Source organism: Primulina huaijiensis, chromosome 5 (genome assembly GCF_012295235.1).
Source record: "Primulina huaijiensis isolate GDHJ02 chromosome 5, ASM1229523v2, whole genome shotgun sequence".
Classification (NCBI taxonomy): Eukaryota; Viridiplantae; Streptophyta; class Magnoliopsida; order Lamiales; family Gesneriaceae; genus Primulina; species Primulina huaijiensis.
The window spans coordinates 18,049,020-18,121,108 of record NC_133310.1 but is presented as its reverse complement, the minus strand read 5'-3'; the positions used below and the strand labels follow the sequence as shown (position 1 = coordinate 18,121,108).

Genomic DNA, 72,089 nt, shown 5'->3' with positions numbered 1-72,089 from the left:
CTGACTGTCCGTCAGTCTGTGGATGATATGCGGTACTCAAATGTAACTTCGTACCTAGAGCCTGCTGCAAACTCTGCCAAAAGTGCGAAGTGAATCGAGGATCACGGTCTGATACAATTGACTTCGGCACTCCGTGCAATCTGACCACTTCTCTGACATAGATCTCAGCCATCTGGTCATACCTGTATGTCATCTGATACGGAATAAAGCATGCTGATTTGGTCAACCTGTCAATCACAACCCAAATCGCATCAGAACCTCTGGAGGAACGTGGTAACTGTGTCACGAAATCCATGGAAATGTGATCCCATTTCCATTCAGGAATAGATAAACTCTGCAATAGTCCTCCGGGTTTCTTTCTTTCAGCCTTCACCTGTTGGCAATTCAGACATTTGGCTACAAATTCAGCAATATCAGTCTTCATTTGTTTCCACCAAAACTGTCTTTTCAGATCGTTATACATTTTTCTGCCCCCAGGATGAATGCTAAAACGACTGCTGTGCGCTTCTGTCAATATCCGCTGTCTCAAATCCGAAACATCTGGCACAACAAGACGATTATTCACATACAGTACGCTATCACGTACCTGATATTCTGACTGATGACCTGATCTGACCATCTCAATCGATTTCTGCACTTTCTGATCAACTTTCTGAGCCGCTTTAATCATCAAAATCAGCTCTGGTTCAGCTTGAATAGCATACAGTCGCAATGGTCTACAATCTGTCTCAAATACCAATCCAGACAAACAGCAATTTTCAATCAAATTGGAAACACCTATCGTCGATAAGGATAAAGAACATACCTTACGACTCAGTGCATCAGCTGCTGCATTCGATTTTCCTGGATAGTACTTGATTTCACAATCAAAATCTTTAAGCAAATCAAGCCATCTTCGCTGTCTCATATTCAACTCAGACTGTGAAAACAGATATTTCAAGCTTTTATGATCAGAATAAATTTCAAATTTCTCACCGTAGAGGTAGTGTCGCCATATCTTCAAAGCAAATACAATTGCTGCCAATTCAAGATCATGAATTGGGTAGCGAGTCTCATGTGGCTTCAGCTGTCTCGAGGCATAAGCAATCACATGCCCTCGTTGCATCAACACACAACCCAAACCTCTGTGAGAAGCGTCACAATAAACAACAAATCCACCAGTACCTGAGGGGATAGTCAGTATCGGTGCACTGGTCAATCTTTTCTTCAACTCAAGGAAACTGGTCTCACACTCCTCAGACCACACAAACTGAGCATTCTTCTGAGTCAACTGTGTAATCGGTTTGGCAATGCTCGAGAAATCTTTAATGAATCGTCTGTAATATCCTGCCAAACCCAAAAAGCTACGTATTTCTGGTACAGATGTCGGTCTCGGCCAACTGATCACGGCCTCAACCTTGCTAGGATCCACAGAAATCCCATCTCCAGATATAATGTGACCCAGAAATACTACCTGTCTCAACCAAAACTCACATTTCGACAGTTTAGCATATAATTTCTCAGCTCTCAGAATTTTCAACACAGTTCTCAAATGCTCTGCATGCTCAATCATATTCTTTGAATAAATCAAAATATCATCAATGAATATGATAACAAAATCATCCAAATGTTTCTGAAACACACGGTTCATCAAACCCATAAATACAGCTGGAGCGTTAGTCAAACCAAATGGCATGACAATAAACTCGTAGTGTCCATACCTGGTTCTGAACGCTGTCTTCGAGATATCAGAATCCCTGACTCTCAGCTGATGATATCCAGATCTCAAATCGATCTTGGAATATACCGAAGAACCCTGCAACTGATCAAACAAATCATCAATACGAGGCAAGGGATATTTNTGAGCATTCTTCTGAGTCAACTGTGTAATCGGTTTGGCAATGCTCGAGAAATCTTTAATGAATCGTCTGTAATATCCTGCCAAACCCAAAAAGCTACGTATTTCTGGTACAGATGTCGGTCTCGGCCAACTGATCACGGCCTCAACCTTGCTAGGATCCACAGAAATCCCATCTCCAGATATAATGTGACCCAGAAATACTACCTGTCTCAACCAAAACTCACATTTCGACAGTTTAGCATATAATTTCTCAGCTCTCAGAATTTTCAACACAGTTCTCAAATGCTCTGCATGCTCAATCATATTCTTTGAATAAATCAAAATATCATCAATGAATATGATAACAAAATCATCCAAATGTTTCTGAAACACACGGTTCATCAAACCCATAAATACAGCTGGAGCGTTAGTCAAACCAAATGGCATGACAATAAACTCGTAGTGTCCATACCTGGTTCTGAACGCTGTCTTCGAGATATCAGAATCCCTGACTCTCAGCTGATGATATCCAGATCTCAAATCGATCTTGGAATATACCGAAGAACCCTGCAACTGATCAAACAAATCATCAATACGAGGCAAGGGATATTTATTCTTTACCGTTGCTTTGTTCAGTTGCCGGTAATCGATACAGAGTCTCATCGAACCGTCTTTCTTTCTCACGAACAGTACTGGAGCACCCCAAGGAGATACACTCGGTCTGATATATCCCTTGGCCAGTAGATCCTCCAACTGTTCTTTCAACTCCTTCAACTCAATCGGTGCCATTCTGTACGGAGCCCTCGAAATCGGAACTGTACCTGGCATCAACTCAATACTGAAGTCTATCTCTCGAATCGGAGGCAATCCCGGAATCTCATCTGGAAAGACGTCAGCAAACTCACACACCACTGGCAAATCCGCCAATGATGGGCTCAATTTCAGTAAATCAACTGAATAGACAAGGAACCCCTCTGCTCCTTTCTGCAATAATCGAGTCATAGATAATACGGATATCAAAGGAATTCTAGCTCTAGAACCCTTACCGTAAAATTTCCACTCTGCAGCCATGTCAGGTCTGAATCTCACAATCTTGTGGAAACAATCAACTGTAGCTCTGTACTTGGTCAGCATATCAATACCGATAATACAGTCAAAATCAGACAACCCAAGTACAATACAGTCTAGCTCAATCTCATGTCCGTCATACTGTAGCACACAAGATCTAACCGAAGTCACGGATATCAAACCTTTCCCCAAAGGAGAAGAAACAGATACTACAGTAGATAGGGACTCAACAGGCAATGCATGCATCAATGCAAATCTCTCAGAAATAAATGTATGCGATGCACCAGTATCAATCAATACATATGCAGGATAACCAGAAATAAAACAGTTACCTGCAACAACGTCATCAGGTGCGTCCTGTGCCTGCTCCTCAGTCAAAGCGAACACCCTGGCCTGCTGTCTAGGAGGCTGGCTCACTGTCTGGCTTCCTCCTGGCCTCTGCTGTGACTGGGTAGATGGTGCTGGCTGGAAAGAATGAACAGCTGAGGGTCGTCTCCCTGTCTGAGCCACTGATCCAGATGACTCTGCTCCCTGGGATCCCTGAGAACCTCTCTGGGGACATACTCTAGCAAAATGTCCCTGCTGTCCGCAAATACGGCAACTGCCAAACACTCCTCGGCACTGCTCTGTGGAATGTCTCCCTCCACACGTGCTGCAATAAGGTCCTGTATAACTTTGGCTCTGACCAGTCTGTCTCGAGCCACTGGAACTGGAAGAACTGCTGCCAGACTTCTTAAACTGTCTTCCTCTGGCTTTCAAATAGTCCTTCTTTCCACCACTGCTGCTACCACTCTCAAATCTGGGAGGGGGTTGCTGTGGTCTCGGTGCTGGGGCAACATATGAAGCTCCTCTCTGCCTAATCAGGCCAGCTTCTGCTCCCTTTGCTCTGTTCAGGGCATCAGCAAAGTTATTTGGTCGCCCAGTGTTCACCAATGTAAAAATCTCCGGATTCAAGCCATTGATGAACTGATCAGCCACCGCTTCTTCATTCTCGGCCACATGTGGAGCAAATCTCAGTAGTGTAGAGAATTTAGACACATATTCCTCAATGTTCAGCTGCCCTTGTCTCAGATTCGCAAACTTAGCACCTTTATCCTTTCTGTATGACACAGGGAAGAATATCTGATAGAATTCGGTTTTGAAGACATTCCAGGTAATAGGCGTACCTCGTTGCTCCAAGGCCCTCTTGGTCGTAATCCACCAGTTCTTGGCAACATCATGCAACTGGTGTCCTATCAGTTTCACTCTCCGCTCATCAGTGTAGTCCAAAGAGTCAAACAGCATCTCAATGTCATCTAGCCAACTCTCGCAATCAACTGAAGTCTCAGTACCCTGCAGAGTCGGTGGATGGAATGACTGAAATCTCTTCAGCAAGGTTTCCATTGGTGTTGCTGTCACATCCATCGGATTTGCAGAGGTACTGCCCTGTTCTGGGATTCTTCGAGGAGGCATACCTGATTATCACAAGGGTTAGAGATCACATAATAAATATGTCTCAGTCCCTTTCTGATCATCTTACCTCGGATCAAGAATCGGTTCTGATTTCTATCAGATAATTCAGGTAAACATGTATTAAGGCAAGGAATCATGCTAGCAATCAAAAACAGGAAAGAAAACACATTCCACCCCGCTCACTAGCTTCTATCTCAGTCTAAGGAACCTACAGCTCTGATACCACCTGTTGTGGGGACCCGGAAGCTAATCAATTCTTAATCGTCATTAGGATCAATTTACTAATCCAGTAATTAGGGTCATAAATTTTTTTTTTCTTTAATTGCGGAACGTAATAGAATCGAACTCCTATACATATCAGTATGAGAGTATAAATCTGATACAACATACAAACATCTCAAATTAAGGTTCAACTACTAATGTCAAGTGTCAAAACCCTATATACATCAAAGTCCGAAGTCTCCACCCTAATGACGATCTCTCCCCATTTCCTGGACCCTGATTCTGTCCCACCTGTTGCCATGTACACATACAAACAAGACAACAGCCGGAGAACTCCGGTGAGAATATAATCCCAGTATAAATCAACGAACATGCGATAATATAATCAATATAAAAGCATGAAGTAAATATCAGAAATAAATGTCAAATCTGAAACATGAATCCATATAAAACTGTAAATAAACTCGTGACTCCACGTCTGAGACTAGACTCAATCCTAGTCTAGGGATCCCGGTTTCCAGATGATGGCATTCCATATCGAATATCCGTGATAGAAGAGACTCCAATTCTAATCAACATCGATATAACCAAACATCCAGTGTCTTGACCTATCCGTCACAGACCTTAGCACGTTCGCTACTACACTATCCCGTAACAGAGTGCAATGTGCCAATGACGATTCCATCACTATCCGGCACTTCTGTCACAAGATTACTCGTCTAATACTCGCCTATAACATGCTTCCTATAAATCAATAGAAACAAGCATATCAATTCAAATCAAGGCATCTAATAACAATCAGTATGTGATTTAGGGAAACTCAAGTATGTCCTACTCAAGTCGATCTCCCAATACCACATTGACTTATACCTTTCGTTCGTAGTCTCGGTCTGAAACAATATCAGTTCTGAACTCAAGACTGTCTCTGTAAATCTGAAACGATATATCGAGCATCATAATATCAATATTTCATTCTCAAATCAACACTGAATCTGATTAATCTGAATTAATTCAAATCAACGGCATAACGGCACAATCCCGATATCCCTGTCAATACAATATCACCAGATATCAATTACAAATCAGAACCCATATCCATTACATTTTGTAACCAACCCATAACTCAAATCTATTCAATTCTCCAATATAATCAGAAAATCATAATAATTCCATAATCAATCCGTTTTCTGATTTGACTTCGATTCAACGGTGTCTCGTATATCAAAAGCATCATATATGTATTATATTCGATTCCATCAATATCATAATTTCAAATGATAATAAAACTCAATGAAACTTACGTCCAATTGTAGCTCGTGTCGAGAGGAGTACGGTACCGTGTCCGGATTTAATTTCTGATAGCTAGAGCTCGTACAAGCAAAAATCTAAGAATTGAGGAAGCTTGAGGATTTCTTTCTCGGACACTCTCGGTTTCTTGCTGAAGATTTGAAGGAAATGAAGCATTTTAACGTTTTATATGCATGATGTGACAAGTGTCACACTCAACTTTCCATAATTGCACTTTAGTCCCTCAACTTTTCACTATTTGCAAATCGGCCCCCGCTCAATCTTTTAATTCAATTTCAATCCTACTTAATTACAAAAACCGTGGAATCTAATTCATCATTCCAAAAATTCATAAATTAAATAATCTCGGATTAAAATGATATAATCTCGGGCCTTACAACAAATATGAAAAATAACAACATCCGAAAATTTGATTCATAAGATATAAAAGCATACATGTATCTTTGTCTTATTAGAAAATATTTTAAACAACTGGATACGTCGACTAATGCACATTGATTGGTCAAAAGATCTTCTGGAAAGAGTGGCTAGTTTGCATACAAAATATCTTGATGCACAAGCATAACAACTAGAGACCAATGTGCAACTATAGTACTCTTAAACAAACCAAACATTTTACAGAATTTTTTAGATAAAGTCGGGACTATTCTAATTACAAGCATTGATATACGTTTATATACACACTCATCGTGGGATCGACACTTGTACTCAAAAATACATTTTATTATAACTTGACGTCGTGCGCTTGCGAACAATCAAGAAAACACGCAACAATAACAACTAGAGACCAATGTGCAACTATAGTACTCTTAAACATTCAGTTTGATTCTTTGAAACAACTTGAGCTAAAGTAGAAAGATCCAGTCTGACTTCAAGATAACTAGCTGGAGGCAGCCCTACTAAGGTCTTGGATAAGCAGTCGGCGTAAGTCCAGGACATCCAGCTTGAAATCTATAAATACAATAAAATAACAATTAGATCTTAAAATAATTCGATATTATTTTTTATCACCAAAATTTAAAAATTTTAATATAACCTCCATGTATATGTAGAGTATTAACTCATTAACCTAGCATATATATACATCTGCTAATTATCAAAACTTAAAGCTAGGGACGAATTAAGAAGGCCTAATTATTTATTTTTATTTTTACTTGGGGTGGAGGATTGAAAGATATGGGCATAGAGCCCATGACCTCTCCCATATTTGGGAGAGGAGATGGCCTAATTAACTCAAGGGACACAAATTTGAGTTTCTATTTACATAAAATTTTGGACATCCAGAAGAAGGCTTGAACATTATGCGTATATTTTTTTCATGATCACTTGAAATCGAACTCAGATATCTCATATTGATCACATATATTTATGTCTTTACACCATAAGTAATATATCCATTAATTGAGTAGTACACTTTATTGCTTATTTCAGCCAACTCTACGGCCTTGACCATTGGCCTAATTTCCAAATTTATCATGGTTTCATTACAGTTTTGATTATCACAAAAACTCTCGGGAGACGGTCTCACAAATCAATTTCGTGGGTCGAATCTTTTATTTGGGTCATCCATGAAAAATTATTATTTTTTTTATTATAAGAGTATTGCTTTTTATTGTGAATATCATTATGGTTGACCCGTCTCACAGATAACAATTCGTGAGACCGTCTCACAAGAGACTTACTCTTTGATTAATTATAATTATATTGTTTAAGATTATTCTAAAGGCATACTTTTGGCACATGAGAATAAGTTGTGATTGGAACTTATAATTTCAATCTTCATGCTTGGTTCATCTTAGGAATCAGAACGCTCATTCAAGAATTAATAGATATATAACTTTATGTTAACTTACAATATAATACTATTAACATAAAATAAACTAAAGATAACATTTTCTCTTTATAATCTGATATAAAAAAAATATATAGTTAACTATGAGTTATTTTATAATATACCGATATATTTATAATGCTACTGTATTTTATTTTCTTGATAGTAAGATTAAAATATCGATGAAACACAAAATGGAAGTGTACATGTAATAATTTGTCGTGTAAAACGACTAAATATTGAAATTATGAAGCCAATCTAATTAAGCTTCCACGAACAATTCCAAGTCCTTGATAACTTCGAGGCATTGGGGACAGATATCCTTGGTCATGAATCCGAGTGGGTTGGCGAAGCGGACGGCCGCATGGATTCCGCTGTTTCGGGTGCATACGATTCTTGATGATGCGATGTCGTTCATGAGCTCGGCGCAATCGCTCCTCGGCGATGCAACCGGCATCACTTCGCAGATTTCTTTCTCGTGATCCCCGACCACTGACAGGCTGTAGTGCCCGTCCGCGTTGGCTACGCCCTCCACACTGTATGTCACCGCTTTCGTTATAGCGTCCGTGCACACCAATCTCACCGTAGCACCTGCAATTTCGTGACCATTATGTTTAATATACTAGGTGCATACAAGCATGGATCATGGATCGATATTAACGCATGCATGAATATATATATATAAAGTTTTGATATGTTGTCCATGAATCGTGTCAACCTCTGTGACCACCAATGAGGTGAGACTCACCTCTTCGATATACAATTTTGATATGTTTCATCTTATCCAATAGGTGAGTGACATTTTATTGGTGGCATAGAAATGAACACGGGTAGTAGGCATCATAAAAANAACTGAAGTCGGCAGGGATCGCAGTAGACGTCGCCTTCAACATTGAACACTTCTTGGGAATGGGCGTGGGCGTGGGCGTGGGCGGTGGAGGTGGCAAAGGCGATGATGCAGAACGCAGAGATGAGAGCAACGGCCTTTGCCATTATTATTTTTTTCTTTTTTTCTTTTCTCTCTTCTCTTTTTGTTTGCGTAGTACAATTTGTAAATTGTGTTAAGAGTCGATTTTATAGAGGATGAAATGGGAGTAAAAGACATGAAGGATCGATCGTTTCTCCGCTATGTTTTAGGACATCCATTGAGGAGAGGCGTCGGTTCCTTATTTTCCGTTGGTCATAATAATGTTTTGAGGCTAAAATATATCTACCGATTTGGATCCTACTTTTCATATTTAATTCCTTTTGGTGTTCAAAAAGTATCAAATTGGAAGTCTATTCGAAGAAAAATTCTCTATTATATCCCATATAAGTTTTATACAAGCATAGTATATACGTGACAAAATATATAATTTTAACAATATTTGTGTGTGTAGTTTATATAACTTTTGAGCTCCTAATCTTTGGTTACCTTTAGAAAAGAATAGCACATTACAACCATAAACATGAATTAAGACTCTAATGTGCAATTTTTTTTTGATTTCCTATTATAGGGGAGGGGAGGTCTCGATCTTGGGATCTATTACAAGGGGAAATGTGAGCTTTACCAACGGGGCAAACAGCCCAAGCTCCTCTAATGTGCAATTTGAATTCAAAATAAGAGCAAAACAAGTCCATTCAACTGCTTGAGAAACAAAATCTTGCATGACAGAAGCGAAGAAAAACAAAACTATCCCTTTCCTTGCACGATGAGACGTAGATCACAAAGGTCTATTGTGCAGGATATGGCCACCTGTCGTCATACTCGCAAGAATTCCTCCGTTCATCGTGAAGAATGGTGTAATTTTGAGCTGCTTACGTTTCTAAAATAGCACGACTCTTCACCAATGAAATGGTATTCCAGTTGGGTGCTCCCCGATCCAGAGACCACTATGTTGCCTTTTACAAGCATGTAGCCCTGTCCATTTTGCAAATTCTTGAGCCTACTCGAGGAGGATGCAGATTTTGAAGTCTATTCCTCCTTCTCTTCGAGATCTAGAGTCACGTTTGCTACAGAAACATACATTCCATTCGATATCGGAGTGGAGGTTTAATACAAACTTCTTGAATGATATTGCCGAGAGATCGAAAGGTGACGAAAGCATAGTATTAATAGTGTTATTTAAATTTATTACTTTTTGTAAAATCTGCAAATTCCCCTTATTTCCCAAAGATATAAAATTACTGTAATAATAAATTTTAAACTATTTGATCGTGAATTCGTGATCACTTCATGAGATGATTCAACCCAACCACGTGAAACTATAGTCCTACTAACATTTGTAACGGATGAACCATCAAAGTTGGATAAAAGAGATTAAATAAGATGCAAACTATCGCGGGTTCGAACAACTTCCCTTGCGTCTTCTCGCTCCTTTTATCCAACCAAAGATGCAAATTAACATTTTGAAGGGTGATTGTATGACATAAAAGTACTGTGTAATAAAATAATTTTATGTTTCAGATTTAAGTGTTGCGTGAGGTGTTGTAACACCTAACACAACATACAACAGAATATTTCAACACACAAACTTTACGTAAATAAAATAAGATACAAAGAATTCTGCACATGTGAACACACTTGTGAAGTGTCTCAGGACAAAAGATTTACTAGAAAAACTTGTTAGTTTACAAAATCAATATTAGTGGATAAAGAAAAGTTAACTCCGTTAACAAAGTTAGAGAGCAAAGTGCATCCAAAACACTTATCAAACTAAATTACTAAAACTACAGATGCAACTTTTGTGAAGCCGAAAATCTTTATGATGAAAAATACACTAATCTGCATTGTGATTAGGTGTTGTGTCTGCGCCTCTTCAACACTCTACAGCAACACAACAATATATTTTGGCTTGAGCACTTGATCTCTTCTATGTAAATCTGCAATTCTCGTGCAGTGCGGCGTCTCTCTCTTTCGCGCACGTTCTACAACAGCGCTATATTTGATTATTTATATGCTTCCTTTGTCCTATAATCTATTCCATAAAAAAGAATACTACAAGATATGGAACAAGAGTTTTATTATAAAATAAATTATTTTAAATATTATTATCATATCTAGAGTTTTTATCATAAATATATATGATCTAGAAATGCAAAACTCTATAATTTAATAAACACAATATTATCAACAAGAGTATTTAAACAAGGAATAAATTATATTCCTTTCAATCCCTCCTCGCCTTTTGGCCTTAGACAAAGCACAAAAAATATTAATCACCAAGACTTCATTTAGTTAATACGCAACTCACAATTTAGTTTTTCTTGAATTTGTAAGCGTATATCTCCTTGAATTTGATCATGTTAGCTTAGGTGTTGTTAGCAGTATTGACAAAATAGGATTAGAACACTTAACAAGTTCATTCAATTACAGAAACCCTAACAACATAAACCAAAGAGGGAACATAAAACAAAGATAATTGAAAACAATAAAAACAACTAAAGCATCTCCATCAATTAGCTCATCAGTGTCTCCAGCTTCACCACAATCAGAACCAACAGACTCATACATTTTTGCAGCTGCTTCAGCATCTCCATTTACATCTTCTGTTTTTTGTCTAGATTGGACAACTACATCAAGAAACAATCGATAGTTCACCACATGAGACTCATAATATTAATGCACAATAAGCTCTTTGGCGTTCTGAATTTGTTGAAGTCCAAAACTCGATGTGGGCTTGGAGAAGAGAGGTAGATAGCATGACATATTCAGAGAGTTCTACTCTAGATGAAGAGGCCGTGTTGCCAATCGCTGGGGCAACCCCAGGCTCAAACCAGGGTAGATCAATCTTTCGATTTCCCTTAAAGTATGCCAGTGCAATTTTTAGCGCGTCACTGACATCAAAAAATTCTTCCCCCAAATCACGAACAACATGTGATTCTAAACTCCCATAGATCAAGGAGGGGAAGGCAGCTTTGTTGATTTTAATCAACAATCTACAAATTGCAGCACGATTTTAAACAACAACATGTCGAAATTAAATGAGGTACTCCTAGTACCAATTGAGAAAAAAAAAAAACAATGGCTTGTGGTCTGGTATCCACTATAGTATTTGTAGAGGGAGTCCAGTTTCGAATCATAGTCTTGTGTAGAACTGAGTAAAATGACGTCACATTAGCAGCAGATAGGCGCTTAGGATGTTGCGGAAATCTTGTGATCAAACCTCTAGTGAGGGCAGCAGTAACTTCATTAATGTCAAGAAGCAAACATTCTTCTTCACTAGCCGGAGTGTTATAGAACTCATTAATCACAGTATGATTAAACCAGTACACACGATTGCGCACATACACTCAACCATATTTAGAAAACATCTCATTACCCACACTAGATGAGAGGTTTGCAAAGAACTCCAGAATAGGTTTCCGGCAGTACGGAGCTACGACAGTAACCGTAGACGAAAGTCCATGATTCTTAAGAAACATGATCAAGTTTTGCCTTATATAGATGTCAACATCCACATTCTTTTCCTGAATCATCCTATGATTGACATAGATAGGCCACATAGAAACTAAAAATTTTGAGTAATATTTATGAGAGAATGACTTACTCAAGTTATACACTTCAGTGTCGATGTTTTTCAAGGTGATGCCATCATCATCCTCAACACCATTGCTATCCTCTTCAGCATCCTCCATGTCTTCACTGAACTCATCATCACTTTCACTAGTATGTTCCGAAGAGTCGGAGCCAAAGGTATCATAATTTCTTGGTCTGTTGCCATTAAATTCTTGTTGCATCTCTGAATCGGGCTCTTCAGTCTCTGAAGTACCTTTCTTTAACAATTTTTCTTCTTTCAAGCCTATAAGAAACTCAGCTAGGGACTCTTTGTTCTTAGGAGGATCAATTGGTCCTTCGAAAACCATAGTTTCTTTCTCAACTACAGTATGAGTCATCTTATTTTCAACCGCAACAGGTTTTGATTTTGCAACCAATTCAAAATCTTCATCATCAAAGTCATCTCTAGATGAGAAATTAGGATCCAAAAGATTAGCAGTCACATCTCCTAACTAATTGCACATGATTTACCGACGGTAACAATGAGTTAACATGCAAAATATTAAGTTTTTAGAAAAATATTGGCACAATTAAGTAAATAATCCAGAGTAATTTATTTCCAAAGTAATATCCAGATTTAAAAGTCCACGTTGGCTTAACTCCACTAAACCATCAGAGATCATAGAGATTTGATTTTTATCAAATATTATTTTTCATCGAATGTAGCCTGATGAACACTTATAATCTCCTGAGCAAAAAATATTCACAAACCTATGTACATGCATTACCTAATTATTCCTAAAAATAGTATGAAACATAATAGGAACATGATAAGGTGTGTGATGTGTTCACAAATGAGATGTTTTCACTTAAGAACTGTCGTCTTTTTTGGACTCCTCTAGGTAGTTTTTTCCATTTTCCTGTAATGATATCTGTTTTTTATTCAGAAGATGTAGCCCACACACTAAAAGAACAATCTTCATTAGAATCTCTTAGGTAGTTTTTTCAATTCTTTTTCTTATGATACAGAACAAAATCCCCTTTTTTTTATTTTTTCAATCTTTTCAAGTTACTTTTCACATGGGACAAGATCATGAAGAACACGAACATCTCTCAACTACTTTGTGACTTAGGCAGAGCACATTTCATAGCCAAATGTGTTGATTGAAATAGAGCTGAGAAATAGAAAACACATCAGGAAATTAGTCAGTATAGTGTACACATCATATAAGACAAATGACTGAAAAATGCAAAATGCCTAATGTCCTAGAAACGCACATGCATGTTAGGTATTGTCCTAGATGTTGTAACATCCAAGACAACATCCTTGAGTGATCAAAATGCACATATGCTGAGAGGTTTCCTAAGATCGGAAAATAACTTGAAATCTAATGCTTTTGTGAATATTTTTGTCAATTGGTTATTAGTCCCAACAAATTCCAAATGGATCAAACCTTTTCCACTAAATTCCGTAGTCTTCTATCATTTGATTCATCTATAGAATTTGATAACAACTCTCAACTAATATATATTCAGATTTAGCAGCCGAGAGTGACACACAATTTTGCTTTCTACTATACCATGAAACTAATTTCCAAGGTAGAAACACCTTCATGTAGTGCTCTTTCTTTCATTCAAATCCCTATTCCAATCTGCATCACTAAACCCAACTAAATTGGTGTTAGTTTGTGTATCATAATTCTAGATCTACAATCCCTGCAATGTATCTCAAAATTAGTTTTACAGCTTTTAAATGTGTGACCTTAGGATTTGATTGATACTTAGCACACAAATATACATTAAACATGAAATCATGATGACTTGTAGTTAAATAGAATAGACTACCAATGATGTTGCGGTACAGGGTGTTGTCAACACCTTCAGTAACATCGTCATTACATTAATATGTTTTTTAGAAGAAGCACCAAAAATTATATCATCAACATAAACTTGACATATGAGTATATCATGATTCAATCTTTGAATGAAAAGAGTTTTATCGACTTCACCTCGTTTGAAGTCAATTTCAAATAGATAATCATTCAACCTACCATACCACGCACGTGGAGCTTGTTTCAGTTCATACAATGTTTTCTTCAACTTGTACACAAGTTCCAAGTGGTGTGGATCCTCAAGTCTTTGGATCCTCAAGTCTTTTCGGTTGGCGCACATAAGCTTCCTCGTTTAAAATGTCATTCAAAAAAGCACTTTTCACATCTATTTGATAAATTTTAATTCTCATATGACATGCAATGACAAGCAACAGTCGAAATAACTCAATGCGTACTACATGAGCGAATGTTTTATCAAAATTAACTCCCTCAGCCTGCGTATACCCTTGAGCAATCAACCAAGCTTTATTTCTGACAATCCCTGATGCATCAATTTTGTTCTTAAAAATTTATTTAGTTCCAATCACATTAACATGTTTATGCTTTGGAACTAAATCTCACACGTCATTGTAGACAAATTGTTGAAGTTCCTCATGCATAGCATTAATCCAAAGTTCATCTTTTAAAGCTTCATTAATGTTCTATGGTTCAATGTATGAAATAAAGCATGAGTGTATTACCTGACAGTGTACTAAATTCATGCATACTAACTTAATCATCTTTCGGTAGTCAAATTTCTCATTCTGTCGAGTTTGCATGTCTACGTGAACAACTCCTATGATTTGAGATGAGAGGTTATCCTTCTGGATTTTGCTGGGAATGTCTTTCCCAAGATTGTTCACACCGTCATCATTATCCATCATTTCATTGCTTTGATAATCATCATCGGATTCTGTCAATCTTAGTGGGGGAGTTCTCCCTAGTGTCACAACATCTGTGTTGAGCAGTGACTCACATGTTTCCAGCAGACAATCCACATCATCTTCGATCTTATTTCCTGTTAGATCTGCAAGACCATCAAACACAACATTAATTGATTTCATAGTCGTAACGCTCGAAAACCAGTCCACGTAAACAACATGCATGAAAATTATTTAAACTGCTTGTTTATTTTATTTAATTAATTTTAAATGTTAAATAATATATTTTATATGATCAAATGTTTAAATTGCATTATTTCAGGAAATTAAGTATTTTGTCCGGATATTCGATATTAAGACAGGGAAAGGAGACGGGGGACGACCAAAATGAAAATATTTTTCGATAAATGTTTTTAAAGGTCGATAATATGATTAAATAGGATTAAAAATTTTTAAAAATGTTGGAGTCCAAATTATTTTATGAGTCGGGCCTTATTTTATCTGAGAAACCGGTTTTAGTCAAACGAAGGACTTTTATGGACCCGAAAGTTATTATTTTTGAAAACGATTTTTGTAAACTTTTATTTTATATAAGGCCTAATTTACCTAAGATTTATGGGCCTGATTATTTCCAAACCAAAAACCCTGAAACATAACTTTTAAAAACACTAGAATTCGCAATCTATAAAAGCAAACCTAGGGTTGAGGACTCCTACCAACAGCCAAAAAACTCGCACATCACAAAATGAAATTTTAAAAAAATTGGAGAGAGAAAATCCAAGGTTGTTTGTCGCCCATTCGTTTGTCTTCGCAACCCGTGCCAACGATTGAATATTCGAGCGTTCTAAATGCAAAAGCACGCTTCTAAACCTTCTTTTTGCACCATTCAATCCATAATATGTGTGTTTTATGTTTTAAAGCATGAAAAATTATATTGATCAAACTATTTGACGATTAGACGAATATTTTTCAAAGTTTTTATGTTTTTACGCTTGCTTGAGACGCTTTATGATTTTTAAGGGACATGCTGCCAATAAGAGACGTTTATGGGTCATAAAAAGAGTCGTTTAACGGAATAACATAGGCTGGAAACGAGAAAGGTTAAGGGAAGATGAACCTAGGGTTTTATAGGGTTATCCATTTTGGGGACATGATGGCTCGGCTAGGGGAGGCAGCGCCCAGGGCTCGGTTCAGGCCCTGAGCATGGCTTAGTTCAGAGACTAGGAAGGGCCCTAGGGCGACCGGACTCATCAGGGCTTCAAAGAAGAGAGAGCCACTGCCTTGGGATATGAATTAGGGCTCGGTTATGGGATGCCAGGCGAGGGGCTGTGCGCAGGGTTCTGGTCGATCGGGGGTTTGCTCAATAGGGTCTGATGATGTCCTAGATAGGTCCCTATGCGGCTGGTATAGGTTGTCTTGGAAGAGTAGCAGGCACGAGCCCTAGGTGCCTTGCTCATGCGTGCGTGCGCGCTGCATGCTGCGAGGCGTGGGGCAGGTGTGATCGGTCCAGGCGGTTCAGGTAGGGTTTTAGGAGGGTAGGCTAGGGTCTGGGCATGGTCTGGGCTGAGGTGGCTCGAGAGTGGCTCAGGTATTTGAGAAACCGTGGCTTATGGATGAGAGAATGATTCGGTTTTGGCTAGAGAAAGAGAATGGGCTCGAATCGTGGTTCACGAGAGATGGTTCTTTACTCACTGGGGTAGTTAGGATGAAAAGTCTAAGTTTAAAAATTGAGAAAGAAAATATTAAGTTTTGAAATTATTCGAGATTAAAACGCTTTACGGTTTAGCTATTAAGTAATTAAATCGAGAGACTCGGGTTTACATTTAAGACAATTATTAGAAGTAAAAAATAAGCTTATATGATGGTTCATGATAGGCTCGAGTCAAGAAAATGAAGAAAAATTCAAAATTGAGAAGTTCGAGGTTCATGGGTAAAATGATCATTTTACATATCAGGTAGTTCGAAAGGTTTGGAAGTGTCCTGAAGAATCATAATTCATGATAGATGATATTTTAAAAGGTTTATGATGAAAATATGATATTTTATGATATATGCAAAGGCTGTACGATTTTCCTGAAAAATGCTATTTTACGACTTTTGGAAGAAAACGATATTTTTATAAATAAAAGAAAATGGAAAATATTTTAATGAATATGAATTGAATGTGACACAGAAGATATAATGATGATATCGTGAGGGGAAATACCTTAGAAGGAGCTCGTTTACGGGAGAAGACCCCAGAGGGAGCCCAACGATCGTATTTCCATATTTGTCCACGACTCAGTGACGAGAGTTGTTGACGCTCCACCCCCAGGTACTTGGTGTGTATAGACTGATCAGTCGACCATAGGATGAATGTTAAAGGATAAAAGATAGTCACTTTCAAGGATAAAACTTCATCCAAACACTACAAAAAAAAAAAAAGCTAAACGACAACGGTTAAAACCCGTTGTCGTAGCCATTTTAAAAACGTTGTTAAAGCCCATGTGGTTAAAGGGTGCGCTCAAAGACAACGGTTTTTAACCGTTGTTGAAGACAAATTTTGCGAAGGTTTTTGAAAAACCATCGCCAATAAAATTAGCGACGAATTTGTTCAATCCGTCGCTAGTTAGCGACGGTTTACAAAACCGTCGCCAAAAATTCGCGACAGTTAGTTTATGATGTCCGTCGCTAATTTTAGCGACGGTTATTTTATGATTTCCGTCGCTAATATTTTCAATAAAATAAAAAAAATTACTTTTAATAATTTAATGAATTTAAAAAAACTTATAATTTGAATAGGCTAACAATATTCAAGATCTTAACTAAAACTTAAAAATTTATAAAAAAAAATAAAGGGAAAAAATTGACTTGAAATCGAAACTAAAATCGTGTAATAAGAAAAATTTAATAAACTGTCGCTAAATTTAAAACATGTGACGGATTTAATCAAAACCGTCGCTTTATTTATACCGTCGCTATTTTTAAATTAGCGACGGTTTTACGAAACTGTCGCTAAAGTTAGCGACAGTTTTAGCAAACCCGTCGCTAAATATGTTGTAAATCACTCCTTCCAACAACGGTTTTCTAAAACTGTTGTCGATTGTCCAAAAAAAAAGCTAATATACAACAGTTCTATAAACCATTGTCTTTGACCATAAAAAATGCTCAAAGACAACGGTTTTATAGAACCGTTGTCATTGACCCTAAAAACCGTTGTATTTTGCTTAAAAAACGCAACTACGACAACGGTTTTCACTAAAACCGTTGTTAAAAAGCATACGACAACGGTTTTTACTAAAACCGTTGTCGTAGGTGTGTTGTTGATTTTAAATTTTCTTGTAGTGAAAATGATATACGATGATGAAAGGCTTTACGATTTAATAATTTATGATTTATTTATGCTTACAAATTTTATGTCATCTTATTTTAAATAAAAGTATGATTTTTAAAAGCATGTGTATGTATATGTATTATTTAGTACGTATGGTTAGAATGTGCTGAGTCATTAGACTCTCTAGGTTTATATGGTTTCAGGTAAGGACGATTTTAAGGGAGGCGCTGACGCTTGAGTGGATCGGGTCCGGCAGTACACTCCCGAGAGACTTTTATTTTCCGCATTAGCTTACGATTTAAAGTTTTAAAGTAAAGATTTCGAGGATTATTTATTTAAATATTTTATGCTTTATTTTGAAATTTAGTCGTTGGATTATTTTAACATTGACGTACCATTTTTTAATTGACGATTTATGGATTTTTATGCATTTGAGGTTTTTAAATTATTAGTTTATATGTTGGATGGTTTTGAAATTAGAAGAAAATATTTTATTAAAAAAATTCCTTAGTATTTATATAAATTTTAAAGCAAAAAAGAAGGGATGTTTAAATAGTCATTCTAGTTCTCAAATTAAACATAAGATAAGCACGATTACTCGTTGAATAACTGAGGAACACACTTTTGTCATTCTTGTAATCAAATTTGGCTAGGTGATCTCAACCATTTAACAAATACCATACACATCTAATAGGATGTCATAGTCAAACCACTCCTCAAATACACTCGAGTTGAAATATTACATGTTGTGTTTAAGGCCTCAACCCAAAAATATTTTGAAATATTTTTTGAAATCAACATGACCCGAGCCATCTCCTGCAAAGTTCGGTTATTTCTCTCGGTAATGTCGTTTTGTTAATGAGCCTTTGGAACAGAGAATTCATGTGATATACCTTTTTATTACATAAAAGAAGAAAAATGTGTTCTAAAGTTCCTTATCGTGGTCGGTTCTGATTTTATCAGCACTCGAATTGTGCAAATCGATAATTCATGCAAGTAGTTTTTTAAATGCATCAAAAGAATATGACTTTTCTCTAAGAAAGATTATACGTGTAAAACTTGAAAAGTCATCAACACTAGGGGTGTCAATCTGGTCGGGTGGGTCGGGTTTAGGGTCAACCCGCGAATTTTTTTTTTTTCAACCCGAACCCGAAGCAACCCGAAAACCCCTAACCCGAACACGAACCCGTCTAACCCGCTAACCCGAAATTTATTTTTTTTATTTTTTTAAAAAAATTAATGAAAAAAATTCGAAAAAATAAAAAAAATAATATTTTAATTTAAACACATAATAACAAAATTTTCGATTTAAATTTGAAAATTTAATTGTAGAAAATTAAAACTATATTTACTAAATAAAATAAACAATTGTTAAAAAAATAAAAAAAATATACAAAATAAATATTAAATGATGAAAATTTAACATATAAATATACAATAAATTTTGTTCAAACATACAATATATAAAAATATAGGTAATATTTTCAAAAAAAAAAAAAGTTTTCGGGTCAACCCGCGACCCAACCTGAAACCCGTCTAACCCAGCACTAACCCTAACCCACCCAACCCGAACCCAAAAAACCCCAACCCGAACCTGATTTTTTTCGTGTTGGGTCGTGTCAGGTTGACAGGTCGTGTTGCATTTTGACACCCCTAATCAACACAAACAAATAAATACTTTTATCTCTCAATCTTTCCACTTTCAATGGACCCATAAGATCCATGTGTAAAAGTTCAAGACACCGTGTTGTCCCAAAGTGTTATAACAATTGGTGCGTCACACGGGTTTGCTTAGATCTCTGGTATGCTCCCCGAGAATAAGGTTTTACAGAGGTTAAATTAGGCATACATCGCACAACATCATATTTTGCTTGATTTTTCAATGTCTTGAAGTTTGCATGACCCAACATTTGATGTCGCAAGTCTAGTTCACTTACCTTCGTATGTCTACATGCATGTTTCTCTCCGAGTTGATAACAGTTATCAGAAGATCTTGTATCTGTCATGACATAAACATTAGCTTTATCAAACACTTCACGAGTATTTTTGTCAAACTTAACATGCAAGTCATCATCATATAATTGACTAATGCTTATTAATTTTGAGTTAAGTCCTTCGACATGAAGCACATTGTGAAGCTTAAGAAGTCCATCAATGTTCACTGTCTCTTTTTTTATCAATCTTTCATTTTGCACCACCTCCATAGGTTACTCAGCGACTTTTTTAATTCAACATAATCAGTAAGATGGTCCTTCGAACATGTTATGTTGTGTGAGCACCCACTATCGAAATACCATATACTTACAAAGTTATTTTTTAAGGAGATATAAACAACAGTACAACGAATTTCAACCTTATCTACCCAAATCTTCTTTACTGAAGGTTTCTTGGCGAAAGTGTTGCGGTTGGTGTTTAGTGTCACATGGTGCAACATTCTATTTGCCTCCCAGCTCATGTAGTCATCCCTCAACTTGAAACAGTAAGGTTTGATATGACCAGACTTAAAATAATAATGACATACAAAGTGACATCTCCTTCGTTTAGGCTTTTGGGTAGTATCTTGCTTCTTTGCTGGTAGACTTTTGATCGAAGGTGTGTCTTTTAGAACAACAGTATCAACACGTCCTTTCACTAAGACAGTTGGTTGTAATTCAAATTTGGAAGATTCTCCAACTTCAAACACACTATTGTTAAACCGCAGGCCGGCTTTACTGTCTTTTCCCATCATCAATATGGAGTCCAGCTTGGTTGAGCTTGAGTTGAATTTAGCAAGAGTTTGTATCGATTTTTCGAGCTCAACCTTGATCTTGTGCATCTCCAGGTCCTTCTTGCTTAAAATCACCTCAAGTCTAGCCACATAACTTTTCAACTTGATGTTTTCCTTTGGGAGGATCAAGTTCAATTTGTTCCCTTTGATCCAATCATCATATAGTTTATCATAGTGTTTTTATACACTTTCTAAAGTGACTTCTTCTTCATCCTGAATTTTCAGATCTTTTGAATCAGAGGAATTTTCACACGGAGGCAAATAGAACTTAATGAATTTGGAGATGTATTCCTACTAGGTGTTGCAACACCAGAGGCAACACTCAGTAGATTAACTAGCATTGCACATTTCTTCTCCAATTGCAAACAGAGATGTACGGTTTTCCCCTTCTCTAGATCCATGTTCTTCGTCAGAATCTTCATCACTTATGGAGACATTTAATCTCTTGTTTTTGCGAAGCCTGTTGGCACATTCATTAGCATAATTACTGAATCCATAACACTCTCTGCATTGAACTGAGTCTAGTCCCTTAACATCAAATTGAACCTTTCCTCGGTTGAAATTGTCCTTGCTTAGGTGCAACCCTATGAGTTTTCTCGGGAGTAGTAATGCTTGGAAATTTAAGTTGTTGGCCCAATTTCTTCTTGTCTCTGATTTTCTTTAGATGGTCTCCAAATTTCTTTGTAATTAACGATATGAAATCTTCATATAAATCAGACTCGTTGACTTCTTGAGATAGTTGAAACAATTCATTGTATGAATCATCAAAAACTTGAAAGGCAATTGTTTTTCCTTTGTCTTTCTTCTGTAAATCCAGATTCATCTCAAAGGTTCTGAGAGAACTAATTAGATTTTCCGAAATGATCTTGGTGGAGTCACGGGATTCATCGATTGCATAAATCTTAATGTTTAAGCGTTCTAGTAGTGACCTTAATACTTTGCTGACTAATCTCTCATTAGAGATCAGGTCATCAAGAAAAAGTTTTGTTGGTAATGTCTCGCATTCAACGATCATAAACAGTAATAGATTATGTTTCTTTCATTATCATATTTTCAAATTTTGAGATTAGCATCCTTAGTTTGGTTTTTTCGCACACTTTAAGATCCTTCAGAGTGTCTTTGAAGGACATCCCAAGCATCCTTGATAGACATAGTTGTGATTAGACTGAATAATTTTATATCCACAAAAGTGAAGATGACATCGATTGCCTTTGAATTGAAGTTCGAAATCTGGACTTCATCAGTCGTCCATGTACTTTTTGGTTTAACCAAACTGTCAATCTACTGTGGAGTCCAACCATCTATAATAAGTTGTCATGCCCTTTATTCAATGAATTTGATGTAAACCCTCATCCTAACTTTCCAAAGTGCATAGTTGGGCTCATCCAGAACTGGTAGTCATAGTGCCGTGTTGACAAGCATCACGTCCATAGTACTATTTCCTGTCAAACAAAAGTAACCAGAATCTCACTTAGTAACGTCAAGTGTTCTCTCTGATACCACTTGAATGATGATTGTATGATATAAAAGTATTGTGTAATAAAATGACTGTGTGTTTCAGAGTTAAGTCTTGTATGTTGTGTACAGTGTCGTTACGCCTAACACAACATGCAGCGGAATATTTCAACACACAAACCTTTACGTAAATAGAATAAGACACAGAATTATACACAAGTGGACACACTTTCACTTGTGCGGCGCATCCAGACAAAAGATTTACTAGAAAAACCTGTCAGTTTATAAAATTAATACTGGTGAATAAAGAAAAGCAACTCCTTAAAAAAGTGAGGAAGAAAAGTGTATCCAAAACATATATCAAACTAAATAACCAAAATTATGAATACAACTTTTGTGAAGTCGAAATTCCTTCTGACGAACAACATACTAATTTTCGCTGTGATTACATGTTGTGTATTTGTGTCTTCAACACTCTACGGCAACACATCAATACACATTAGCTTCAGTACTTGATCTCTTCAATGTATATATTCAATTCTCATGCTTGCTCTCCTGCGACGTGTCTCTCTCTAGCTCACGTTCTGCAACAACTATCTTTGATTTTTTATATGGTTCTTTTTTTCCTAGAGTTTATTCCATAAAAAAAATTTTACAAGATAGTTTTTTTAAACATCAATCCCATATCTAGAATTCTTATCATATCTATGATCTAGAAATGAAAAATTCTATAATATAATAAATATAAAAAAATTTAAATAAATTGTATTCATTTCAAAATGTAAACTTATGATCCTTTCCATCTGATATTGTATCCAAGAACAGTGTGATCTCAATATATCATAAGAACAAAGAAAATGAACCAAGTCCACTTATCCGTCTCCACAAGAGGGCATTCACACCTCCCCCGTGTAGATCACGGTAAACGGCCAAATCGCGCTGACAACGGAACCATCCAAGCTAACAACCTCCCCAAAAGGCACCAGCCAGATTATTTGCGTAAATACACTCATCCGGATAATTCCTCGAAAAACTCTTCATTCTCATGAACTGAAACATACACTTCCAACGCAGCCCTGTATACATTAGGTGGAATCTTAAACTCCTCACACTTCAAATCCTTCGAGTTCTCGATCTCAAACCAAAATCAATCATTTAAAGGTGAATTTCTCGAAATGGGTAGTATCAAATCAGCCCCAGAATCAATTAAATCGTTAGAATCAACCCCTATTCACGTAATTTCCTTCAGAAGAATAATAATGAAAAGTAACATTTACATGGTAGACGCCAGTACAAGTACTATCTACACTGTTGCCTAAATAAACAGCGAAAGTCTTCTGATTGGTCATCAGCAAAGAATAATACATCGTAACATATTTCTTAACTGTCAAAACGATTCCAGTGGCTCTAGGCTCCGCGGTACAGCTCCTAAGAATCTCAACCCCACCAAGCCAAACACCAAAGATTCTATCAAATTGAGCTGTTGTCCTTTCAAGAACGATTATTGCAAGTTTTTAAGGGAAGGTGCAATGTGAATGAGGGTTGTAGTCTGCAAGAACCGGGGGCTTACCGTATGTGTAGGCGAAGTCGTGTTGGAGGGCTAAATATGAGCAAGGTTTCGTTTTGGGAAGAGGGATGGGTTTGGTGACTTTAAAGAAAGTGGTGGGAGGAGTTAACGCCTGAAAGGAACTCGGAAATTAGCTGTGATCGGAAAAGGAATGCTGTTTCGCGGAGGTTTGAGGCGGAGAGCGGCCAAGGAAGAGACAGAAGAGGAAGAGAAGGAACGATGATGCGTTTACTGAAGACGGTGGTGGGGCTCGGAGAGTGGAGACTGGAGACTGGACTGTCGTATAACAAAAATGTGTGTTTTTTTTATATAGTTTTTTTCATTTAAAAAACATGTTAAATTGTAATTTATGGACTACTTTTAAATGGGGTCAAGTAATTTATTCCGTGGATAGAAATAAATTATCGATTTTAGTAGCTGCTGGAGAAGAAAACAAAGCACGATGATTACTAAAAAAATAAAAAATAAAATAAAGAGAAAATCAATGAACTTTTTCCGCTCCCTTAATCAAATCACTCCCTAAATCAAATCAAATCAAATCAAATCAAATCAAATCTTTTTATCCTGCAACCATAACTTGAAATCATGCAAATATGATCTTAATTGTTCAATCCAAACTCTCCCTTCCTTCGGTGGCCAGAATACATTACCAGTTCAACTTAATTATATCATATTTCAGTTTCCCTTCTACCCAAACAGAGCAAAATCTCTGATCACTTGGATGAAGAGGGCATCAGATTTACATCTGGACAATTTGCATGTATGTGCTTTCGTCTTCTCAACAAGCACCATAAACCTGCAGCACGTCTCACTCACAAGTTTTACCAATAAAGGCAAAAATGGAAAACCGGGCACTAGCCCAAATTGATGAAGTACTCCTCAGGAACGTAAAATTTTAGTCCGATAGCCTGCAAATATCCACATTCCAAAGAAGTTAAATATCCACATTCCAAAGAAGTTAGTTATGATATTAACTGTGAGATACTGGGTAGGAGTCGTGACTGGGGTACACTATGATGACACAGACATGATTGGCCATCCACAAACAAACATCAGATTCAACAACACAACGTACAATGTGTAGAGGTTGACAACAATGCAAGTGCTTGCAGAGGTAATGAGACATGTTGTGGCTAACAAATTAGCTTCATCGTGGACAGATAAAAAAAAATAACTGTGGTTGAGCTTCGGTCGGTTTCTCAGGACTTGAACAGAATTTCAAATAAAACTGGGGCAAGCATGGGTAAAAAGGGGGAAAGGAATCGATGGGGAATGTTAGCTCCCTTATTTCCTCTTAACACACCACCAGATCCCGAACTTAGATCTAATTGCATAATTAGTTCAAGAATCAGTAGAGATGACTAAGCTAAAAGAAACAAGTCATGTAACATTGCAGGAACTCTATTAGATAAAAAAATAATGAATTTAAGTTGTAAAATAATTTTGTAGAACCTGCGCAAATTTTATGTCAGCATCACTGTGATCGTCTGGTCTTCCAGCTGCATCACCCACATAAAAGGATCTACACAGTAGAGTAAATAAGTCAGGCCATTAACTTGGCATATCAATTGTACCAAAGAATGAAACCAACATAATTGGATGGTACGATTTACAGCTAAACACTATAAGGAGAAAGAGGAAGTGAACAATAACTGATTCATGTCAACGGGGAGGCGAGAATTGAATTCCTTCTCCATAATTTTCCACATCCCAGGTTTTGGCTTGCGAAAGGGATCCTCTGGTACGCCATAACTCAACCCACAAGCAATAAAAACCTGAAATGTCACTTTTCTTAATGTCTCCAGTTGTTCACGCAATCATTACTTCATCACATGCACACTTTAAAAAAAGAGGGAAAAAAAGAAGAAAAAAAAAAGAGCAATGGCCAATGAAACATAACACATTTCTGCATCAAGAAATCAAAATTTTCATGGAGCAGAAGTATGCTGTAAAATACTGGGGCTGCTATGTTGGACATACAGAAAGGAAACAGACATTAAAATCAGAGTTTTCACCATCAAAGGCCACATTTTTTCGTTATATTTCCAGCTTGATTATTTCTAAGCTGGAGCTGGTGTGTGCCAAACAACAACCAATAATGAACTTTGCACACTCATGCAAAACAAGAGGACAGACAGCAGGCATTTGAAATGCTATAACTTGTCCAAAACTAGAGACTGCATCAAGCAGATCTCTAGTCTTACAATCGAGTCAAACAGCTTTCTGTTGTCCACATTACAGCATAGGGTTCAACTGAACCTACTAATCTTGTTTCTCATATTGAACAACGAATATAAGTGGGGTTGAGAGAATTCATGATACAATAAACTCACTAATACAAAGAATAAAACAAAGAAGATTTATTCAAAATAAATCAGAACTGCTTTCTAATAGATATATTAGTGTTACCACAAGCATAAAGCAATCGATAAAAGAACATTTTGTTTCAGGAAAAAAGGACAAGGCTAACATACAAAATAAAAGAGAATTCACATTGTGAGTCAACAGAACATATCATATATGGAGATCACAAGCACACCCATCATTTAAGAACACATAAAAAATATCTTGTTACAGGAAACAGCTAACAGAAATCTTGACAAGTATATTGTAGATCACAACTGTTCCAAAGCTCTACCAAACAGAACATGAGACTGTGTATTGACAGCAAATAAACCTGAATGGGAACCTTCACAAGCTTAATGAAATTCTCAAGTCGTCCAAGTTTGGAATCAACAGCTGCCTGCCGCTTATTCTTCCAGCGGTCTATATTGGACTCATTGGTAAAAATAACCTATTGAAGAGGCCAACTATTTAGTCAACACACATTTCAAATTTAGTTAATCGCTGTAATATTGGATAATTCAAACTGATTCAGAGATCCTGAAGAAAAAGGAGCAAACCAGCTTGAAGCCATCATTATACAAATTCTTAAGTTTCTCAGGTATCGAAGGATACATAAGGGACCATGCATCAGCACCCACTCTAAGATTAAAAAAAAAAACGAAATTGAATAATCATTGTAATGCATCAGGTGATTAAGCTTCCAAAAAGGCTTAATCAATCCAATAAATTCTGGTCATATTAGATCAATCGCCAAGTGACCCTGATATGTCAAATATTATGGCATTTAACAAAGAGCTGATGCTATTAACTAAAAAGAGGCTTCAAGTCAAGCAGACTCATGCATACTGTTATTTTTTTCTGCCGCAAATAGCAGCACGCATAGAACTACTAATCTTTGCAAGGGAAAAACACTAAAAATCAAAATAGAATTTGTTCAAGGACCCTCTATAATATTATTCCATTTTGTATCAGATGCTCCATTGGTAGAATCAATGGTTCATGATCTTTTACGAACAACATGTCACAACAATTAGGCGCAGGCTGATACAGTTTACCGTACATACAAGAATCATTCAGTTCATAAAACAGTTCAAAATATCATAAAGTGCCTTCAACACCAGTAAAATCATACCTTTTCACAGATGTCTTTGCAAGACACCCATCAAAATCAAAGGCCGCAATCTTTTTTGAATCGTGAAGACCATCATCCTAAAAAAAATCCAAAAAAAGCTGATTTCCTGAAGTTGTTGGGTTACGTAGCATGAAAATATTCTAAAGTTGAGTAGTGTTATGCACACATGAACAGAAGATATGCAATTAGATTGGCAGAAATAAAGTGAATAAAAAATTTCCAAATTCAGAACATTAAATTGATATTTTAATTAGCAGCAACTTAGGGACATGTAGAGAGTCAAGAAAACAACTATTTACAGAAAACATGGCAATTGTTCTAGACTTCTAGTAACATGATAACATCATTACAAAAAAGTTTCTCAAGAGAATGAGCAATAAACCACAATTATATCAAGCATATTGTATTGAAAAAACAATATTGATACAAAAATGGTAATTCGATAGTTCACTTTAAAATCCTTGCAATTCTTTGCAATGGAAAAACACCATCATTTAATTAAGACACTTACCCGTTCAAGAAATATGATGGTCTGGAAAGCTTTCCATTTAGGCAATAACATAGCATCCTGAAAAATGAGGAAACGATTTTAAAAAACATTGTAAAAGAAGAAAATTTGGTAAAATAAATAATTTACACAATAAAATACCCAAAAAAGAACATGTAAGTTAAAGATGGTCAGGCGAGAGATGCATCATACAGTACCAAATCGCCCAAAAACAACCATAAATGCAATCTTGCTATCATGTGATGCTTGAACATAAAAAGTTTATCACTGAATTTCATACCTTGTACATGTCTTTGATATCAGAAGTGGATATGGACACCTCCAGCATTCCCCCATCCTCATATCCGAACTATAAGAAATTGTCATGTACCAGAATATTAACAAATGCATGGCTTCCAAATATCCTTGCAAATTTATTATCTAAAAAAAATTCAAAAAGTACCACAATACTTGACAGCACTGAAGGACTCAACAACTGATTATAAATATCTTAAAAAAACAACTCCCCAATTAGGTAAGATGTGATATTGGGGATCACCAAAGCAGTGATACAGGCAGAAAACTGGTGTGGTAAAGGATATACTTTTTAAGCAAATTATTCACACTGATGACATACAATTGCAAAGACAAATTTGAACTGCCAGCCACGAGAACATTTGTAAATTCTATAGAAGCTTTCTCAGTCGTTAACTTTAGATGGTAAATGACCATAACCGTAAGTTTTAAAAGACTTAAAGCCCCACACAACACCTTAGATAATCAATATATCACAGAGATGATGCACCCAAACACCCCTCAAGGTCATGCTCTATTCACTAACTAGGCCACAGGATTCCACTCTCTTATAATATAATCCAATAACTGAAGTCAAACAATTTACTATGTACAGATCTTGAATCTCCAAAAATTCTGAAAATGAAAGTGGCTTTCAAAATCTATGCATATCCAAGCTAGTTTTCATAGCTCAGCCTTTTACGTTTTTTGACCAGGAGCACATATCTAAAACAGAAAACAGAAATAAATTTCTTTACGGGAAAGGTTTTGAGAAATGGTTTAGAAAGATGAAAAGGTATGTCTAAAACTATTTTTTGAGGGATATGGTTTTTAGCATTCAAGTGAAATAATGTTTCGTCCGGTAAACATTATTAAATTATATCTGAATGAATATTTGTATGAATATGTTGAAATTTTAAAATATAATTTATTGGATTAAAATATATGTAATATGTTAAAAGAGTTATTCTGGGAAGTGCTGAAAAGTTGAATTAGATTTATGTATTTATGGTGTTTAGATCATAACCATAACCTCGCAACTTCAAAAAAAGGACAAGAAAAGAAAAGAAAAGAAAGAACAATCTGAAATGTCATAATTTTATCAGTTAGATTCCATGCTAGATAAAAAGTGTAGTTTTCTACCTTTTGTTTCTTCAACTTTCCTTGCTCCAACTCTTCCTCTTCGTCTATACCACGAACCTAATATATGTCAGACAAATGACAGTATCAAATATCTATGTCAGAGGTAGATTATATAAACAATTGAATTTTATGCCATCTTCAAGGAATGCATTTAGAAGCTCCACCAGCTGCCCCTTTTGTTTCCTTAGATATGCAAAAGGTTAGATTTCTGCTCAAACTGACGATGATAAAGCGTGACGAAGTGCAAATGCAATTAGTCTATTCGTCAGGAATCAGCAATCTTAAAATGGTGAGCCATGGCAAAACAAGCTCCTTAACATTAAAAAAGGGCAGAAAGACTTTGAACAGTACAAGGATGAAGCCTGAAGGGTCCATTAAACGATGGAAAGTTCTCCAAATCAATTTTGTAAGAGACTGATAATCATTCTTAGTTCCAAGTACGGGATTGGATTGGCATGGTCTTGACTGGGTCTAGTTCCCAAACCCGAAAAAAGAAAAAAAAACAGTGTTCATGCCCCAACATATTTAGCTTCAGTACTGAATAATATCGACATGCTACAAATTAGAACTTTATCAGTTACATTGGGCTTCGCAAAGAAGTCTAAACTATAGGCAATTCTCCGTGGCAGCATTACCTTATTTGACGCTTGAGTCACTTCATTTGCTAATTTCATCAAAAAATCCCGATCACTGCTCTGCAATTACACAGGATTGGAGAATATATAAGTAGAATTACGGATATCTTTCAAAAGTTAAATATTACTACAAACTCACTTCTTCGCAATTCAAAAAAAACCCTCCACAAAATCACACCACGGGTTAATATAGCAGACCAAATCTTCTTACATTCACAGGATATTTGCAGCAGAAATAGGGAATAAACTGAGCAAAAACAACCGGAAAATTCCATCACATGTTCACCTTCAGCGATGAGAAACCAGAGATGGACTCAGCTGGTGAAATAGAACTAGACCCACTAGGAGGAAAGCAATTCAAGTGATGCCATTTGGTCATGTCAAACCCTCGGGGGTCTTTGCTAACCAAACCCAACCTTGGAACACCGGAAGCTATAGATTTTGAGCATTTTTTACACAATGATCGGCCCGACTTTGCGTATTCAACCACGACTTTTGCTGCAGCTGGGGACGACGACATTGCTTCAGATACTATGAAAAGGAGCAAATGATGGAAATTTGGGGCTTTAGTGCTCAAGATATTTTGGTCTAGATTGGGGATAAAGACAACTTGATGCAGGGAAAATTGAATTGGGGATTCGTTTGTGATTCTAGGAAATCCTCGTTCTTTCGCGCGAATGGAACGAGGAAAGCCATCGTTACACTAATTTGGGATTGGGGCAATAAATTTCTAGCATAGGCTTTTTTTTTTTCATTGGCCCAATTTTTACAAATAATTAGAATTACATAACATTCAAAATATATATATATATATATATCCAAATAAATTTCTAGCATAGGCTTTTTTTTTTCATTGGCACAATTTATAAAAATAATTAGAAATACATAACATTCAAAATATATATATATATACACACACACACAAACAAAAAATACACACGATGCATGTCCAAAATAAAAAAAATTAGAGTAGGTCTCTTGTGAGACGGTCTCACGAATCTTTATATGTGAGACGGGTCAACCCTACCGATATTCACAATAAAAAGTAATACTCTTAGCATATAAAATAATATTTTTTCATGAATGTCCCAAATAAGAGATCTGTCTCACAAAATACGACCCGTGAGACCGTCTCACACAAATTTTTGTCTAAAAATTATATATATGAATAATGATCATGATCACTAACCGGTTAATTAATTCATTAATTTTTATTATATTTTTTTATTATTATTTGGATAATGATAATGTAATTGTATTAAATATATCGTTTGTAGAGATAATACGAGAATTTTTAAAATTTTAAAGTGGATTAGAATTGTAATTATAAGAAAATTATATTAAAAAAATACTACTTATTCAAATGGATATAGTATTTTCGTAAAACTAATTTATGTCACCGAGTCGAACCATTAATAGGTTCAAAAGCATGAAAATTGCTAAAATGTAAACACAAAAATGAGATTAAAATTAAGATTGGATTTTGCTGAAATTGCTCTGCTTGAGTTTGTTGATGATGAATTGCATAATTTGTTGGAACATTTTATGTTCACAATCTTGATTTTGATGTTAACAAAACTTATTTATTTGTTTCTAATAAGTTTACCTAGATGCGCAGAAACTGAAACTGATCAGGCTTCGAACTGATCAGTTACCAAGCTTAGACTGAAGCTATCGAGACGCAAACTGAAAGTTCCAACTGATTGATCGAACTGAATTAGTACAACTGAAGTATCAAGAGCAGTTCAAATGATTGTCCAGTTGATAGGTGGTTCAGCAGAAGACCTTCAGAAGCCCAGCCAACTGATGAAGAACTCAACTAATCAGTTCAACTGAATCAATGAAATCAGTTCAGCTGACGAGTCAACTGATTTCACCTCACCGGTTCAAGACTAGTTCAACTGACCAGTTCAGAACATCAGTTAGGAGCGAACCATTTTGCAGATACTACAAGCTTAATCCAGCTTTGCACAAAGGTACAAAAGTTATTGTACGATCAATGTACAACAGTCTTGCAAAATTATTTCAAATCTGACTTGTAAATAAGAAAATGGAGGTCCGCATATATTTCCAGGGACGTCTTCTTGTCTTTTAAAATTATTTTTTTTATCATATCATTCCCTTAAATTATATACATTGATGTAAACGAACCGAATCGATTCGTGAGTTTTTCGAGTCGGGTTGAAAATTATTTGATTTTATTCGAACACATAGAATTCAACCCGAACTCAATTATTTTCAAACATTTTTCCGAGCCGAACTCGAGTCCAAATTATTTTGTTCGATAGTTCGCGAGCTACAAAAGAGCCTTATATTTTATTAATAAATTTTGAGTCTTTTGAGTACTTGAGCAGTAGTTGAATAGTTCGCGAATATGTCTGAATCTTTCGAGTCGAAATCGAGCTTTAATACGAAGTGAATTCGAGAAAAAAAAATTTGAACATTGAATCAAGCTCAACCTCGAATAACACTAATTCGAGTCGAACTCAAGTCTTCAAAATTTTGTCATATTCAGCTCGATTGTGTTCATTTACACATCTAATTATATATTAGTTATATAGTATACATTATATTCGAATAAGTATTATTACATACTAAACTGCTCGTATATCTATTTAATTATTAAAGTAATAATAAATTCGAAAATAAGTTCAAGAAATTCTAATGTGAAAATTTTTGAGTGGCATACCGTTATTAGATGGATAGTATAATTAATTAAAATGTTTTTATACTCATTTATATTTACAAAACTTTTAAGATTAATTCAAATTTATACTTTCAAAAATTAACATTTCCGTATATTCGACTACCGGAGGATCAATCTATATATATTAATCAACAATTTGACACTTATGTTGATTGTGCAAATTCGTTATATTTTAAGAAACTATTAATAAAGTTTCAACTTTAATATAATTAACATAAGATAGATATATATTTATATATGTGTATATATATATACAATTTTGATATGATGCTCATCAACATATATATGACATAGAGTTGAACATGGTTGATGAGCATCATATCAAAATTGTATATATATATATACACACACACATATATATATACACAAATATGTACACACACACACACACACACACACACACATATATACATACATATGTGTATATATATATATGTATATATATGTATATATATATGTGTATATATATATATATATGTATATATATGTATGTATTGTGTAAGACTACCGTTTGCTCGTTATTGTTTACTTGCAGTCAAGGCGTCGTGGAAGTTTAAAATTTTTTTTTTGACGTTCAAAATGTTAATTTGAGCGTCGTATAATTTAAAACATTCATAGAATATTTAAATCTGTTTACATTTGTATATTTAATGTTAAACATCAAATCAGTTCGGGATTAGTGAAGTTGGTTATTCTTGTTAATCCCTATGAACGGATCTTCCTCATTCTTCAATTGTCAAATAAGGTCTACAATCAGATAATGAGTTCTTCTTTTAGATGGCACTAGAGATCTAAAAGATTTAAAGTCAAGATTGGATTGCCAGAATTTCAAAAATGTAGCGGTGTTGTGGCGTCGCGATGGAAGAAGGCGGCCGAATTTTTGTTCCTCAAAATATAAAGTTGCTGAAATTTGCTTCCACGAGAGAGGGGATAATTTTTGTGTGTAATTGTGTATTGTTATGTTACATATTATAAACTTTTGATAACATATCAATAAAAATACAATAACTCAATTTTTCTAGGACTCATAATCATAATCCAATTAGGATTCATTTATTTTTATTAATTAAAATTCTCATGTAGTATATATATCATGCAAAGTCAGCTCTTGATACCCATATATGTATATATATTTTAATTCATNTAGACATCTCTATAATATTCCATGAAAACCATGTACATATAGTAATAATCATTACTAATATTATTATTTAATTAGTAGATTCTAAATTTACTAAATAAATAATTATGAATTCGTTATAACCCTGATAGACGATCAGACCGCGCTAATGTGTCGAAGGTACAAATCTTGTTCATTTAATGAAATTTGAAAATTTCGAAGGACAAAATTGTCACTGATCTATTTTTGGCAGCTGTCAGTTTTGTGTATTCCTTTGCTAAAACAGACAGTTCCACTCTTCTCAATTAATTTGCAGTTAAGCTAACTTCCACAACTTTTATTATATTGAATCAATTTATAAACTCCTTTATGAGCAATATGTTTGATCTTCATTAAACTACAATCATCAAATTCAACTCCTTGAATTTGACTATCTCGACAGGAATGCAGAATCTGATACTTGTGTGACCTCAATGATATAGAGATACAGCTAGCTGTGGGTTGTCAATTATATTGTGATTCAAAATAACATTTATTCTTAATCGTGATTACTCTAATTAGTCTCATTCTTTTCATCAAACTCTTGATAAAGAATGTCAGAACTCAAGTCTTATCGTACCCATCGGATCGTGGTAAGAATGTCTAGTAGAATCGTCGTATAATAACCTAGTTATTACTGATCGTGCCTGCAAGAACCTTAAGTTATGGTTAGTATACAATACGGTCTTTTCAACTCATATATCCCGATCGAATCTGCAACCATTGATATATTGAGAGTTGCAAATGAATTCGATAATGATGTGATATATCTTTGAGTAGTAATACTGACATCGGATGTGCAAATAGAGAACCATCTTCCCTAAAACACATATCTTACTCTGACCAGAGATTTCTTACACTATTAACTCATTTGATCACATATGATATCTTTATCAGTAGGCAAATAGTGAATATTCGTTACAAAGCATTGGCTCCTACACATTTCAGAATTACACCTAACCTCGCCACCTGATGACTCTCAATGGAGTTGGTAAACGAGTCAAAGTGCAGCGTTAGTACGCAGAGCCTCCATGTTATCCCATGTCAAGGGAAAAATGGTGTACAACTACAACCGCATGCTTTTCCATTTGATAAGTGGTAATAGCTTGGAAAGTCCGAGGGAGGGTTGTTCAATATTTCATCAAATGATCATTTATCTGTATGAACGGACATCTCTATGTCCTTACTAATGAAACATATCGTTTATATCATAGATGCTCGTCTCAAGCATAAGCGACCTTTATCCTTATTTTAGGCGGCTGGTTCGACTAGGAACCTATTTGAAATATACAATACACTTCCTAATTAGTTTTATGATCTTACGCTACGAGACAGACCTCGTGGTATCTATTGTATATTCAAGAGATTTATCTATGCAGCTTGCATGAGTTTAAAGATAAATTAATTGTCATAATTAGATAAAATCATAAAATATTATTAAAATAAAGATTTTTTTTACATAAAAATCAATAAAGCTCAAGCTACAAGTTGGTTCGCTAGATACCTACTCACTCACACACACACACGCACACACACATATAAGATGTTAGTTGAGGTTTGTAGTTAACAAAAGGATTGATACCGTTTTGACTTTGTTATAATATTCCAATGCATAAAAACAACCAAAATTATCATGCTCAATCAATCGCCTACTAATATAAGTTACTTCCAAGATTTATTAGATCTTCTTTTGAACATGAAAACACAAAGAAAATAAATATGAATGTTACAGAAACAATCAAAATAGAATGAAACAAAGTTTTACGTGGTATGGCCAATTAAGATGCCTACATCAACTAGAGGGAATGTATTGATCACTTATCTGATGACAGTACAAGCAATACACCAAAAGATTTGTTCATTTTTGTTCTCATTTTTGTAAAGAAACACTCTAGAACAATTCACTCTCTATTGCTTTGCATGATTCTTGAAAGACCGCAGTTGTCTAACACAATGATCAAGTATTCCCTTATTCAATCTCCAAGTTGTTCTCTCTCTGTTTATATTTCTCTAAACATTCTCCAAGTCAACAAATATCTTAATAACCACTCATTGAGCTGCAACCATCAAACCGTTATTCTGATTTTTTTTTCTTTACTTCATTCCACTTTGGTTAAACATGACTTGAGTGACACACTCTTCACATTTCTCCACCTTTTCACCAATTCATTTAAGTCATCATTGCCTATACCATCCAATGCTCATGTTTGCTTATTCTTGATCACATTTACCTTCTCCAAGCGGCTATCAAGATTGTTACCAGTTTGTACCTTTGTGCACATATCTGCAAGATTCTACTGAGTGCTTATTTTTAGTACCCAGATTTTCCATGTCTCAATTACTGCTCTAATGAAATGCAGCTTAATGTCTATGAGTTTTCTAGTGAACAACACTTGATGTTTATCAAGTGAACAACACTTTGGCTATCTCAATATATTATCACAACTTGTAGTGATAATCCATGATCTTCCATGAAGCCTTTCGTTCACATAGCTTCCTTTATTGCCTTTGTGATTGCTATGTATTTAGCTTCTGTCTTAGTTAATGCTACCACATGTTGTAGAATATATTTCTAACTGATGGCAGTGCCATATAAAGTAAACACATCTCTGGTGAGTGATCTTCTTGTATCTACACTTCCTGCAAAATCTGAATCTGTATAACCTATCACCATTTCATCTAGTGTTTTGTTACCATCAAAACAGAGTCCTAGATCATGGGTTCTTTTTACATATCTCAAGATACAATTCATGGCTTGCTAATTTTATTTTCCTGAAGTTGCCATGAATCTGCTTATTAGACTAATAACATAGGCCAAATCTGGCCTAGCGCGAATCTAAGCATACATGATGTTGCCTACTCCAATAGCATAAGGGATATTGTGCATTTCACATCTTTTTTATTCTATCTATGGAGATTTTGATACTGATAGCTTGAAGTGGGAGGCTATGGGGCCATGAACAACCTTGATATCAATCATATTGAACATGTTCAACACCTTAAGAAGGTAACTCTTTTTGTTTAGAAACAACCTTATTTCTCTTTCTCTTCTTATTTCCAGACCTAAAATATTCTTTGCATGATCTAAGTCTTTCATTTCAAATCTTTTGTTCAATTTTGCCTTCGACTTATTGATTTCAACCATGTCTGTACGGGCCAATATCATGTCATCCACATACAATAGAATGTACATCTTTTTACCATCTTTCAGTACTTTAATGTATACACACCAGTCATATTCATTTCTCTTGAACTTTTTACTGGCCATGAAATCATCATATTTCTTATATCATTGTCTAGGAGCTTGTTTAAGCTCATACAATTATTTATTTAGTTTACATACCAAAGAATTCTTTCATTCAAGCTCAAATTTTTCTGGTCGTTGCATGAATATGTCTTCATCAAGGTCTCCATGTAAAAATATTGTTTTTACATCGAGTTGCTCAAGTTCAAGATCACGATATGCTACCAGAGATATCACTGCCTTATAGATTTATGTTGTACAACTGGTGAGAATATTTACTGAAATCAGTCCCTTCAATCTGTGAGAAACCCTTAGCAATTATCCTAGCTTTAAACCTTGGTTTCTCTACATGAATATTCTCTTCTTTCTTTTGAACCACTTGTAGCCTATGAACTTTTTATTTTGTGGTCTTGGTACTGACTCCCATGTTCTGTTTTTATTTAGAGAATCAACCTCTTCTTGCATAGCTTGTAGTCACAAATACTTGTCCTTTAAGCACATGGCTTCAGAAACACTTAAAGGCTTATCATCACTAGTGATTACAGCTAGTGAAAGTGCATAGCATACGATATCATCATACCCAAATCATAGTGGTCGTCTTATCACCTCGTTTCTTTGTCCTTAACCAGTAGATAATCTTGACTTTGAAGAGTGTGGTCTTGTCCGAATTCATTCGGTTAATCAAAATCATCAACTTCAAAACCTGATTTGGATGAGATGGAAGGTAGATCCACCTCCGTTGGAGCATCCACTAATACTTGCTTCTTTTGTAAAGACTCTACAGAGGTTGTTAGCTCTTTCATGGGAAAAGCTTGGTCAATAAATGTGACATCTCCACTAATGAATGTACTTTGCTTTCCAGGTTCAATATATCTCAACTTATATTCTTTTACACCCCCAGAATAAGCTAAGAAAACACATCTAATAGATCTAGCTTCTAACTTCTCTTGTTTGATATGTGCAAAAGCTGCACATCCAAAGGTCCTTAGGTGCATTAGAGTAGGTGGCTTCTCATTCCATTTTTCCATTGGACTCATTCATCAAAGCGAAACCGATGGAATCCTATTTATGAGATATCTAGTCGTTGTCGATGCTTCTGTACAGTAATACTTTGACAGTCCAGAACATTGCAATATGCATCTCAAACTCTCAAGAAGTGTTTTATTCATTCTTTCAGCTCAGTCGTTTTGTTAAGGTTTGTTGGCCACGATGAGATGTCTTGCTATCTTTTTGTCATTACATAAATCATCAATTTTTTTTAGCAGTATTCCAATCCATTATTAGTGTCGAGAAAGTTAAGTCCTTTTTCTAAGAGATTTTCTTTAAGTGCCAACCATGCTCTGATTTTTTCCAGTACATCATTCTTATGTTTCAAGGTATAGACCCAGAATCTTAAAATATCTTGCCCCTCCATTTGAGGAGACTCTTGAAGGTCCCCATATATCATAATGCACATAGTCAAATGGGGCTTTTCTCTGCAGAATTACCTTAGAGAACTTGACTCTGGCAGCCTTTCCCTATATACATTCCTCACATAACTCAAATGGAGTGTGCTGCTTTGTGTCAATTAACCCTCATTTGTGTAGTTCCAGCTTCCGTCTCTCACTTATTTATCACAACCTCAAATGTCACAACCTTGTTTTATCACTGTCTTGTTCAGTGTAAACAGCAAATCCCACAATTGTGTTTGCCATCATAAATATAGCCCGTTGTTCCTGATTCCTCTCATAACCACAAGGGACTCCTTGGATACTGTCAGTCTTCCTTTCTCAACTTTGAAAGAATGACCAGTTTGATCTTTATCACCTAATGAAATTATATTCCTCTTCAATTCTGGCACAATATGACTTCTTGGAGTATTTATTATGTTGTGTCATACGTTTTGAGCTTGATTGTTCCCATAACATGTATATGATAGGTCTTGATGTTTCCTAACAACACTTGCCCACCATATGCTTCCTGAAAAGTTTCAAACCAAGACATGTTGGGGCACATGTGAAAAGAACAACCGCTATTTAGAATCCAAGAATCATACTCCACTTTATTTCACGCAGAAAACACTTCAGAATTGTCGCCATCTTCTTGAACCATGGATAATTCACCTTGTTGCTTTGGTTTGTCAAGTTGTTTCTTCTTACCAGGACAATATCTTTTGTAATGAACCGATTTATAGCAGTAAAATCACTTCCCTTTGGGTGATCTTGTCTTGGACTTACTTCGAGATTTGTTCTTGGGGTTCTTCTTATCAGATATAGTTTCTGACATGCCCCTTGCAAGAAATCCTTCGTCATTGTCTTGTGTGTAAGTTTCACTCTGTTATCTGTATCCTTTGATTTCAACTCTTTCTGCACATCACTTAAAAACGAAGAATCTCTTGCAAACTTCAAAGTTTCAACAAATGTTGAATAAGTTCTTGGCAGGGAATTCAAGAGTATGATAGCCTTATCCCCGTCTTCTATTGTAATTCCAATGCTTTCAAGATCAAGGAGAGTATGATAGCCTTATCCCCGTCTTCTATTGTTATTCCAAAGCTTTCAAGATCAAGGAGCAGCCTATTATACTAATCTAGATTTTCCCTTCTTTGAGAAATTCTTGAAGACACTTGAATCTACTAAGGGCCTTTGCATCTTATTATTGTACCAAGATTGCAAACATATTGTGCCTCTAGATTCCAATGTCCCACTCTCATCAAATTTGTTGATTTCAATCTTGTTAGTCATTCTTCCAATTAGACGAATCTGCAACATGTCTCTAATATCACTTGTTGTGCAATCAATCACGTACTAACATAATTTGCTTCCGATATTTATCAATCTTATTCCGAACATGACACACAATGCAATCAATATGAATGTTACAGAAACAATCAAAAAAGAATGACACATAGTTTTACGTGGTACGACCAATTAAGATGCCTACAACCACATAAGGCAATGCATTGATCATTTATTTGATTACATTACAAGCAATACACCGAAAGATCGGTTCACTCTTGTTATCACTTTTATACATCAAACACTCTAAAACAACCAGCTGAATAATCACTCGTTGAGCTACAACCATCAAACCATTATTATGGCTTTTTTCCCTTCTTGACTTCATTCCACTTTGGTCAAACATGACTTGAGTGACACACTCTTCACAATCATGAATACCAACAACTTGTTGCAAACATTACTACACTTAATTTATTTAATCATATGTTATCTTCTCTTTCCATTTTTTTTACCTATTTCTAAGATTATTTATAATTTATTTATTTTATCATAAATAATTTATTTTGACGAATTTTTTCTATAATCATTCTATGTAATTTTAAAAGCCTTACCATTTTTTTTTTAAATTTTATCTTTATTGTACACGAGCCAAACGCGGCCTTTCTCTGCCCCTGTGAATATGACCAATAAATGAAAGGACTTCTCCAAATATACCTCAGCTAAAAAACGAGACAAGATTTTCAATTAGTTGTAAATTAGCGAAAATGGCTGGAATTTCTCAAGATTGGGAGCCAGTAGTGATCCGGAAGAAGGCGCCTACTGCCGCCGCGCGTAAAGATGAGAAAGCCGTCAACGCCGCCCGACGCTCGGGAGCTGAAATAGAAACCATAAAAAAGGGTGCGTATTCGTCATCTATAATATCATATGATATTTGTCTTCGAATATATTTCATTATCGATGTGAAATTTCTTGTTTATTTTATGTTTTTCATGTTTTATTTCTTGTCTTATGGTAAATTTATATGGTTTGCGGTATGAAATGTTGATGCCACATTAATTTCCCTTCTCGTATTATTTTGATTTGGTAAAGTTTGTTGAATTTTAGGGTTTATTTTGTGTGTCGGATTCTTAGTGTTATATGGTGATTTTATCCATGCGTGTGCTGAAGTATCTATTCAAGACCAATGATATGGACAGTATTCAATTGGACGACTTTTCTCTTCTGAAAAAAATACGAGAAATAAGGTTTTTTTCCTCAAGTTGAGGCGATGGTTACAATTGTTTAATCAAGAAGCACACGAAATAAGTTTTTTTTTCCTCAAGTTGAGGCGATGCACTGATGTTACCCTGACAGTCCTGCAAGTCTTTCTTTTGTGATGTCCTGTGTTTCGTGTGCTTCTTGATTAAACAATTGTAACCTCCTTTTCAATTTCATTTCATACTGCGAGAATTATTATGTTTCTGTTATACCCGTTGTATCTTATGCACCATTCTATCGAAGTCTAGATTATTCATTTGGTATGGATTTTTTTGACACGTAAAACCAAATCTGAACATGCCTTGATTAAAATTTGGTCTAATTTTCCCTTATACTTCCTGTTTGTGTTGTTTCTCCAAGACAATTTATTCTCTGATTCTAACTGTATATTAAATTGCAGCAAGTGCGGGAACAAACAAGGCTGCTTCAAGCGGCACCTCTTTGAACACTAGGAAACTTGATGAGGAAACAGAAAATTTGGCTCGTGAGTTGAACTTAGTTGCTTCTCGTTTCATCTTGTTGAATTAGTTCAATCTTTATGTTCACTTCATGAGTTTCGTAGTTTCATTCTTGATGTTGTTTGCATATGAAACATTTGTCATCATACGAGCTAATGTGTGAAAAGTAATGGATGTTTGAGTCATCGGGCCTGAAATTAACCCATGTAATTGTTTTTCTTCTCTGGGTTCTGCTTGTTTTTAAGACGGATGATTGGATGGACATAACCTGACTTTAAACTACACTACTTCAGCCTAAAACGAGAATAACAAGACACTGAAACAGTGCCCCTCACCCACCATGGTGATAAATGGGTTGTATTGTTTTAGATTGCTTTAAACCTACCTTTTTTCAGGCCCTCGCTTGTGGTCCATAATCTGAGAAGTCATCTTTCGGTTAATTTCTGGCTTTTGAGCCTGGGAGGCTCAAGAGAGAGAGGATTTATAGAAAACAAAATTTGTACCATTCGTTGAATACTATGAATGAAATGGCAAATTATTTATAGGTCAGATTTAACTCTTTTGACATACTCTGTTCCTATTATTGCCTTTGTGTCCTCAATGTGAAAACCGAAACAAAATGCTCTGATAGATTTTTTTGAACTCTGGATCAAGTCTTATAGGCCACAGATCAATTTGAAAACACAGAATAACCCAACTTAATGAAAAACATAGACTATGCATGCGCATGACTGGATCCCCCAAAATTCCAAAAACATGTAAGCATCCACTTGTTCTACCGCCTTTTGTATTTGTTTTTGTTTTTGTTTGTGTTTGTGTTTGTGTACCAAGCTGCTGTCACCTGTGTCTGGAGCCCTCTTCAATTTTTTCGTGTTTCGCCCTCTTGTCATACTGGTACAAGCCTTATATCCAGCTTTTGCATTGAAACTAAATCTTATAAACCTGAACTTAAACTGCAGAAACCGGGAAGAATTGAAAACTCAAATGTGATACAGGCTCGGCTCTGCAACATTTTGTAGTTGGATAACAACCCAATAGTAACAGATTCTGCTATCCTTATCCTTGTGTTGTACTCTATTTATTCACTTGCTATCCCTAGTACTCATTGTCGCTTGGAAGCCAAAAGCCTCTTTTCTTTTTATTCCTTCGGTGTTTTGAGTCATTTTAGTTTTGGACATGTTAACACTACGGGTTTCCTTGAACAGTGTGCAGAAGTGGATGGTACAATGCGCAAAATTCTGGTTCTTTCTTTAATCTGGTGAAATGATTCTTTTACTTAATACAGTGTTTTGAATATCTATTTTGTCATGATAATCAGTGAACGACTCCGTGCAACTTGAGTTATCAACATTAAAGTTCATATTGTCCTACTTTTACTTTGTCGTAGATGACAGGGTTCCCACCGAATTGAAAAAGGCTATCATGCAAGCTCGAATAGATAAGAAACTGACACAGTCTCAACTTGCTCAGGTTCGTTATTTCTCCTCTTTCCAGTTTCCATCCATTTTTCTACATCATATACAAACATGCGTAATCATGTTTGCAGTCAGCATCTAACTGGCAACTGAAATTTTCGTGATTGACTTTATTCTGCTGCAGTTAATAAATGAGAAACCCCAAGTCATTCAGGAATATGAATCTGGGAAGGCAATTCCAAATCAGCAGATAATTTCTAAACTTGAGCGGGCTCTTGGTGCAAAACTAAGAGGAAAGAAATAAAACGCAATATGGGGAATCGTCTGCGCTTTCATAGTCGACTCATTCCTATAAGTGGTGCCTATGAACGTGTCTTTTACTCGTATTTTGGCTACTGTAATCGCCGATAACTCAGATTGTCCTTAGTCTGGTATGGGTTCTCATGAAGCATGAATGTTATATATGTTGTTGAATCGGTAAAATCCTCCAAATCTGTCATTTGTGCATCTTTTCAAATCATTCTTCGATTAAAATTTAAATATATTGACAATTACCCCTACGTTACCGAATAGTGGGTCAAAACAAAAAAAAAATAAAAATTTCTATTCTATCAACTAATATTCAACCAACTGATATTCTTTATAATAAAACTTGTTATTTTCTGGGTTCTTGTGTTGTTATTCTTCTGTTTAAGAGGAAAAATAAATAAGTTTGGGTACTTTTAACACTGGTTGTAAAGTTACCCAAAAAAACTACAAAATCAAAAGTAATATAAACAAAGAATGTTGTAGATAGAAAGAAAAGGAATCATATGACGTACCAACATAGTTTTTCTAAGGCTCTTCGCCTTTGTGAACTAGTAAAATAACACAAATTTGTGCCTAAATTGCCAATTTTTTTACTCTTTTAATAAATAAGAAAAACGTTAAACGACAAAGAAACACGCTACACGATTCTTAATGGAGAGTGGACCAACTTCAAAGATCACGGGCTTTAGCAGATCCTCGATCTTTAAAAACTAACAAAAAAAAAAGTGAATAAACATAAAATATACATAGATGATTTTGGCGCTTATGCGTAATCCCACAAAGATTACCCATCTTTATCTTCTGATTAAATTAATAGTAATTTATAGTTGAAACTTGGAACCATTAAGCAAAAGACTAATAATAAAATGATAGTATATGGTTTTCTCAAAATAACTAATTTAGATAACTCAAATATAGATTTTAAAATATGTTTTCCGCAGTGTTGTCGTGGGTTTCTTGCGAAATCATGTCCATTTCTTTTCAGAAAAGGTCGCATAATACATATGAGATTGTCGTACTAGTCAATTTGTGAAACAAATTTCTTATTCGAGCCGACTCAGGAAAAAAATATTAATTTTCACTACATGTATGGATCGGATCGACCCATCTCACATATATAAATATGTGAGACAGTCTCATAAAAGACCTATAATTAATATAAAGCTATCCCAAATTATTCATAGTCTAAACAAAGAATTCTCATACATTGTCAATAAAGAGATTAAAAAAACAACAATCGATAAAAAAAACAACAATCGATAATCAAATCAGCTAAGAGGTTCAGTTAGAGTTTTGAATGCAGCTTGACTAATACGGTTCAACTTTGAATCTTCTCAAGAATGTTGACCGCCTTGACTTCATATTGTCCAGCTATAAACAAGTAAATATATGCAAATAACAACTGGACCCTGTAACAGCTCAATGATATTTGTTATCACCAAAATTTGAAATATTTTCAAATTAACATGTTTGCTCAGTGCCGCTTACCTAACTAGCATGTTTTGTAAACTACTATGTTACCTCATAGTTTTACTTAATACATACAGAGAGATAGTGACTATGTGTTCTATTGTCATACAAAAAAACCAAAAAAGATTTCTAAATTTTTGGTATTGGGATTAGAGTAAATCGAAGGTACTTCCATATCTTCATGAAAATATATTAAATGGGACCAATTGATTTGGCCAAAAAAGGAGTGTTTTAATGATCAAGATATTGACCCTTTGATGGTTAGAAATGGGCGAAGGTCAGACGAATAATAAGTTTAATTTCAATCAGAGTACTTACACGATGTCCTTTCAGTGTCTCGACGTTGTGTAGGCCAAAAGTCATGACTAGACATTCACTTCTGCCAACATTAAAAACCAAAAACTTAGCACAAAAAAACAAAGTCGTCACAAGCAAAAAGGGTACTAGGTTGCCCTATTTTCATTTGTTTGTTTGCCAAGCCATGATAAGCAAACCTCTCTATTTAAACCCATTGCACCCATGCCTTGAATCATCAAATATACTAAGAATATATACAATGCGCCACATGACTTTGAAATTCTTTGTGTGCTTCATAGTGCTCTCGGCAATGGTGGCTCGATCGGAAGCTAGGATCATTTATCCAAAGAGCATGGTTGTTTCGGAATCTTTTCGAGCCATGTTTCGAAGAAAAATAATTGTCGAGAAATACCATGATGTTGAGGGTGACGACTATGTGAACGGTCGATACAAGCCCGACCGGGCTAGTCCCGGAGGTCCCGATCCTCAGCATCACTTCATCAACATTCCAATGCATTAACCCACCATCGGTCTAGCGGAAGAAACGAGGCAAACGTCTTGCGGATAAAAAATTATATTTAATGTACGTATAACTTGCCGAAATGGTAAGTTTATCATAGAATTGCATAAATTAACAATTCCTTGTGATAATATTAGCTTTTCATCGGTTCCGTCCATTTGACAAAGTTCTGTGAATAAAACCATAGATGATTAGATTCTGGTCATAATATAATTTGGCCTCCCATCCTATAATTATAATGGGACGTTAAATACACAATAACAATAACAAAAATTGTATTTAAATATATATANAATTGCCTTTTAAATTCTTCATTAATTAATAGATTTTAATTAATTAATAATATTAAGTCAAGAATATATAATCTATTTGAATTAACTTTTAAGTCATTAATTAATTATTAATATTAATTCAATAATATATAATCTATTTATTTATATTACATATATGTTAATTGACTTTAATTAATTCAATAATATATATCATTTAATATATTTTTAGTTTATCTTTCTTCGTTAATTAATGGACTTTAATTAATTCAAGAATATATAAAAATAAATATAATCAAATCTAAATCTATATAATTATACATATAACATGATCAAAAAATGTAGTGGGTCAAAATATTTATTATTCGACAAGGATATCAAATTTCAACAAGATATAATTGAAAGACTATTCGAAAGTTAACTTCCATGGAAACACATGTGACTACTTTTCAAATGTTACATTTCTTTAAGAACAAATACCAACATCGCTGTCTTTGATGTAGACTTCAGTTGTATTCTTGAATATTAGTAAAAAAAAGGCACAATTGGACATTTATTATCAAAATAGATTATTTGTGTGTATTTGAAAATACTACATTGGTTCATATTAATTTTTAAATTGCAAAAAACAATCAGTGGATTTTGGTTTTGAATATGTTGAAGTAGTTGCCCTTCATTCAACGCTATATCATCTCATAAATGTGAAATTTGTGTCATCTTCTATGTATTTCTATTCTATGTCATTTTATATTATCTCTTGGAGTTATACTGTGTTTTTTGATTGACTTATTTTTCTATTCACTACCAACTTTTACAGGTTGAAGAGAAATGAACATTAGAAAATTTTGAATGAACTTTATGCCCTTCTTCCTTACATATGAAGCATCTAAAAGATCCCTACATGCATTTGCCATAATGTAAGCAATTGCACTCCTTGCATGATAGCCTCTCTGCAGGTTTTGGTGCTCCAGGTTGTAGTGGTTTTGGTGGTCCTGGCTTCTTCGCTTGCCCTAGGGGCTTTTGCTGCCCTTGAGGTCTAGGAGGCCCCATGTATGACTTCTTATTCGGCTGAGAATTCTGCTAGTGTTGCTGTCTTTTGCGTTGCATGTCAAAATCAATATCTTTCAATGCTTCCTCAGCTTGATATGCATAGGTAGTGGAAGCAACATAATCCACTGGACGCATCATCATCACATCGCGACGAATGGTAGGTCGAAGTCTATCCATGAAGTGCCTTATCTTTTCAGCAGGATCTCTAGCAATGAGGGGCACAAAGTGACAACCCCTCTCAAACTTCCTCACATACTCAGCCACAGTCGTGTCCCCTGACGGAGACTCATAAACTCCCTCTTCAGTCGCTCTCGAACATTAGCAGTGAAGTACTTCTCATAGAAAATCTCCTTAAATCGAACCCATGTAAGTGTGGCCAAGTCAATCCCAAGCTCCGCACCTTCCCACCAAAGGGAAGCATCATCTCTCAACATGTAAGTGGCACACCTAACTCTGTTAGCGTCTCCCATATTCAAATAACGAAAGTGAATCTCAAGAGATCGAATCCAACCCTCTACAGCAAAAGGGTCGGTAGTACCAGAAAACTCCCTCGGACCGAGCCTCCGAAACAGATCATAAATATCATGATGTGGTCTAGGAGCATGCTGAAACTGCTGCTCAAAGAAACGAGTCATGCCCTCCAGTGCACGGGTAGCAGCATTCTCATTAGGAGGTGGTGGTGCATTCTCTTGACGTTCTTCAGTATTTTCGGCTTGATTATCAGTATTAGGTGCACGTATAGGAAGCATTGTATCTGAACGTTTTATAAATTCTAAATGTAACCAACATGCATTTAAATCCATGTTTTCTAATCATGCAGCATATACTAATCCATTTTGAGCGATTTTCAGCATGTATAACATATATTCTCAAAAAGCTAGTAAAAATGTGACGTAAACATATTATTCATGTAATCATGCATGTATTAACACAAAATCATATAAAGCATATAAACTTACAAATTTGAGGCTTGACGACTGAGCTTCCCGGCAGTGACGGTGGCACAACCCTTTACAGGAACATTGATCTGATACCAACTGAAACGTTCACTACTCGTTTTGCTTAAAAAATACTAGAAATTTTTTTTTACCCTAGTAGTTCGACCGATATACATATATATACTTAAAATATTTTGACACATTTTGAAAATAAAACATCCAACTATATTTGAAAATCTAAAAGAAATAATTCAAAGCATAACATCGTCAAACATTTTCAAATCCTAACTTAGCAATAAAGCTAAATCTATCAACCTCTCAAAAACCACTCAAAAGCATAAATAAAAGTCGTAAAAATCTTTAACATAAACTTAAAATTTCATAAGTGCAGAAAAAATAGCACTGGTCCTCGGGTTATGTGCAACTTCAGTCCAGTAAGATCAACTATCAAGACCTCCACTAGCATCAACATCAACATCATACTCACCTGCATCGATCACACCTAGTGAGTCTAAAGACTCAGCAAACCATAATCTTGATAACAATTAATATGTATATAATCACATGCAACAGTGAAAATATTTTTAAGTAAAATAACATTTCATAACCATGCAAAAACATAAACATTTTTCATATCATCATAAACATATCAATTTCATCATATACGTATACGTTTTCCTTTTGTTGAATTCAGATCGTTAATTGTGACTTCCGTATTCGTATTAAAGGTCGATGGATCCATCTACATGTAACTACAGTACTGGGCGGTGGGGACATCAGCGACACGCTCACCAGTCAATTGAGCCTTGGCCTTACGAATTATTGTATCATCGTATTAGTCACAATTAATTCACTTCATTCAAAATTTCGTATTTTCATCACTTTATAAATTTCATGCATATAATAATCATTTTTCTTTTAAACCAAGTATGCAACATATCTTTTAGCGTTAACGTTTCATCATAAAATTTCATAAACATTTAAAATAATCATATTAACATATTTTACAGCATTCCGGGTACTGCCATGACGTTTACTATTTTTCAGGTGTAAAATGACCGTTTTACCTCTAGACGTAAAATTTCACGATTTTGACTTTTTCTTATTTTCGTTCACTCTAGACCATCCCAAACAATTATTTAAGCTGAAATTAAATTTATTATATTTTTATTTAGCTTAACTTCGAGGCTTTCTAATTATTTCGTAAGTATTAATTCGTAGAGCGTTAAATTCCCGAATTAATTCAAACTTCAATATAAAATTCTCAAATTTTAAACATATACTTTTTATATTTAATTTACCCTCGTGAACCATGATTCGACCCCCGTTGAGCCATATTTCAAACCTTAGCCATCTAAACCCTAATTCTCGAACACTAACCAAAACCTATGAACCATATCCCTTTTTCCTTCGAGCCGCACCCGAGCCACCTCGAGCCAAGCTCTGACCAGACCCTCTAGGAACCCTCCTAGACCCACTGGACCAACCCTAGCTTGCTGCAGCCCCTGGTGCGAAGGACCCGAGCCGCGCGACTTGGTGGAACAAACTAGGACTATACGATAAACCTGCTAGGACTCTAACCACCGGGTCAGGGGTCAGTCCCTGACCCGGCCCCTCATGAACCCTCTCAGGACCCTAGAGCCCTATCCTAGCCCAGCCCTGACCACCCTGGCTGAGCCTTGTCCCCTTGTGCACAGCTGCACAACCCGCGCGATGGCTCGGGAAAAGTCCTAGCTTGCTAGGACTTCTTCCCAGCCGCTGTGCTCAAGTCCTAGCGTGGGTAGTACTCCTCTCCTGACCCAACCATGTCCCAGCTCAGCCCTGGTCACGCCAAAGCCAAGCCATGCACCATGGTTCCCTCAAAACCAAGCCTTAACAATAAAACACATTATTTCGGTTCCAGCTTGTTCTTATTCTCGTGCAGCCTATTACCGTGCCTCTTATGGCTCCTAGACTTGTGTAAAAACAACCCATCTTGATCCTTAATCATGGCAACCCCTTCATGTAAACATATGTAATGTTTTGATGCAAAAATCATACTTTAAAACCCATGGTTATGCATAAAACGAAAATAATAAAAGAGATATTTGTTTTTCATGCAAACCATAAACAAATACATATTAGGGTGTGATAGACGAGGAAAGGAAGAATTATGATGTGCCTTTGTGTAATGTCCGAGATTTTATCCTGTTAATTTGAGATGATTGATTGATAAATTGATATGATTATAGAAGGATCAATCCGAGACTGTAATTGAGGTTGTATGTGATAACACGTGGGGGGACGGGCAGAGATTTACGCGCACATGCGCGAGAAGATGCGCGCATATGCGCGAGAAGTCAATCGCGAGGACAGAGGACCTCGCGCATATGCGCGAGGAGATGTATTAGTGATTGCCAAGTCCAGAGATGTTGGCGCACATGCGCGAAGAGGTGCGCGCATATGCGCGACGAGGTGCGCGCATATGCGCGAGGTGCCCAGTAGCTACGATTTCATTCCAGAGAATGTCGCGCATATGCGCCGGTGGAGGTCGCGCATATGCGCGAGACGTGCAGGGCAAAGAACGCGCCACTTGCCCCTCACCATGCATGATATATATATATATATATATATTCTCACACTTCATTTCTTCAGTCCTCAGAAAGAAACGAGAAGAGTTTCAGAGAATATCGTGAAAATCCTTACGCCTTTTCTTGTAGAAATTTGAAGTTTGCGGAAGATCCGTCCGTCCGATATTGAATCCGACTTCGGTACTGTGTTCCTATTGACGCAGGCTTCAATTGGACGTAAGTTTTATTACGTTTTGATATTATTTGAAATTATGATATTGTCAGAATCAGATATGATTGACATATGATGTTCATGAGATATTAGACATCGTAGAATCGAGAACAGATTAAAGAACAGATTGTTTATGGAATTATTATAAATTTTAAGATATTGAATTGAGATTATTCAGATTTATGAGATTATGGATGATATTGACCACTGATTATGATTTGTAATTGATATATGTTGTTGTCTGAGTTGACGTGGATATCAATATTGTACCGTTATGCCGTCGATATTGAATTAGATTGAATATTGATCAGAACAGATCTGAGTTGAGTTGAATATTGATATTATGCCTATTCGATATGTCATTTCAGATTGATATCGACAGCTTTGAAATCGAGACTTTGACTGAGTCAGAAACCAACGAAAGAAAGGTATAAATCAATGTTAACCGGGAGATTGACTTAAGTCATATTGGACTTGAGTTTCCCTAAACCACATACTTGTATGTTATTGTTTTCATACTGTTATATTATTTGAGTAAATATGCTTAGTCTATTGATTTATAGAAAAGCAGAGAATAGCAGATAGCTATCAAGTGAGAGTCGCTGACAGAGGTGCCAGATTATGACAGAGTGATCATTGGCCCATTGCACATTCTCAGAGTAGGCATTGGCGGATATGCCAAGACAATGGATATTTGATTTATATCGATGTTGCTTAGGAATGGATCGATTCCTATCGCGGAGATTCAGTATATTGTAATATCCAGGAACCGGGATCCCTAGATTAGAGATGAGTCGAGTCTGAGATGACGAGTCAAAAAGTTTTATCTGTATTCACTAATGTGTCATAAATTGCGATTTATGTTTTGTGATACATGGTTTATGCTTTTGTATATGACTTTATGCATTGCATGTATACATTGTTTATACTGAGATTATATTCTCACCGGAGTTATCCGGCTGTTGTCTTGTTTGTATGTGTGCATGACAATAGGTGGGACAAGATCAGGGTCAAGAAGAGGACGAGAGAGAGGACAAGTTAGCGTGGTGATCCGGATTCAGAAGTAGATATGTTTCAACACTTGATATATAGTAGTTGAACCCTAGTTTGACTTTGTCGAACGTTGTACAAGANGAAAAATAAGAATTATGGCGTGCCTTTGCATATATAACACACGAAATTACGTTGACGATGCGAAGAACGACGACGAACGGAAGACCTTTGCTTGAAAACTTGAGAAGGCCGATGCTTTTCCTTGCAAATTATTGTGTGTGNCTTTGCGTATATAACACACGAAATTACGTTAACGATGCGAAGAACGACGACGAACGGAAGACCCTTGCTTGAAAAATTGAGAAGGCTGATGCTTTTCCTTGCAAATTATTGTGTCTGCCATGTGTTTGAGGGAAGAAAGAGTTGTGTGGTGTTGATGGGCTGGGAGACGTGAGTTTTAAATAAAAAAAAAGGTAGGGTTTTGGGCTTTATTATTTGCTAAATAAAAAGTGTGTTAGCTTAGGCCCATTAACATGAGATAATAGGTCCAATAAGCCCAATAGTGCATTTAAAAATAATTTTGTTTAGGAAAGTTCGTGAAATTATTAACCGAATTGTCAAAAAGTTCGTATTTTTGTTGAAAATCGAATACCGATAAAAATTATGTCTAGGCATATAAAATCACCTCAAAACTCCTTATTTTAAAAAATACCACAAAGCATCAACCTTATTTTACATAATTAAAAATAATTATTTAATAAAAATATTTTTCATTTTTCAACCATCGGTCTCCGTTTCTTGATTGCATGTCGAATAACCTTTAAAACTACATTTTAAGCATTAAAGTAAAAACTACTTAAAAACCATATAAACATATCAAACATAATCAATTTAGCAATTAATATAACTCAATTAGCTATTTCTCATTTTCTCTAGATTTGCATGCACTTGGATTACGTCGTTTTAATTTTGGACCTTACACATGTATTAATCAACTCTTGATAATGCATGATATGTTTATTTAACAAATACATCTTTATATCTCCAAATAAAATATATAGTGTACATATATTAATACATCTACACATGTACAAATAATATATGTATAGACACAATAATTAAATAACAATTATTTAATTTCTTTAATTAATTTATTAGTTAATTAATTCTAGACTCCTCTAAAATATTTTATGATAATTTCGTACATATTAGTAGTCATTACTATTAGTATTGTTATTTAATCAGTAAATTCCAAATTCATTAAATAATTAATTGTAAAATCATTATAACCCCGATTGACAATCAACAACACGAATGTTCCAAGGATACAAATCCTGTACATATAATGAAATTGAAAATTTCGAAGATCAAAATTTTCACTGTCCATATTTGGCAGCTGCCAATTTTGTGAACTCTTTCACCAAAACAGACAGTTCATTCTCTTTATTCAATTAGCAATTAAGCTAACTTTTATTTCTTCCGTATTATGGAATCAGCTCATTAAATTTTTTATAATCATTATGTTTGATCTCCGTCAAACTACAGTCGTCAAATTCAACTCCTTGAACTTTGATTATCTCAATGGATTGTGTGACATTCAATGGTTCATGGATACAACTATATGTTGTTTCACATCTCCATGTGATTCAGAATAATATTTATTTTTATTCGGGTTTATCCTAATTAACCTCATTCTTTTTCATCAACAACTTGATCAAGAATTTCATAACTCAATTCTCATCATGATAAGAGCGTCTAGTAGTATTTTCCTCATGATTCTCTAGGTATCACTGATAGTATCTACAAAAACATTAAGTCATGGTTAGCGTACATTTTGGTCCATTCAAATCATATATCTCAATCGAATCTGCAACCATTGGTATATCGAGAGTTTCATATGAATTCGATAACAATGTGATGTATCTTTGAGTACTAGTAGTGACATGATATGTGCAACTGATGAAACATCTTCCAAAATGAACATGTCTTACTATTGCCAGAGATTTTTTATACTATTAACTCATCAGATCACATATGATATCTTCACTAGTAGGTAAACAGTAAATCCACGACTACAATATATTTCTCCTATGTATTTCGAAACTACACCCAACTTCATCACCTGATGACCTTCAATGAAGTCAGTAAACAGATCAAAGTGCATGTTAGTACGTAGAACATCTACATTGTCTCGGGTCAAAGAACTGATGATGTACAACCATAACTACAGACTTTTTCACTCGATAAGTAATAACCACTTAGACAGTCCGAGAGAGAGTTGTTCAGTGAATCATAAATGATTACTCATCTGTATGAATGGACATCTACATGCCCTTAACAATGAAACATGACTTTTACATCACATATGTTAGTCTCAAGTTCAAGCAACTTTTATCCTTATCTTAGGCAGCTGATTCAACTAAGAACTTGTTCATGGTGTTATGTTAAGAGACAGACCTCATAGTACCTATTATATATTCAAGGACTTTATCTATGTTACTTGTTTAGGTATTAAGATAAAGTAAATATCATAATTGGATAAAACCGTAAAATATTATTAAAATAAATATCTTTTTTACATCAGAATCAATAAAGCTCAAGTCAAAAGTTGGCTAACTGGATACCTATTCTAACAAAGAGAACAAAAAATAAACAAAATAAGCTTGAAAGCAGTTTTTATACACGAGAGCTTGAGTTCTTCTGGGTGGCCGGTTTCTTCTTGTGTTGATTGTACGGGCTAGTTTTTATTCCTTCTGTGTTGGTGAGGATCTGATTGCTTGTAAACTATTGAATCTTTGTTAGAGTGGAGCAATCAAAAGGATCCCGCAGATGTAGGTCAATTAGTCCGAGCCACTATATCTCCGTGTTCTTAGTTTCTGGCTTTGTTCTTGATTCTTGCATGTGAATTGTCGACTGATCTCATAACAATAATCTATTTTAAATAGGCCAAATATAATTTTATATGAAACGAATAACTAATAAACTAAACTACTTTTTATCTCATTTTTTTACTTCTTGAAACAAAAAAATTGATAAATAGAAAAGATGAAATACATGGCATTTTTATTCCAATAAAACCATCTTTATTTCTTAAAATATTTCAAATTTAACTTGATAACATAGAAAAATCAGAGATATAAGCTACCAAATATATTAATTTGCTCACATTTTCTTTTGAATCATACAAAAAAGCATATGATATTACACACCATTATCCTAAAATCTTTAAACTTAATAGTACGTGACTCATTAATTTGTACAAAAAGAACAACACTTTTAATGATGGTTTACTACTTAAGATCATATTATGACTAAGTATTCCACTTGATAATTATCTAATAATCTCAGAATCTTTGACTTTATAATTGTAAGACACAACCATCATTAAAGAATGCTTCTGTTTTATTCTGTTACGGATGGGTTCATAGTTGGAAAGTGACTTGGCCAGCTTAAATTAATTATTCAAAGCCAAATTTTTTTTTATAGCTAAAGTTAGAGTTTGTTACTTGTTTTTTCTTAAAATAATAATAATAATAAGTTTGTTACAATTGAGAAACGGACAATACAAGCCATATTTTAATTTGATATGACTTTTTCAAAATTTTATCCGTCAAATTTTAAAAATTATTTAAGACTGATATTTCATTCATTTTGTTTGTAAGATCGATAATCCATGTTAATGGATTCATCCTAGTTCAGATGGATGTAAATATTTGATAGTATGTAATATCGACCGTGATTATTTGTCACTCGACTGCATTTGAATCCCTCGTGGAGATCTATTGCATTCCTAGATTTGATGTCATGTCTATTGTAATTTTATAATAAAATCGATCGTGAACCTTTCTAGATGTGTTTCATTGCATTCAATACGACCATATTCGATGCCCATTGGTGTAGAAAAAAATTAGGATGCTGCTTCTGGTCTAGTGTCATCCTTGTTGTTATATAATTTCAAAGGCCAAATGACAACAATGTTACCTAAATCAATAATTACAATGATGTATTATAAGGGTGTGGATGTTTCATACTTATGAGAGGTAAAGAACTAGCGTTTAATGTTATGAGGGGACGATCTTGTTGAGAGTTTTAGTAAACTGCCTTTTTAGTTGAAGATGGTTGAGAAAATAAATTTAGGTAGTGTGACGGATTTATAGGTCGACGATAATAATAGATTTACATACATGTTTTTGGCATATGGTGAATTTGGAGGATCAAAATTAAGGCCCTACTGGTGCATGATGGACTCACATATATATGCGATTAACGGAGCGGAAATTAAATCTAGCAATGACTCAAATAAACTAGTTGGAATTGATTCAAAGGCCATATTGCAATTCTACTAAGCATGGGGATGAAGTTCTTAGGGAAATTGGTGAGAATGAAGTGCTATGGAGGTTTGGACTAAACTTGAAAGTTTTTATGTGAAGAAATCCTTAGTGAATAGGCAATATCTCAAGAAATCTTTATGTCCTATCCACGTGGAGGAAGGAAAATCTATATCCGAGACATATGAACATTTTGTCGATACTATGGCAGAAGTGAAATCAACACTCGTGTCAAAGGAATTGTCAAGAAAGCACGAAACCAAGGATGCAACGAATGGGGAAGGATTGATGGCTAAAGGCAGATCACTTAAGTAAGGATTCAAGAAATGAATCAAAATCTAACATGAGTAGATCTTGTTCAAAACAAAAGGCAAACTCAAATGTTTCATCTATCATAAAGAGGGGCATTTTAAAGAAATTACCCCGAAAAGAAGAAAAAATATCAAGAAAAGAACTTGGACGGTGGAGATGCATCAACTGCTAGTGATGGATATGACTCTGCAGATGTTCTACGTACTAGCAGCCACCTCTAAATCAGAAGATGGGTGGGTGGTTGATTCGGGATGCTCTTTTCATGTGTCCGAATCGTGACTAGTTTCAAGATCTGGAAGAATGCGAAACATGATGTGTGCTTTTGGGAAACAAAAAATCCTGCAAAGTTACAGGAATTTGAAATATCAAACTGAGATTAAGTAATGTATGCCAAAAATTATTTCCTCAGTTAGATATGTTCTTGACTTGAAAATAAACCTATTATCAGTTGGTATGCTGGATTCAAATGGTTACAATGTAAAAATTGAGGGTGGAGTCTTTAAAATTCTCAAATGATAATTGATAGTCATGAAAGGGATCAAGCATAATGGTCTGTACATTTTGGAAGGTTGCACAGTTGTTGGTTCTACATATTCATTGATTGATCAAAAGGATAGAACTCTAATGTGGCATAAAATAGTTGGCCACACAGGTGATCGAGGCCTACAAGAACTTAGGAAGCATAATTTATTATGTGGAGACAAGATAATAGGGCTAGAGTTCTGTGAAGAACGTGTCCTTGGTAAATGTTTTAGGGTGAAATTCAAACAATCCAAAATGAAAATCAAGGGCATCCTAGACTATATTCACTCATACTTGTGGGGACAGTCTCGAGTGAAATCAAGAGGAGGAGCAAGATACTTTATTTCAATCATCAATGAGCTCTCCAGGAAGCTATGAATTTGGACCTTGACCTTGGTGATAAAATATGAAGATTTCAAAGCCTTCAAAGACTGGAAAAATTTAGTAGAAAACCAAACAGGACATGAGGTGAAAAAACTCTGCACAGACAATGGACTTGAATTTTTTTTCAAAGCAATTCAATCAGTGTTGTAAAACAAAAGAGATCTCAAGACATCAAATATTAGCTGAACTCCACAACAAAACGGGCTAGCTGAAAGGCTGAATAGAACAATTCTAGAGAAGGTGAGGAGCATGCTATCAAGTGTAGGTCTACCATCTATTTTCTGGGCAGATACGGCCACAACAAGAATTTACCTCATCAACAGATCACTTCCAATAACAATTGACTTTAAAACTCCACAAGAGGTGATGACTGGACATCCGACAGAGTATTAAAATTTAAGAATTTATGGATGCGCTGCATATGCACAGATTAGACAAGATAAGTTGATTCTAAGAACCAAAAAAATATACTTTTTTGGGATATCCGGATGGGTTTAAAGGATAAAAGTTATGATGGATTGAACCAGGTAGTGAGAGGTGCATCATTAGTAGAGATGTTGTTTTCAATGAACAAGAACTGTCTCCCAAGGTGTCAAAAATATCAAAAGTGGAAGGTAAAGATGTGGATAACAAACTTCAAGTTGAACTGGATATAGAGGATGCCCAATATCCACAAATTGATTTTAAAAATACCGGAACTAATGCTCACGATACTGAACAAGTCGGTGAACAACTAGAGAACTACAAATTTACGAAGACAGGAAGATGAAGATTATAAAAGCTCCTCAAATACTTTGAATCAATGAGGGATCAGCTTGCTCCGAACCAATCAGTGGTTGAAAAGTCAGTTGGAGTGACAAATCAAACTGAAGTTGTTGAGACAGTTGAGCAAAATGTCATTTTATCAGTTGAACCAGTTGTAACTACTTCAGTTGAGAAAGTTGAAATTGCAGAAACAAGTCATCAGTTGATCATTTTTCCTGATCCAAAAACTCATATGATTGCTGATTCATCTGAGTTAGAGCTTGGAGAAGATTTTTTCATGGATAATATTATGTCAAATCTAACTGGAATCAATGTGTTGCTTACACAAGTCAAGACAAGATAAAAAAATGGCTACAACTGACGTTGAGAATCTGAAAGATAAAGTGTTCAAAGAACTTTCAGGACTATCTACATATGTCAACACTTTACTTATCTATCTGGATTCCATGAGAAAGAATTGTGCTTCAACATCACAACTATCTAGTTCTCATGATGCTCTTATACGAGATGGATCTAGGGCATGACATCTTAAATTCGAAGATAAATTCATTTCACCCAGCTCTCTGCAAAGTTCGACACTATGTCTGCACAAATGACTTCGGTAGCACATATCCTGCAAAGATATGTGGTTCCCCTAATGTTGACAAAAAGAGGGAAGTGAGCTTCAATAGAATCTGCTTCAAAGAAGTTAGACAAAAAGATGGAAGATAGAGAAAAAAAAACATAAAATAGTTATATCTGCTTCTATCAGTTTAAAGGAGTTTTCTCCGGTTTATCTGATATTTATTTTATCAGTTCATCGGAATTTTATATAAATACAAGTTCTGTCTACAGACAAATGGATTTATTGCTTAATTTTTTCAAACACAAAAAAAAGAAGAAATTGTTGGAACAATTAAGATATTGGTAACAAATCTTAAGGAAAAATTGAACTATGCTAAATTGAAGTAACCAAGTCCACAAACTAAACTAAACTAAACTAAATTAAATAGACTAGACTAAGCCTAGACTAAACTGACGTAGACCGAAATTTATTAGTTTATCAAATATATCAGTCGAGGAAATTAACATACATTCTATTAATTGATCAAAGACATGCATGGAAAATATGATAAAGCAATTTTCACTACCTGATGACCCCTGGAAAGATGCTAGAACATGATGTGAGTTCCCAAAAACTATGTAAACAACATTTGTGAGTTCCCATGCATGTCTTTGATCAAGGACATATTTTCCATACATACCTTCCTCCCTTGGGCCATCAAACCCACTACTTGATCAATAACAAGATCGGGAGGGGTCTTCAAAAAATATTCCACTCGTGTGGGTGGATCAACCCCTCTCTACGGGAGTCACATATCTGTCTACAACACCAAGTATGCACTCGGGACAAAATCTATAAATATATAACATATTTATTTAATATTATATAGAGTAAATATATTAAGGAAATAGAAAAACCCTCTCACTTACATATGTAAGTGATGGATGAAGCCTGTGAGGTTGTACGTCGTCATACTCTAATTTTTTTCCTTCCTTATTTGTAGGTTTTTTGGTAACATATATACATCGACCATAAGCTATTAAAAAACTATATCATGTCTTTCTACCCTAGGGATATCTATTAAACAAATCAAATCTTCACACCCACAATATCTTTCCAAGACCTCTTGATCAATGGAACACCAACTACAAAAAGAACCTATTCCATATTGTCCCCATCACCTCACTCAAGACTCAACGCAGCTAGACTCTCCTCCAAGTTTTTCGCATGAACCACGTCCATTTTTAAATATCTAGACTTAAAATCGAAAGACAGATAAAGCCGGTGATCAAACAAAACTCTAGGATTGAAAATCCAACAGATCTCTTTAGCATATCCATCCAAAGGTCATGTTTGGCTGAGTTTATTGTCTTACTATTTGTCATATACCCAGAGCTGTACCTGTAGTTAACGGGGCCTAAGTCGATATGTTAAAAAAATATTGTTGTGATAAATAACCGTAAATCTCAGTTTGCAAATTTAAAAAAACCAAACAATAGGTATAACGAAAATATAATTTACCAGTTATATATTTATCTCTTTGCAATTTTTTTCTTCGTGGACCACAACATCAACATGACTCTAACGTTATGCAGTGTCATATGAACAATTATGTTGGAAAAAGATTGAAATTACCAAAACTTGTAAGATATGTTGCTAAAATTGAAATTTACCAATATAAACTATCAAAATAACAAAATGATAAATATATTGAACCAATATTGTAAAAATATATGATTTGTTTTAAATAATATATAATATTTTATTCAAGAAAACAGAAAATAAAGATATATAAAATATTTAAGTATCACAATTTTTTGTGTTTTATTTTTTGAAATGGGTTCAACTACATAAATTCAAGAAAAAAATGTCAAATAATCAACAAGTAAAGTATAAAAGTTTAACACACGAGTTGACACAAGATAAAATAATAAATATATTGGATAAACATTATCATTTTATGCATACAAAATTTTTAAAAATTTAATTAATGAGCCGTGTAGTTTTATTGTTTAGGCTCCACACAATTGGATTAAATCCCCAATAAACACAATCATTATATTTAATCATGTTCTCAATGGGTCAATGTCCAAATTTTTTTTAAATGTCCAATGTACATACTATTTAGGTGCATGCTTCAACAACATGAGATCAACGATTTTGTTTTTGGGCTCCTGTGAAGGCTGGTCCCTGAGGCGATGACCTATCTTCTCTCGCAGGAGGTACGGCCATGCATATACCACAACAGGAGCAGACAATTTATATTATTGATTCACACTTAATATTACATTAACAAATTGTGTTTTGGTCACCATGAAATCCATCTCCTCGTTATTACAACATTTCATTATTTTATGTGCGACATCTATATAGCATCAGGTGATGTCGACTAGCAATTAAATCAATCAACTTTTACGAGTTTTTTTAAAAAAAACAACTTGAAAAAGTTAAAAAAAAACAAATAAAAAAATTTAAAGTAATATTACTGTTAAACAATATAAATAACATACATTACCAATTCTATTACTCAACCCGATCCAATCCATTAAACCCACTCGAATTGACATTCCAACGGTAACCAAGGAAAACCAAGACACCCTCGTATTCCCAAACTTCAATTAATATAATCAAAAATAAAAATTTATGTAAATATGAAGGAAAAAAATAGATGAAGAAAGGATGAAATATTAACATAATGTGGAGGTAAATATGTTTAAATTAGTTGAAAGGATTGCTTTTATTGATGGTAACCGAATGTGCTATTTGCGGAGTTTTTCTGCTTGATTTCCCGCTGATGCATGAGAAGAATAACGTTAGTTTTTCTGAAGACCGTGAGAAATCATCATTTGTCCATAGATTTTAACCATGTTTCATCCACCCAAAAGCTTCACTTTTCTGTCAGCTCAAATGGTCAGAACATCGGACACCGAAATGCTATCCTCCGAAACCAAGAAAAAATCCGTTTCCTCGACGAAGCAAAATCTCTACACGGGCTCGCCATTACAATGGGTCCAACGCCAATGCAAGAATCTGTTTTTGTTAACAACAGGGTTATCTCACTGTACGCATCTCTCGGTGACACTTTCATGGCTCGTATGCTGTTCGACGAAATGACTGAAAGAAATGTTGTATCGTATAATACTATGATAGGCTCGTATAGTCGAGATGGGTTTTTGCTGGAAGCCTGGGAACTGCTTTCTGAAATGAGAAAATGTGATCTGAAGCCTACACAATTCACGTGTGGCGGTTTGTTATCATGTCATTCATTGGATGTCTTGCAAGGGATGCAGTTGCAGGCTTTGATGGAGAAGACAGGGTTGCTTTGTGGTGAACCTTTTTCCGGAACAGCATTGTTGGGAATGTACGGGAGGAATGGATGTTTAGATGAAGCTATTGCAGTATTTGAATGCATGCCTCAAAAGAACTTAGTCACCTGGAATAATATGATCTCTGTATTTGGACAGATGGGCTTCTCTGAATATAGCATGTTTTTATTATCTGTGATGATGAGGAGTCAAATGGAATTATCTGCGTACACTTTCGTCAATGTTTTATCTGGTTTTCAAGATGGTGACATGGAATTGGGAGGGCTAATACATGGGATCGTGATAAAGCATGGATTCAACACTGTTGTTTCTGTCTCTAATTGTCTGATTAGTATGTATGCAAAGTGCGTCGACACACACTTGGCAGAGAAAATGTTTGAGGAGGCTTCTGTTCGGGATATTGTTTCGTGGAACACGTTAAGTGGGGCAATGGAAAGTTGTGGTAGACCAAGCAAAGCACTGGATATCTTCCTTCAAATGTGCGCTACTGGATTATTGCCAAACGAGGCGACTTTTGTAACTGTTGTTAGCTCCTGTTCAAGACTGCAGGCTTCTTTGTTCGGGGAATTCATCCATGCCAAGATGATAAAGAGAAGATTTGAATCCAGTGTTTACGCTGGTACTTCTTTGGTTGATTTTTACGCCAAATGTGATAAATTGGAAGCAGCACACATTTGTTTTGATGGAATAAAGGAGAAGAATTTGGTTTCTTGGAATTCACTTATCCTGGGATATTCTAACAGAGGTTCTTTCGTCTCTGTTAGGGTGCTTCGTGAAATGATTCATGCTGGCTATCGCCCTAATGAGTTGTCATTTTCTATTGTTGTTAAATCATCATCACCGTTAGAGCTGCTTCAACTTCACTCGCTGATGATAAAAATGGGTTACCACCAAAATGATTATGCATTAAGCTCTTTAATCAGCTCATATGCCAGGAATGGTCTGGTATCTGATGCCTTGACTTTTTTCGAGCCTAACAATGCTACACTTCCTGTTGCTTCATCAAATGTTATTGCATGGATTTACAACCGAACCGGTCAATATGATAAAACTCAAGAGTTATATGCTACGATGCGGGATCCTGACGCCATTTCTTGGAATATTTTGATCGCTGCTTGTTCCAGGAATGGTGATTATACAGAGGCTTTTGAACTTTTTCACCATATGCGTAATTCCCAAGTCTTTCCTGACAACTACACTTACGTTAGCCTCTTCAACATTTGCACTAAATTGTGTAATGTTGCTCTTGGCAGTTCTCTGCATGGCCTTATCGTGAAGACTGATTTTACACTATGCGACACATTTCTCTGCAACATCATGGTCGACATGTATGGGAAATGTGGGAGCCTTGAGAGCTCGGTTATGATCTTTAACCAGATGGTGGAGAGGAACGTGATTTCTTGGACAGCTCTTATATCCGCCCTTGGACAGAACGGTTACGGAAATGAAGCATTAGAAAGATTTGAAGAGATGGAGAGAAACAGTTTCAAGCCCGACAAGGTTGCTTTTCTTGCTGTTTTCTCAGCTTGTAGACATGTTGGATTTGTGAAAGAAGGGATGGCATTGTTTAACGAAATGAAATCGAAGTACGGTGTTGAACCAGAAATGGATCACTATCTCCTGATTGTTGATCTACTGGCCAAATATGGGCATCTGAAAGAAGCTGAGCAACTGATTCTGGGGATGCCTATCCCTCCGAATGCCCTGATATGGCGTAGCTTTCTTGAAGGTTGCAAGAAACAAACGAACATGGGAGGTCTTGCTGTTGCAGTTTAAGCCACAAATTAAGAGTTGCAATGGGTATTTATTTATGTGCAGATGATGCCTGAGACCAGCTTAAAATCGTTACTGCAAAATACTCACCTTTCTTTGAAAAAAGGGTAATAATTTTCTTACCCGAAGCTGCCTGTATCATGAGGAGGGTTAGGTAATATTCTAATTTTGAGCTAATTTAAGTTGCAAGTTTAATATTCTTTTTACTATTTTGTAAAATTTCATCATTTGGCTGAAGTCAAATTTTTACTTGAATTGAATTTGAGTTTTGAGTTTAAATATAAAAAGGACTAATATTTGGTTTAATTCATTTCGAGACGAGACGTCGAAGTTGAGACTCATATAAAATCTCCTCAGCAAATATCACAAAAAGGAAAAATCCAAATATTTTTTCATGTCGGATGAATTATTATTATTATGGAGTTTTTTTGGAAGGAATATTACCGTTGCACAAGTTTTAAATTTCAAAAAATATATTATATAATTAACATGCTAAAGCAATCTTATTTTTTTAAATACCAATCGATCATACTATATTTTTATCTATAAATTTTGCACGGCCTTCTTCTTATAACATCATATTTTAATTTTTTTTTATCAACTTCTAAAATTTATATCCAATTATCAAGAATTTCAATATAAAGTAATCTCGAAAGTAACTTTTTTCCCCCTTAAAAAAAGTGATTTTTTCACTTAGGCTCCATTTAACAAATATATTTTATTATATTCCAACCCCAAAAACTAGACATTCTTCCCTCAAAGCGCCCTTCATTGCTAGCACGTGAAGGATCTGAAGTCATCCACATTCACAAACTTTTATGATGCATTATGGCTTAATTACATATAATGTTCGTTTTTATTAATCATCTTTCAAAAATATATATCCAATTTACTTTTCATTTTTGGAATCAAAATAGGCCCTTATTCCAATTCCTAAGAATAAGAATAGTTGGTATTTTGTGCAACGGCCTCACAAATTTATATATGTAAAACTGGACAAAAGAAGTAATCTCGATGGAAATTAGAATAAAATTTGATGAATAATTGTCACAGGTGAAGCAAATCAAACATATTTCCAGATAAAGAAGATGGAAAAAAAAAACTATAGCAGCTAGGAAAGCTCGGGAGATTCTATGAGAAATTGCAAACGTCAAACACTATGGAGAGTCCATACATGTAGTGCGAAGATATTTTTGACATAAAAGTGTAATACTTTTCGCTCAAATCAACATATATTATAAAATATTTTTCAAAACATAACTAAAAAAATGATATTTTTGGATTCGAAAATAATATTTTGGACATAAAAAAATACTTTTGAATGATTCAAATACTTTTCACACAAATCATAATATATTACACAATAATTTTTCATAACATAACTAACAAAAACGATACTTTTGTAGTAAAAAAATAATATTTTGAACATAAAAAATAGTACTTTTCATGTGTAGGGTAAGGTCGGATAAGAGATACATCTCACAAAGTTGAACTGTGAGACGGTCTCACAAAAATTTTTTGTATAATAAATAATCAAAATCATCCTAAAACCAGATTTATAAATTAGTTATAGTGTTCCATGCACACGTTACTATGAAATGTCAATTATAAAAATTGTTGCGCTATCATAAAATGGGTAAATTAGAGAAAAAATTTCGATTCTAGTTTCAAATTATGATTTACTCTCTAGGACATAAAAATTTAGTTTGAACTCCCCGATTTTGACAAAGTGATAAAAAAGATCATTTAGTTTATAACTGGACCAGAAATAGTATTAGAATCGAGGAAAAAAATTGTCAAACATACAATTTTATTATTGTTGTGTAACTAAATGTTTGAGGATGATATTTTTCAAAAAAAATAATGGATTTGAACATATGTTCGAGATTAGTTATTTACGGGACTTATTCCAATACTTTGGAATATTTACAACAATATCTAACTAAGGTTAGACATTTCGGAGCAAATAGAAATATATCATAATCCTAAGGTAAAATTATGATTCAGAGTAATAGGTTCTTAGAAATAGTCCTTTCTCTAAACTCTCCAGATATCTTAGAGAGATCCAAAAAACGGTATAAATTTATGACAATCAGTTATACTATGTACCATGTAAATTTGAGAAAATTCTTGAGAAATAAGAAGAAATTCTTGGAACATTAAGGGATATTCAAATAATAATCCAAACTCTAGAACAACAACAGAGTTCTAGTAAAAAATCTCGGAAGAAAATGTTACCACCATATTTTGGTACTGAACCCTTATTACGCCAAAGAGGGACGACTTCGAATGTAATGCCAAAATCTTTAATCAGCGAAGGAAAAATGATCAATCTAATTAAAGCTGTCTCGAAATAAAATTAAGTTGATGAAAACTATAGAAATGATTAGTTAAATGATTGGTCTAGAAGATCTTCAAGAGCTTGAAGATCTTTTGCGAATCTTAAGGTCGTAGATTTGAAGACGAACACAAAAGAGGTGAACCTACCTCATTAACTTGGTCATCTTCTCATGAACGGCCAAAGGAAAATATAAAATCTCATAATACAAATATTAGAGGACCCTAAACAGATTTCCAAGTAGGTGAATAAGCACACTCCGCGAGAACAAGGTCAAAGAGAAATAAAATTATCTTGCGCTAAAGACCTTATGGGAAGTCCCTTTTTTAACTAATAAATCCTTTTAGGGTTATGCTTAATTTTGATCTGCTAGACTTCAAAAACAGAGAAGATCTCATAGATGATTGGACATCGGCGGCTATGAACACTTGATCTCAACAAAAACTATTCATTAAACTTTTAGAAATGAGTCTAATTGGATCGGCCAAAATCTTCTGGGATATGACTTCGGCAGAAACCAAATAGTCAGTCCTAGCAAGAGAATCTCTAAGTGAGATAGCTAAAAAATTGGAAACTTTTTTTAAAGAATAATTTATAGGGGTGGACTATTTTAGCAATCAAGCACAGAGAATAAAAAAAAATATATACTCAAGCTCTGTGTAGTCTTGAATACATGATATCTGTTTAGTGGATGAACATATTATATTATTCACTAAATATATATAGAATTCAGGGGTCGAAGAAAATATAGCAATGCAAATTTTCTTCTCCAAAATGTCCCTGAAGAGAAATGTTAATTTAGAAATATGTCTCTAGCAATCCAGATATTTTGGAACGGAGGGCCTCTTTCTCAAAGACAAAATGACAGAATTGTGTCATATGACAACATTACAAAATAATTACCAACGGTTAAGATGTATTAATAAACGTACTCATTTATTTTTCAAAGAAAATGATCATCCAAAAATTATTGAAAATAAGCCACAATGGAGGAAAAATAAGAGCTTTAGATCTCATCCTTATGCCATAAGGGGAAGAAGTGGAAGTAGTTCTTGGAAACCAATAACAGTATGATTAAAAAAAAAGCTATATCTTACATATATGAGCAAAGAAGTGAATCATCAAGAAATAAGATGTCATCCCAAGCATCGAACTCATCTCGAAGCACGGGACGAACACCAACAAAGAATACTTTCAGAAGAGCTCAAACCCGAGCTAGTGAAAATTTTAAAAATTGTAATTGATGGACATGTGGAGCAAGATGTCATATTTCTACCAACAATCCAGAAAATGACAAAAATTGAACAAAACATTTTGAATCAACTCTGGATATTGAAAAAGCGGTTTATTACCAAAATCTAGTTCAAGTGTATCAGTTTGAAGATATTCCTTCAGACGAGAGTACATATGAAGAAAAAAAATCTTGAGTCAAGAAAAATCTGATGGAGTAGAATCAGAATCTGACTGAAGACGAGGTGTTTCGACACGAAACAAATGAAGACTTTTCTGGTTCCTTTAGCCAGACAATAATATCTTATAACATAATCCAAAAGATCATGTGGGAAAATCTTAGCCTACAAAGATATCAAGGATTCTCTGCAGGATGTGTAGAAAATTTCTTAAGAAATATAAACCTAAGAAACATAAACATCATCTAATCTATAAAGTCTCCATAAGGGAAATAACAATAATGGAACTTACAGGAAATCTAAAGACAGAAATAGAACAAACCATGTATTGGATTCATACCGGAGCAATCCAGATTATGATTAAAGTTACTTTTAAAGAATGAATATATTCACCCATTGACATTGTTATATGCGATAAAAGAGTGTGTAATCTTCAAGATTCAATAATGAGAACAATCTCAAGAAATCTATTAAAGGAAAAATTGTATGAATAATTTACCCAAGAATTTCATAAAACCTGACAGATCGATATTTCAATCGAGCTTTAACATTGCAATAAAATTTCAAAGAAAAGAGGTCGATGAAATATGGTAATAGATCATATTCTATTATCAATCAAATTTTGTATGCTCTATTCAATACACATCACTAAAAAATGTTTACTATAAATGAGTTTATTGAAATGCCAGAAATATTTGGAAAAATTTCTCAGGCAATTTATCCAGAAAGAATCGAGTTTCCTTTAATACAGGAAACAAATATCCAGATCCAAGACTAAACGATTCTACAAGGAGTCAAACTCTTAGGCTATAACTAAGAAGATTATCTTTTCAATGAGATAAGGTGGGAAAAACACGTCTAGGAAGCCCAACAGGTACTAAAAATATGTTCGACGATATGAAATCTTAGATGTCCAGAAGGGTATAGAGAAGTCGAAATAATATTTGATATTACAAGACAAATAAATCATTTTACTCATCATATTATATATTATTTAAAACAACCTATGATAAGAGCTTACCAAAGAATGATCAATATAGGCAAACTAGAAGTTCTATCAAAGGAATCCTAAGAAAAGAACAACATCAATTTATTCTTGAGCTAAAAGTTTCTCGAACACAATAAAAATAATATCTTGGAATATATTTTGCTAGGAACTAATGTCTTGCGAATGTTTAAATCATATACATAAGAAAATGAGACTAGAAGATTAGTGTTCACTACAATATGTGATCACAAGATCATAGTCCAGATACTAAGAGATGCATTGTATATAAAATTTTCAATCCAGTTTTGCATAAAGCGTGATGATAAAGGAAAACTTTTGAACCCAAAAATGAAGGATTCTAGACATTTTGGAGAAGCAATGCTCAATTAAGAGCATATCAAAACCTCAAAACAGAAGAAATAAAATTCTTCAAAATAGCTCTAGACCAGAAGAATTTAGAATTTGAATCAAAAGTATCCCAATAATATGTCTGTATTAAAGAAAACTAAAATGAAGATCCCTTGGCATGATGAAACATGAACCAACTCTAAGTCAGCCTTAAAATTAAGGAAGACAAGGAATATGAGTTCGACATATGTAACCCTATCTCAATTAGTGTAAGGCCCGAGATTTTATCATTTTCATCCGAGAATATTTAATTTATGAATTTCAGAATGATGAATTAGATTCCACGGTTTTTGTAATTAATTATGATTGAAATGGAATTAAAAGGAGTTATTGAGGGCTGAATTGCAAATAGTGAAGAATTCAGGGGCTAAAGTGCTAATATTGGAAGTTGAGTGGGACACATGTCTTGCTATGCACTTAAACGTGTAAACCCATCCATCCAATTCAGATTTCCAGCAACGAGAATTGAGAGAACCATAGCCTAAACCCTCAAGCTTCTTCATGTGTTAGAAATTTGATTTTTCAAGTACCGGCGATCTGATTTTTAATCCGAGCACAGTTCTGAAATCCTCTCGTCAAGAGCTACACAAGGACGTAAGGTTTATTATGTTCTAGCATGATTTGAAATTATGATTTTGGAAGAATTATTATTTGATCATTATTATGTGTTCTGGGAATATTAGACATCGTAGAATGGAAGTCAGATCGAAGAACAAGTTGATTTTGGAATTGTTATGATTTTCTGATTCTATAGATTGAAATTGAACAGATTTGGATTATTGATTGATTAAATATTGTAGCGGATATGGCTTATGATTGTAATTGATATCTGTTGATATTGTATTGACGGGGATATCGGGATTGTGCCGTTATGCCGTTGATTTTGAATTAGATTCAAATTGATCAGATTCAGTATTGAATTAGGAATGGAATGTTGATATTATTATTCTCGATATGTCATTTCAGATTGACAGAGACAGTCTTGAATTCAGAACTTCATATTCTTCAGACCGAGATTACGAAAGAAAGGTATAAGTCAATGTTAACGGGGAGATTAACTTGAGTCAGATTGGACTCTAGTTTCCCTAAAACCACATACTTTATTTTATTGCATTAATGTTTGCAATGTGGTATGCTTAGTCTATTGATTTATAGAAAAAGCAGAGTATAGCAGATAGCTATTGAGCGAGAGTCGCTGACAGAGGTGCCTGATAGTGATCGAGTGGTCACGGGCACATTGCACATTGTCAGAATAGGATAGGCGGATGTGCCAAGTATGTGGCGGATATGCCAAGATACTGGATTGTTGTCTTATATCGATGTGGCTTAGGAGTGGATAGACTCTTATCTCTGAAAGTCGATATATGTGCCAATGTACAGGAACCGGGATCCCTAGATTAGAGATGAATCGAGTCGGAGATGACGAGTCATAGAGTTTTATCTGTATTCACTAATGTGTCATAATTTATGATTCATGTTCCTTGATACATGATTTATGCTTTTGTATATGATTTTATGCATCGCATGTATACATGTTTATACTGGGATTATATTCTCACCGGAGTTATCCGGTTGTTGTCGTGTTTGTATGTGTGCATGACAACAGGTGAGACGGGATCAGGGTCGAGGAGATGAGGAGAGATCGTGATTAGAGTAAAGACTACGGACGTTGATGTAAATAGGGTTTGAACACTTGATATTAGTTGTTGGACCTTAGTTTCAGTTGATTGTATATTGTACAAGATTTGTATCTTTATATATATTGTAGCGGATATGGGTTATGATTGTAATTGATATCTGTTGATTATATTTTATAGCATCTAAAAATATAGATAAATATATTAAACATTTAGAGATTTTATCTAAAGTATGTAAAAAAAAATAAGGACTATTCTTATCGAAAAAGAAAGCAGTCACTGCAACAAGGAAAATTGAATTCTTTGGAATAGAAATTTACGAGTCAGAAATAATTCTGAAAAAATACATTGTGGAAAAGGTGCAGAATTTTCCAAAAATACATTGTGGAAAAGGTGCATAATTTTCCAAAAAACTCAAAGACATGAAACAACTTCAAAATTTTTTAAGATTTGTTAAATTTGCTGGAATGTTAATAAAAATTATAGCAAAAAAAAAAAAAAAAAAAAAGNGTCCATTACTAAAGTATGAGGCAAGGTTCGTATGGACAAAAAACACACCAAAAGATTAAACCAATTAAATATATTTGCAAAAATCTCTCAAAAATAGATATTCGTCAATATAAAGATGATCTGATATTATATGCAGATGTCAGTGATCATTTGTCAGAGCCCAACCCAAATTCTCAATGCCCAACCCAATTGGATTATGTAAGTTCAAAAAATAATAATTAATAAATAAATAAATAAATAAATAAGAAACGTGAATCTTCCTGAGCCGTCTGCCTATGTAATCTTTCGTCTCAAGAATACAATATCATCGCAAATTTTTGACCGAACATATCTTTGCCGTCAGTGATCGTTTTTCGAAAGTAAGTATAGTTTCGAAAAGCTCTCGACAAGGGCAATCAATTGATACCCTTTTTCCTAGGAAAACTCATGACTCTCGGAGAACCCATCAGAGACCGACGCCTATTTTCGTCGAAAAATTAGGAGGAAACCTTGGTTTAGTTGTTTGAATCTTGAATTCGAAGCTTCGAACAGGATTCAAGACTTTCAGAGGTATAATTCAGATTTTAAGATTTCGAATTTTAGGTATTTTGATTCATTTGAATTCCAACAATTAATATGTATTGTATTATTGAGATAGGTGAATCATTGAGTCGATTGGAGTTATTGAGCTAATTTTTGGAATTAATTAGATAATATTTTGAATTTAGTCTATTAATTTGGGATTTTTGAAATGTAAAATCGTCATTGGGATGTGTTTATAGCAATATAATTAGAAAATGAAAATTTTAGAAATTCCTAGTAAATATCGAAAATTTCAGATTCGGTACGATTGAATTTTTGAAATTTCAATTTGTATATTATTGATGGATTTAGGTTTATTAAATTAAATAAATCAATATATTTGACTTTGCGATGTGTTTTAGAATTTTAAAGCCTAAATTATGGATTTTTGAAAATGTTAGGCTATATTGGTGAATATTGGAAAAATAAATAGAAGTTGATGTGAAATGAATTATTTGCCACATGATCGAATTCTTCGAGGAAATCCTTAGGATATTTAAGTGGTAAATTAAGTATCAGTTGAGTTACGCATGAATTGTTTTATTATGACGTTTATAATAATGTGAGGTGACGTTAAGTATTATGTAATGAGTTGTGGTGTGCCTTATATGCTTATGTGAATAATGTGATTG

At 34.8% G+C, this 72,089-nt stretch overlaps 3 protein-coding genes across 3 annotated transcripts; 2 read left to right on the top strand and 1 right to left on the bottom strand.

Annotated features, from left to right (window-relative positions):
- Positions 1-24,608: 24,608 nt before the first annotated feature.
- On the bottom strand, positions 24,609-30,791 carry LOC140976751 (polynucleotide 3'-phosphatase ZDP-like). The gene is made up of 11 exons (XM_073441046.1): positions 30,355-30,791; positions 30,069-30,128; positions 29,434-29,490; positions 28,298-28,366; positions 28,021-28,077; positions 27,510-27,586; positions 26,935-27,016; positions 26,709-26,825; positions 25,685-25,806; positions 25,484-25,553; positions 24,609-24,939 (listed from the first exon to the last, which is right to left on the bottom strand). Exons 1-11 carry the CDS (start codon positions 30,586-30,588, stop codon positions 24,886-24,888), a joined length of 999 nt encoding a protein of 332 aa, XP_073297147.1. The 5' UTR covers positions 30,589-30,791; the 3' UTR covers positions 24,609-24,885.
- A 9,802-nt stretch (positions 30,792-40,593) lies between these two features.
- On the top strand, positions 40,594-43,524 carry LOC140976750 (multiprotein-bridging factor 1b-like). Its single transcript, XM_073441045.1, has 4 exons — positions 40,594-40,792; positions 41,553-41,636; positions 42,998-43,080; positions 43,210-43,524. Exons 1-4 carry the CDS (start codon positions 40,660-40,662, stop codon positions 43,327-43,329), a joined length of 420 nt encoding a protein of 139 aa, XP_073297146.1. The 5' UTR covers positions 40,594-40,659; the 3' UTR covers positions 43,330-43,524.
- A 17,616-nt stretch (positions 43,525-61,140) lies between these two features.
- Positions 61,141-63,859, top strand: LOC140976749 (pentatricopeptide repeat-containing protein At3g58590-like). The gene has a single exon (XM_073441044.1). It carries the CDS (start codon positions 61,306-61,308, stop codon positions 63,607-63,609), a length of 2,304 nt encoding a protein of 767 aa, XP_073297145.1. The 5' UTR covers positions 61,141-61,305; the 3' UTR covers positions 63,610-63,859.
- The last annotated feature ends 8,230 nt before the right edge of the window (positions 63,860-72,089 follow it).

What these genes read in the sequence shown, in the direction of transcription:
- LOC140976751 (XM_073441046.1), bottom strand. Translation starts at nt 30,588, where the DNA reads ATGTCGTCGTCCCCAGCTGCAGCAAAAGTCGTGGTTGAATACGCAAAG. An exon ending in TGACTCAAGCGTCAAATAAG is followed by an intron (nt 29,491 to 30,068) that starts GTAATGCTGCCA and finishes GACATATATTAG; the next exon opens with GTTCGTGGTATAGACGAAGA. An exon ending in CCATCATATTTCTTGAACGG is followed by an intron (nt 27,587 to 28,020) that starts GTAAGTGTCTTA and finishes GATTTTTTTTAG; the next exon opens with GATGATGGTCTTCACGATTC.
- LOC140976750 (XM_073441045.1), top strand. Translation starts at nt 40,660, where the DNA reads ATGGCTGGAATTTCTCAAGATTGGGAGCCAGTAGTGATCCGGAAGAAG. An exon ending in AATAGAAACCATAAAAAAGG is followed by an intron (nt 40,793 to 41,552) that starts GTGCGTATTCGT and finishes ATTAAATTGCAG; the next exon opens with CAAGTGCGGGAACAAACAAG. An exon ending in GGAAACAGAAAATTTGGCTC is followed by an intron (nt 41,637 to 42,997) that starts GTGAGTTGAACT and finishes ACTTTGTCGTAG; the next exon opens with ATGACAGGGTTCCCACCGAA.
- LOC140976749 (XM_073441044.1), top strand. Translation starts at nt 61,306, where the DNA reads ATGAGAAGAATAACGTTAGTTTTTCTGAAGACCGTGAGAAATCATCAT.